The sequence below is a fragment of the Mobula hypostoma genome, chromosome 10 (genome assembly GCF_963921235.1).
Source record: "Mobula hypostoma chromosome 10, sMobHyp1.1, whole genome shotgun sequence".
Classification (NCBI taxonomy): Eukaryota; Metazoa; Chordata; class Chondrichthyes; order Myliobatiformes; family Myliobatidae; genus Mobula; species Mobula hypostoma.
In genome coordinates, this window is record NC_086106.1 from 10,089,404 (window position 1) to 10,147,128 (window position 57,725).

At 46.7% G+C, this 57,725-nt stretch overlaps 2 protein-coding genes across 3 annotated transcripts; both read right to left on the reverse strand.

Annotated features, from left to right (window-relative positions):
* Positions 1-930: 930 nt before the first annotated feature.
* LOC134352644 (zinc finger protein 229-like) lies at positions 931-6,803 on the reverse strand. Its single transcript, XM_063059976.1, has 2 exons — positions 6,668-6,803; positions 931-5,343 (listed from the first exon to the last, which is right to left on the reverse strand). The coding sequence occupies exon 2, from the start codon at positions 4,618-4,620 to the stop codon at positions 3,226-3,228; it is 1,395 nt and encodes a 464-aa protein (XP_062916046.1). The 5' UTR covers positions 4,621-5,343; positions 6,668-6,803; the 3' UTR covers positions 931-3,225.
* An 11,170-nt stretch (positions 6,804-17,973) lies between these two features.
* On the reverse strand, positions 17,974-42,617 carry LOC134352645 (zinc finger protein 239-like). Of its 2 annotated transcripts, XM_063059977.1 has the most exons (3): positions 42,485-42,617; positions 28,871-28,990; positions 17,974-19,410 (listed from the first exon to the last, which is right to left on the reverse strand). In XM_063059977.1, exon 3 carries the CDS (start codon positions 18,543-18,545, stop codon positions 18,039-18,041), a length of 507 nt encoding a protein of 168 aa, XP_062916047.1. In that variant the 5' UTR covers positions 18,546-19,410; positions 28,871-28,990; positions 42,485-42,617; the 3' UTR covers positions 17,974-18,038. The 2 variants fall into 2 exon arrangements, with proteins under 2 accessions (XP_062916047.1, XP_062916048.1); XM_063059978.1 differs by lacking the exon at positions 28,871-28,990 and having other exon boundaries at positions 42,485-42,538.
* Between the last annotated feature and the right edge of the window lie 15,108 nt (positions 42,618-57,725).

Below are 57,725 nucleotides of genomic sequence, written 5' to 3' on the forward strand. Positions count from 1 at the left end.
ACTCAGACTGGGGAAAGAGGTAAGGACCGGGAAGGGTTTGACCTGATGTGGAGAGGAAGTTGGGGGATGGGTTGACCCAGAGAGGGAGGGTGAACCGGCCCATTACAGAGATGGGAGGGGGTGAAGGGTGCTACCAGTAGATGAGGTATAAGGGGGTTCCCAATGAAATGGGAGAGGGGTCTTAGGTCGCCACACTGTGACACTCCGGAGTGAAATGGCAGCAGGCCAGATGTAGGGTTCAGGGGTTGACCCAGAGAGAGCTGGATATGTTGCAGTGCATCACCCAGAGATACAGGGGTGAGGGGAATGGGGCAACAAAGGTGAAGGAAGGATGTGGGAGAGGGAAGCACAACCCACTGACCTAAAGACACTGTGGGGAAGGGAAGGATGTGACTCAGACTGGGAGCTGACAGGGATAGGTGGTTTCACAAATCATGGAAGAGGAAAAGAACCAGAGACAGATAGGGATGGGGAAGGGTTAAGTGGGAAACACAGAGATGGGGGAAGGGAGATTGTGGCGGTGACCAACCCATGGTGGTGGTAAGAGCGATGGCGAAGGAGTGTTCGTGAGGGGTAGAGGGATGGGAATGACAGAGAGAAGGAGTGGAAAGGAATGACCCAAAAATGGGGAGAATTTGGGCAGCCCAGAGATGGGAGACTCAGGTGGGATCGGGGAAAGGAAGAAGGGATCCAGAGGAAAGGTGAGAAGGCGTTGAAACCCCTGTTTACTGTGCATCTCTGGAAACATGGCTGGTTAGTCCCCCACCTTTCTTGAATTCCTTACATCTAGGGTTGATGGCTTGGGTCCCATCAGACCAGGAGAGCCAGCATGTTTTGACAACCTGCTCCCAATCTGTGTGAATACTGTGTAAATGCTGCCTACTTGCAATTACCAGTCGGCAGGAAATAACTGCATACAGTTATAAAGTATATTTATTAATATCGGCTTTATCAAACACTTTATAGAAAATGAAGAGGGCACATTACAGTTAACCGAGTCCAAATGTGCACACAAGTTGGAGCTCATTTTGAAGTTGTTCTTTAATTCACGTGCTGGACCCACAGTCTGCGTGAGAGCACACGCCAACTTCTGAATGTTGCTCGAAATCCATCTCGAACAAACAGGCTCTCCCACGGCAGTGTTGGTCCTTCATCTACACAAAGCATCTTGTGCAACGGGGACAGCATCCTCAGCCATCTTCCCTCCTGTCTTTTCCCAGTTCCCGCCAAAGAAAAAGACCTTAACCCACACCAGTGTCCGTCACAAAAACTTCTCTGCCCAGCATTCTTAAGAACCTTCTCCCAGTTCCACCATCCCGATTGGGCGACAAAACATTCCTAAGCTGAACATCACAGCCCCTTATCTTTAGCTCAAACCCAAACATGCTGAAAGCAGAACACGCTGCTCTTACAGAACTACTGAAATGAAATACCTACAGCATAGCAGTAAAAATTTTAACCAGGGAGTTACAAAGTGAAAGGTCAGAGTGGGGAACAGAGGAACTGGGGGTGGGGGGGGGTGGAATTTGTTCACCAGGAGAAGAAATTGATATTCATGCCATCAGGTTGGAGGTACTCAAACGGAACGTAAGGTGTTGCTCCTCCACCCTGAGGATGGCCCCATCTTGAAGCAGGAGGCCACGGATCGACACATTGGAATGGGAATCGGAATTAAAACCTTTGGCCATCGGGAAGACCCACTTGTGGGAGATGATGCATAGCATGAATACCGGTTTCTCCTTCTGGGGAATAAACAGTAGGTTTGGTCTGCCAAGTCCTGATGAAGGATCTCGGCCCGAAAACACCAACTGTTTGTTCTCCTCCATGGATGCTACCTGACTTGCTGAGTTCCTCAAGTGTTTTGTGTGTGGGTAAATAGCCTGTTGTTTGTTGGTTATTGCTACCTGTAAGAATGCATCATGACTGGTATTGTATGTACGGAAATAAGGGATTGGAAGCTGCACAAGGTTTCAGTTGGTCAATAAGCATATAAAATTAACAATTCTGAGCAGAAGTTTCAGAGCAGCTTGGTGACGGTTGCCCTTGTGCAAAAGTGAAGTTTGAAAGAAGGCCAAGGGCGAGCTGTCACAGACCAGCTGATCGGTGATGTCACTTCATCATCCAGAAGTACTATTGATTTGTAATCCAGGGAGCGGGAAGCGCAGAATCAAATATCGCTATGATGATTGTACGTTCTAGTATCAGTTGTTTGGCGACAATAAAGTATAAAGAATGGCGACAATTCAGAATCCGTCACCACAGGGACAGCCTGAGGTGAGCTGCAGGGTGGGTTTAAGGGGACCAGAGATCGAGGAAAGAACATTGCTACAGGGTGATGGGAAGAGATGGAACAGAAACGCTAGCAGAGACCCATTGGGCAGAGTGGCCTCTATACAGTACACTGAATGTGCAGCAGATTCAGCAAGGACCTGAGATACAAGATTTAAACCAGAACTGATTTAATTATCACAGATCAAAAATATCAAACTCCGGTCTAATATGATCAGCGCAAATGCCCAGGATTCAGTCCTGGGCGTGGTGCACGAAAGAATCTGACACCATCAGTCTTGAACTTGCAAATGGATTCACTAAATGTGATGGTTTAAAAATTCAACATAGTTAATTAAACTTCTTCCCCTGTATGAAACAGCTGGGGTTTCGGCAGGAGGCATGACTGAGTAAATCTCTGTTCACATAGGACAGGTGTGTGGCCTCTCTGTGTGAACTCATCATTTTAGGAAGTGAATCCCTTCCTACATTCAGAGCAGGAGAAAGGCCTCTCCCCGATGTGAACTTGCTGGTGTGCCTGCAGTTTGGATGAACGACAGAATCCCTTCCCATACTCAGAACAGCAGAATGATCTCTCCCTGCTATGAACTATCTGGCATCTCATCAGGTCAAATTTCATACCGAATCCCTCCCACACTTAAAAGCAGTTCAGAATCTCACGTCTAGTGAAGATAAACTGCAATATTCTCATGGCTCTGGCTCCAATGAGAAGTTAAAACAGAAAACTTTCACTTCGGACAAAGCAGATGCACATTTACAGACAGGATGAGGAGCATACTTTTCCAGCTCCAGTCCATTAAAGATGAACGTCAGCAGAAGAAACTCCTCCCTTGCCCAGTAACCAGGGTACAGGACTGGGTGTGATAAGCAGCAGCAATAACACCAACAGTCGCTTTTGAATATTGAGCAACTGATCATTCAATTTCCATAAAGAAGCTACTTTAAACTTTTTCCCCCAGTGTGAACTTGCTTGTGGTGTCTCATCAGCTGGGATGACTGAGTAAAGGCCTTCCCACATTCAGAGCAGGAGAATGGCCTCTCCCCAGTGTGAATTCGCTGGTGTGTCACAAGGTGAGATGATCGAGTAAATCCTTTCCCACATTCAGAACACGTGAATGGTCTCTCTGTACTGTGAACTCGCTGGTGTTCCAGCAAGTGAAATGATTCAGTAAACCTCTTCCCACAGTCTGAGCAGCTGAATGGCCTCTCCCCAGAGTGATCTCGCTGGTGCCTCATCAGGTAGGATAAGTGAGTGTACCCCTTTCCACACTCAGAGCAGGTGAATGGCCTCTCCCCAGTGTGAACTCGCTGGTGTTTTAGCAGAGCAGATGACTCAATGAATCCTTTTCCACAGACAGAGCAGATAAATGGTCTCTCCCCACTGTGAACTCGCTGATGTTTCTTCAGGGAAGACGACAGAGTGAATCTCTTCCCACAATCTGAGCAGGTAAATGGCCTCTCCCCAGTGTGAACTCGCTGGTGCAACACTAAGCGGGATGAATTGGTGAATCCCTTCCCACACAGAGAACAAGTGAATGGTTTCTCTCCAGTGTGAACCCGCTGGTGTGCCTGCAGATGGGCCGACCGTGTAAATGCCTTTCCACATTCAGAACAGGAGAACGGCCTCTCTCCAGTGTGAACTCGCTGGTGCCTCAGCAACTCAGATGATTGAATGAATCCCCTCCCACAGACAGAGCAGATAAACGGCCTCTCCCCACTATGAACTCGCTGGTGTGTCTGCAGTTGGGATGACGTAGTAAATGCCTTCCCACAGTCCGAGCAGGCAAATGGCTTCTCGCCAGAATGAAGTCGCTGGTGTCTCATCAGGTGGGATGAGTAACTGAATCCCTTCCTACATATAGAACAGGTGAACGGTTTCTCTCCCGTGTGAACTCGCTGGTGTATTAGCAGATCAGATGACCAAGTGAATCGCTTCCCACAGATGGAGCAGATAAAGGGTCTCTCCCCAGTGTGAACTCGCTGGTGTGTCTGTAGGTGAGATGACTTAGTAAATGCCTTCCCACAATCTGAGCAAGTGAATGGTCTCTCACCAGAATGAAGTTGCTGGTGTCTCATCAGGTGAGATGACTGAGTAAATCCCTTCCCACATTCAGAGCAGATGAATGGCTTCTCCCTGGTATGGACTCGCTGGTGTATCGTCAGATGGGATGATTGAGCGAACCCTTTCCCACACACAGTGCAGATAAATGGTCTCTCCCCATTGTGAACACACTGGTGTGTCTGCAGTTGGGACAATGTGGTAAACGTCTTCCCACAGTCCGAGCAGGTGAACGGTTTCTCCCCAGTGTGAACTCCCTGGTGACTCATCATGTGGGATCAGTGAGTGAATCTTTTCCCACACACGTGCAGATAAACAGTCGCTCCCCACTTCGAACTTGCTTGAGTGCCTGCAGGTGGTACACCAGAGTAAATTCCTTCCCACACTTGGAACAAGCGAATGGCCTCTTGAAGTGAATTTTCTGGTGTATCTAATTGCCTCCCACTGTTAAAACAGGTCAACAGTCTCAGTAAGGTCTGAACGTGCTGATGTATCTTCACCCTGGATGACTGAGAATGAATGATCTCTCCCTGCTATCAATTCTCTGAAGACACGTCAAGTCAGACGTCAGACGTAGTGACTCTCTTGTACTATCAATGCAGTTGAAGAACTAATCTCTGGTGAACGAGTGCTGGTGGGTTCTCAGCATCCCGCTGCCAGTGGATTTCATTGACATAAAACAGAAAATTTCATTTTGGACTCAAAGCAGACGCACATTTCCAGCTGGGATGGATAAATCTTCTCCAAGGATCGACAATGAATATATTGCTACTACAAAGAAAATATCTGTTCTCTCCTTCAGTGACTAGAAGGCAATTTAAAAGGTTTATCTCCAGACAAGTTCATCCAAATCTCACCCCTACACCCAACATGTGTTCAGGTTCTCCTTGCTGTGACTGGAGTGCTGTCTTCACAAGAATCTCCTCCTCCACATTCAAAGATCGATGGTATTCAAGCGCCAGTGAACCGACAGACACAGCTTTGTCTTTTGTAACCTGCAAAAATATATACAGAAGACATCAACGGGTGAAGGACAGCATTTCAGAGAGATCATTTTAGTCTCTATGGTGAACTCTGATGTCCCACTGTTACAGTGAGATTCAATCCAATTTGGAGAAATGACTCGCTGTCTTCTGACGCCGCATGGTTCAGACATTGCAACTGACAATCAGGTTCCCTGTCTGTATCAGAAAGGAAAGGGCCATTCAATCAACTGCCTGTCATCAGTCTCTGAGTTGGTTCTGTTTGCCTCTCTCCATCAAGTTCTGGGCATCTCCCACAGTACAACGAAGAGCACATGGTATTACATGGCTTTCCTGGAGACTTCCTAATTATTTTATTTAGAGATACAGAACTTCTGGCCCTTTGAGCCGCAGCACCCAACAACCCCTAACCTAATCACAGGACAATTTCTAATGCCCAACTAACCTACCCGGTATGTCCTTGGACTGTAGAAGGAAATTGGAGCACCTGGAACACATTGGAGCATTCCACAGGGTGCATGTCCAGGCATTCTGATTCCCCTCACCTCCAGATGATTTGACAGTGGTTAACTCATCGGAGGCAAGGCCAATGAAGATGAAAGGGAGGTGATTTGGTTTTCTCATTGGAGATTCCTAATATGAGGCACTTCTATGACGTGAATGCTACAGGTCACTGATTATTGACATATGTACCCAGAAAGAATGGGACAAAACATGATCTCATGATTAGAAAGGCCAGAACCAGAGGAGAATGAACAAACGTGATTTTCTAAAGAACAGAAGCCGGTGCAAGGATTTTGTTATCTTTTTTAACAATGCAGCACTAATTATCATTTTTATTAACTGGAAATTAGATCCAGTATTTTCCTCCTTGAGCTCAACCAAGGAATTGGAAGATCCTCTAGATTTGGACATACGCTGAATCCGGACATCAGACCTGATCGCAACGTTCACCTTGGGTTACAAATGGCGTAAGATCATAAATCCATTTGTCTGAAAGGCGCCTTAGAAGTTCTTAATAGAAATTAATGTGAACTATACTTTTACTCCGAGATCAAGATATTCAGATTTAGATAGCTGGAACTCGGTAGCACCCGCTCTCATTCCTTCCCCAACAGTGCTTCCAAACATGCCCCAACTGGCGGGGAAAGCGCTAGAAGTGTTACCTATGGCTGCCGCAATACCCAGAAACCCCCACGAGCCAGAAACCAGCCGATCCGTGACGGTTCCAGCGATACCCAGGGGCCTCAGAAATGGCGCCAGCACCTTCGCTCATTAGCAGAAATTTTCCCGGGGCCCAGGTGCGGATCGTGGGACAAAGGAACAGGGGAAGTACCTGGTCTGCACCAGGGTGCAGGGCCACGGCATGCCCGGAGTTCTCAGCAATCGTTCCTCAGTCGAGGTGCGGACCCAGGTGCTGATGAAACCCCAGCCAGGAGCTCCGTCCCTACCAGCCGCCGACCCTCCGGAATCTTTTGTCCGCATGCGCGACCTTCGGGCACAATCTGCGACTCACGGCGTCTGCGCACTTGATGGCGCATTCTCTAACGCAATGCTTTCTGGGTAGGAGCGGTGCCATTGGGGGCATTTGGCCGTACCAGTTCTCCCTTGGTACATGCCTCACATCCAGTCAATAGTTTCATGTGGAAAACTCAGCAGTTAATTTAATATAATCAATATCAACCGGCAATCTTTGTGTCAAAATTCAAAGTCCACCAGCCTTATGGATGCAGATATGAAAATTATCAGTCAGTCAGCTTACAAATGGTGCTGATCTTTAATTCCTTACCATATCCTCATGGTCTGATTACCCACTACTCCTCTATGGCTAGAGATTTTCTGGAGCCCGAAATCTGGCCCCTCTTTGGTTGTTGGCCCTGCTTCATTCACCATCAACCTGCTTCACCATTAAACATTCTACACTCAGCCGTCCGAAGACCGTGGTGTATTGCGACAAATGAACAGCCTGAGACACCGCCCTCGGTTAAAGTTACCTATGTATAACGGCAAGACCCGACCTAGATTGAGGGACTGCTTCGTGGGGCATCTTTGCACAGCCGCCACCACACGTGGAATTTCTCAGTAGCCACTCATTTCGGTTCTGCTTCCCATTCCCATTCCAACTCCAACATATCGGCCAATTATCTCCTTGGACCGACCTCTCTCCTTCAATCCCTTCTTGCCCTGAAAGTTGTTCTCCTCTCGGGAAGCTCTCTTTCTCCACCCTGAAGGTGCTTTGGCCTGGCTATTACGGGAAACGAAATCGGTCAGATGAAGCAGAGACGTCACGGAATGGGAGCCGAGAGCTCAGCGTGGCACAACGATCCCTTCCTTCCCGATAGATTATCTCTCAGACCCTTCCACAGGCTAACGGACTGTCTTTCGGAATTCCCGACTAACTCTGTCTCTACCTCTGTCCTCAGACCGTCACTATCCTCAGTGTTGGGGTGGAGGCAGCCACCTTCCCTCCCCACCTCAACACATTATAAATACATTTACTCCTGTGGAGAGGGGGTTAAAGTGGATAACTGGAGCAGGAGAGGATTGTACAAGACATCTTACTCCAACAACACAGGATCCCGCTGAGACCGCCCCTGGAATGTTGTTCACTGCGCGAGTCTCCCGGCCTCAGAGGAGTCGTCTGACAGTGGGAGCGCAGCGAATATCCACCGCAACGGTCCCTGGGACGAGGGAGGGGGATGGTCCCATGAGGTGACATTAAGCAGAGCAATCTGTCATCAGAAACAGGTTTAATATCACCGGCATGTTTCATGAAACTTGTTAACTTTGCAGCAGCAGTACAATGTAATGCATGAAAATATAGAAAGAAGAATAAATAAATCAATTACAGCAAGCATATATAGGTAATAAATAGGTAATTATAATAGTGCAAAACCAGAAGTAATATACAGTAAACACGAGGAATTCTGCAGATGTTGGAAATTCAAGCAACGCACATCAAAGTTGCTGGTGAACGCAGCAGGCCAGGCAGCATCTCTAGGAAGAAGTACAGTCGACGTTTCGGGCCGAGACCCTTCGTCAGGACTAACTGAAAGAAGAGCTAGTAAGAGATTTGGAAGGGGGGGGGAAGATCCTAAATGATAGGAGAAGACAGGAGGGGGAGGGATGGAACCAAGAGCTGGACAGGTGATTGGCAAAAGAGATATGATAGGATCATGGGACAGGAGGCCCAGGGAGAAGGAAAAGTGGGGGGGGGGACCCAGATGATGGGCAAGGGGTATAGTCAGAGGGACAGAGGGAGAAAAAGGAGAGAGAGAGAAAGAATGTGTGTATATAAATAAATAACGGATGGGGTACGACCGGGAGGTGGGGCATTAGCGGAAGTTTGAGAAGTCAATGTTCATGCCATCAGGTTGGAGGCTACCCAGACGGAATATAAGGTGTTGTTCCTCCAACCTGAGTGTGGCTTCATCTTGACAGTAGAGGAGGCCGTGGATAGACATATCAGAATGGGAATGGGATGTGGAATTAAAATGTGTGGCCAGTGGGAGGTCCTGCTTTGTCTGGCGGACAGAGCGTAGGTGTTCAGCAAAACGATCTCCCAGTCTGCGTCGGGTCTCGCCAATATATAGAAGGCCACATCAGGAGCACCGGACGCAGTATATCACCCCAGCCGACTCACAGGTGAAGTGTCGGCTCACCTGGAAGGACTGTCTGGGGCCCTGAATGGTGGTAAGGGAGGAAGTGTAAGGGCACGTGTAGCAATTGTTCCGCTTACAAGGATAAGTGCCAGGAGGGAGATCAGAGGGGAGGGATGGGGAGGAGGGAACGAATGGACAAGGGAGTCGCATAGGGAGCGATCCCTGCGGAAAGCAGAGGGGGGAGGGAAAGATGTGCTTAGAGGTGGGATCCCATTGGAGGTGGCGGAAGTTACGGAGAATAATATGTTGGACCCGGAGGCTGGTGGGGTGGTAGGTGAGGACCAGGGGAACCCTATTCCTAGTGGGGTGGCGGGAGGATGGAGTGAAAGCAGATGTGCGTGAAATGGGGGAGATTTATTTGAGAGCAGAGTTGATGGTGGAGGAAGGGAAGCCCTCCACCAATCTATGTTCCAAACCTATTCTGGTATCTGTCCCCCACTTTTCCTTCGCTACATCGATGACTGCATTGGCGCTGCTTCCTGCACGCATGCTGAGCTCGTTGACTTCATTAACTTTGCTTCCAACTTTCACCCTGCCCTCAAGTTTACCTGGTCCATTTCCGACACCTCCCTACCCTTTCTAGATCTTTCTGTCTCTGTCTCTGGAGACAGCTTATCCACTGATGTCTACTATAAGCCTACAGACTCTCACAGCTATCTGGACTATTCCTCTTCTCACTCTGTCTCTTGCAAAAATGCCATCCCCTTCTCGCAATTCCTCCGTCTGCGCCGCATCTGCTCTCAGGATGAGGCTTTTCATTCCAGGACGAGGGACATGTCCTCCTTTTTTAAAGAAAGGGGCTTCCCTTCCTCCACCATGAACTCTGCTCTCAAAAGCATCTCCCCCATTTCACGCACATCTGCTCTCACTCCATCCTCCCACCACCCCACTAGGAATAGGGTTCCCCTGGTCCTCACCTACCACCCCACCAGCCTCCGGGTCCAACATATTATTCTCCGTAACTTCCGCCACCTCCAACGGGATCCCACCACTAAGCACATCTTTCCGCAGTGATTGCTCCCTGCACGACTCCCTTGTCCATTCGTCCCCCCCATCCCTCCCCACTGATCTCCCTCCTGGCACTTATCCTTGTAAGCGGAACAAGTGCTACACATGCCCTTACACTTCCTCCCTTACCACCATTCAGGGCCCCAGACAGTCCTTCCAGGTGAGGCAACACTTCACTTGTGAGTCGGCTGGGGTGATATACTGCGTCCGGTGCTCTCGATGTGGCCTTCTATATATTGGCGAGACCCGACGCAGACTGGGAGATCGTTTCGCTGAACTCCTACGCTCCGTCTGCCAGAGAAAACAGGATCTTCCAGTGGCCACACATTTTAATTCCACGTCCCATTCCCATTCTGATATGTCTGTCCATGGCCTCCTCTACTGTCAAGATGAAGCCACACTCAGGTTGGAGGAACAACACCTTATATTCCGTCTGGGTAGCCTCCAACCTGATGGCATGAACACTGACTTCTCTAACTTCCGCTAATGCCCCACCTCTCCCTCGTACCCCATCCGTTATTTATTTTTATACACACATTCTTTCTCTCCCTCTCTCTCTCTCTCTCTCCTTTTTCTCCCTCTGTCCCTCTGACTATACCCCTTGCCCATCCTCTGGTTTCCCCCCCCCCCTTTTCCTTCTCCCTGGGCCCCCTGTCCCATGATCCTTTCATATCCCCTTTGCCAATCACCTGTCCAGCTCCTGGCTCCATCCCTCCCCCTCCTGTCTTCTCCTATCATTTTGGATCTCCCCCTCCCACTTCCAAATCTCTTACTAGCTCTTCCTTCAGTTAGTCCTGACGAAGGGTCTCGGCCCGAAACGTCGACTGTACTTCTTCCTAGAGTAATATACAGTATATTTTTTAAAAAGTGAGGTAATATTCATTGTTTCGATGCCCATTTAGAAATCGGCTGGCAGAGGGGAAGAAGCTGTTCCTGAATTGTTGAGTGTGTGCCTTTAAGCTCCTGTACCTCCTTCCTGATGGTAGCAATGAGAGGAGGACATGACCTGGGTGATGGGGTTCCTTAATAATGGACGTCGCTTTTCTGAGGCACCGCTCCTTGAAGATGTCTTGGATATGACGGAGGCTAGTAGCCAAGATGGAGCAGAATAATTTTACAACTTGCTGTCGCTTCCTTTGGTCCTGAGCAGCAGCTCTCCCCCACCACCACCCCCCCCCCCTCCACAGACTGTGACATACCAGGTCAGAATACTCTCCATGGTACAGGTATAAAAGTTAGTGAGTGTTTTAGGTACAAACCAAATCTCTTCAAACTCCTAATGAAACATAGCCGCTGTCTTGTCGAGTTTATAGCGGCATTGATATATTGGGACCAGCTTGGATCCGCAGAGATCGTGACGCCCAGGAACTTGAAATTGCTCACTCTCTCCACTTCTGATCCCTCTGTGAGGATTGGTGCGTGTTCTCTCGTCTTACCCTTCCTGAGGTCTCTGTTCAGGAGACTGAGGGAAGATTTAATTTGAGAACCTTACCGCGTTTCGACAGAATGGGTGAGGTTGGTGTCTCTCTCTGATTGAGTTGTCCCGGCTGACGGAGTGGGTGTGTTTGCGATGTCAAATCAAACCAAATTCGAGCCTAATTATCATTCATACAGACGTGACTGCCGCCGAATGAAACAGCCTTCCTTTGGGGCTAAAGTGCAAAACATACACAGCACATTTAAAATACCGAGCATATATATATATATAGGAGGCAGCACTCAACTGGGCAGGGAGGTCGGCCGTTTGGGGCGGAGATGTGCCACAATTCATTCCCCTCCGGTGGGCAGTGACTCTCAGGAATCCTCTGCCCCTGAGGGCAGGAAGGATGGGAGGGGCAGGGGGTCCTAAGCAAATGGGTTTTGTATATTAAAGGAACTGAAGGATGGAGATGCGACAGGAAAAGGCTGATCGAGGTGAAACTGTACCTGTAGCGTGATTAGATTTTCATAGGGCATGTGGCAGTTGTCCCAAATTGGAGGCTGGAACACAAATTCTGATTTCCATTCCTGTTCCGACATGCCGATCCATGGCCTCCTCTTATGCCAAGAGGTGGCTACCCTCAGAGTGGAGGAAAGAAACACCTTTTATCCATCTGGGCACCCTCCAACCTGACAGCATGAAAACCGATTTCTCTCTCTGGTAAACAAATTCCCCACACCCTCCCCTTCCTCTATCCCCCACTCTGACCTTTCACTTCTTCTCACCTGTTTATTACTTCCCCATGGGTTCCCCCTCCTTCTCGTTCTCCTACGTCCACTCTATCAGATTCCTTCCTCTCCAGCCCTTGACCTTTCCCACCCACCTGGCTTCACCTATCACCTTCTAGCTAGCCTCCTTCTCTCCCTCCCCACCTTTTTATCCTGGCACCTTCCCCCTTGCTTTCCAGTCCTGAAGAAGAGTCTTGTCCTGAAATGCAGACTGTTTATTCTCTTGCTGACCTTCTGAGTTCCTCCAGACCAGGCAGCGCATTCAAGGCATCCACCACTCTCTGAGTAAAAAACTTACCCCTCACATCCCCATGAACCCACCCCCTCTCACGTTCAATGCATGCCCTCTGGTATTAGACATTTCAACCCTGGGAAACAGATACTCTCTGTCCACTCTATCTATGCCTCTCATAACCTTATAAACCCCTATCAGATCTCCCCTCAGCATTTGGCGCTCCAGAGAAAACAACCCATGTTCATCCAGCCTCTCATGACAGCACATGGCCTCTAAACCAGGCAGCATCCCGGTAAACCTCTTTGTACCCTCTCCAAAGCCTCAACATCCATCTTACCTTCAGCCATAAGGCTCTATAATGAGTCAACCTATAGCTGGGGAAGCGTGGCTCCCTCCTGTCAGACTGAGCTAACATATTTTAATAAATTCTTCTTACTTCTCTTTAATATCTGTAACGCTACTGTGACACTGTAATTTCCTTTAAGATCAATAACGTATCCATCTATCTTCCTAGAGTATCAATATCCTTCATGCAAAGTAAACTTGCAAATACACATTTCGTCCAAATCCCAAATTTTAGATTGAGATAGCGAGAACTCATCTGCGCTTGGGAGATCCAGCAGCACCCATTCCCTCCGGGGATAGTGTAGTTCATTGCATCCATGGCTGTCTCTGTACCTAGAATGCACCGCGAGCTCGGAGCCAGCCTATCCATCAACGTTTCAGCGATATGCATGCGCCCCAGAAGTGGTGCCAGCTCATCAGCAGATATCGCCATGGGGCACTGGTGTAGACCACGTGGCAGAGGAACCGGGAGAGGACCACGTCTGTCCCGGCTGCAAGGCCACCGTGTCTCCGCACCTTGTAGCGACTGTCCCTCACTCGCAGTCCTGCTGAAACCGTCGCCCGATGCCCACCGATGGCACATGCTCTCCGTTCCGTGCAGTGGCACGCTCCCCATGCCCGAGCAGTTGATTTGCGGAGATTTCTGGATAAGAACCATGGCAGTGAACGTGTTACCGGCTTCCCTCTGCCAAACGGAACTGACCCAGTTCCTCTTCTTCATGAGAACTCAATAGGTTTCAATAGGTACATTTAATATAGCACAATACAGGCCCTTTGGCCCACAAAGCTGTGCCGAACATGTCCTTACCTTAGAAATTACCCAGGGTTACCCATAGCTCTCTATTTTTCTGAGCTCCATGTACCTGTCCAGGAGTCTCTTAAAAGACCCTATCGTATCCGCCTCCACCACTGCCGCCGGCAGCCCATTCCACGCACTCACCACTCTCTGCGTAAAAAACTTACCCCTGACATCTCCTTTGTACCTACTTCCAAACACCTTAAAACTATGCCCTCTCGTGTTAGCCATTTCAGCCCTGGGGAAAAGACTCTGACTATCCACATGATCAATGCCTCTCATTACCTTGTACACCTCTATCAGGGCATCTCTCATACTCTGTGCTCCAAGGAGAAAAGGCCGAGTTCTCATAAGGCATGCTCCCCAATCCAGGCAACATCCTTGAGGATCTCCTCTGCACCCTTTCTATGGTTTCCACATCCTTCCTATAGTGAGGCAACCAGAACTGAGCACAGTACTCCAAGTGGAGTTTGACCAGGATCTTATATAGCTGAAACATTACCCCTCAGCTCCTAAACTCAATCCCATGATTGATGAAGGCCAATACGCCATACGCTTCTTAACCACTGAGTCAACCTGCACAGCAGCTTTGAGTGTCCTATGGACTCGGACCCCAAGATCCCTCTGATCCTCCACACCGCCAAGAGTCTTACCATTGATACTATATTTGACCTACCAAAATGAACCACCTCACACTTACCTGGGTTGAACTCCATCTGCCACTTCTCAGCCCAGTTTTGCATCCTATCAATGTCCCACTGTAACCTCTGACAGCCCTCCACACTGTCCACAACACTCCCAACCTTTGTGTCATCAGCACATTTATTAACCTATTGTTCCTCAAACTGATTCCCAATAAGAGTAACCGTGACAGGTGGATGCTGCAACTATTTTGTTTTGCCTGAACAAATGGACCCAGACTCGGTAATTCCTCTGAGACTCATTTTATTGTTAATACAGTGAATTGCGAGAAATGCTTTATATTGTACACTACCTACACCACTAATAGGTAGGGCTAACTTAAAGCAACCCCAAGTAGTCTACACCACCGAGCATACTTAGCAATGTCTGCGCGGTCCCTGAATCAGGCGATCGACCGTGGACTGGCTAGGGTGGAGGTCCTTGGCACCGGTTCAGCTGCTTGGCCCGAAGGTGGCACCCAGGCGAGTGTTCTGCCCAAGAAAGAACTTGCCCACCTTTATAGCACTATTGCCATCTCCCAGTCCAGGTGGAAACGGCTAGGCATCCAATCCAACGCTTACGTGACCATAACTTGGGCCAATCCAAGTCCTGGCCATGTATTAAGCCAACATACATCCTCCATACCTGCAAGTACCACGGTCGGGTGACCTGTAACAACTGGACTTTGCCCCTTCAGGGACAAAGCATCCTATTAATCTTACAACCAAATAATGTAAAAAAAAAACATTCTTTAGAGATAAGATGATTAATTACTTTTACACAAATCAGCACTTTTAGCTTGCTCTCAGGCATGTTATCCGGTAGACCAGAGTCACATATTGTTCTCCCCTTATCTAGCATCAAGGGTCAATCTGCCCAACAACATAACAGGCCCACAAATTCCTAATTGTTAACCACTTCCCTGCCGTGCCAATTTTCAGACTCACACATCTCACCCATACACTATACCTTACCTGTACACCTATCTCCCCACTTCTTCATCCAGGTCATTGATTAAAATCATGAAGAGAAGGGGTCCCAGAACAGATCCCTGAGGCACACCACTGGTCACCGAACTCCATGCAGAATATGACCCGTCTACAACCACTCTTTGCCTTCTGTGGGCAAGCCAGCTCTGGATCCAAAAAACAACGTCCCCTTGGATCCCATGCCTCCTTACTTTCTCAATAAGCCTTGCATGGGGTACCTTGTCAAATGCCTTGCTGAAATCCATATACATTACATCTACTGCTCTTCCTTCATCAACGTGTTTAGCTACATCCTCAAAAAATTCAATCAAGCTCGTAAGGTACGACCTGCCTTTTACAAAGCCATGCTGACTATTCCTAATCATATTATGCCTCTCCAAATGTTCATAAGTCCTGCCTCTCAGGATCTTCTCCATCAACTCACCAACCACTGAAGTAAGACTCACTGGTCTATAATTTCCTAGGCTATCTCTACTCCCTTTCTTGAACAATGGAACAACATCTGCAACCCTCCAATCCTCTGGAACCTCTCCCGTCCCCATTAATGACACAAAGGTCATCGCCAGAGGCTCAGCAATCTCCTCCCTCGCCTCCACAATAGCCTGGGATACATCGCATCTGGTCTCGGTGACTTATCCAGCTTGATGCTTTCCAAAAGCTCCTGAACATCCTGTTTCTTAATATCTACATGCTCAAGCTTTCTGAAACACCTAAAGCCTGGCACTCGAAGTAACCGTTCCTGCCCCTGAGCCACCCAAGTCTCTGTAATAGCCACAACATCACAGCTCCAAGTACTAATGTCAGAGAAATGTGTACAATATATGTCCTGGAACTCTTATCCTTAGCCAATTTAACACAGCAAGCTCCCACAAGCAGTATGCTCAATGTCAACAGGGCACTGTAGGTGTTAACAAAGTCAAGACACCTATGGGTGTAGAGATAAATTATTTTTTATGCCTATCATCCTCAAAATGTTGTTATACTTTAATTTACAGCTACATCCCCAGGCTCTGCTCTGCACCACATGTTCTTACCCCTACCAGCGTCCAGGTCCCCAGCACTGCCGCGTGCTGACCCTTGCTCCACTGAACATCCAAGTAATAATCCCTGTGAACATAGAACAGTACAGCACAGGAACAGGCCGCTCGGCCCGCAATGCTGTTCCGAACCAGCTGAAAAGCAAATCTAAAACACCCAGACACCGATCCCTCCTACCTACACCACGTCCATATCCCTCCATCCACGTGCCTATCCAAACGTCCCTTAAAAGGGGCGAAGGATGTGTCCGATATAGGTGCCACGGTAGCTTAGCAGTTCGCACTGTGCGATTACGTCTCAGATGTTCTGGAGTTTGGAGATCAATTCCGGTGCCACTTGTAAGGAATTTGTCTAATACCAGAGGTATTAGAAATGTCTAGTACCAGAGGGCATGCATTGATGATGAGAGGGGGTCGGTTCAAGGGGGATATGAGGGGGTAAGTTTTTTTACTCAGAGAGTGGTGGATGCCAGGAACGCACTGCCTGGTATGGTGGTGGAGGCAAACACATTAGAGGCTTTGAAGAGACGTCGGATGTAAGGAAGATGGCGGGATATGGACGTGGTGTAGGTAGCAGGAATAAGTGTTTGGGCATTTTTAATTTGCTTTTTAGCTGGTTCAGCACAACACTGTGAGCTGAATGGCCAGTTCCTGTGCTGTACTGCTCCAGGGTGTTAAACAGATGGGTTGCTGTGCAGGGCGGCTTATTGGGCCAAAAGGGCTGCTCCATGCTGTATGCCTAAATAAATAAATAAAATTATTGCAGTGAGCTCTTCATCTTCATCTTCAGCCTGCTTTGACTCTCTACTGTACACTGACTCATCTTCGTCTTCAGCCTGCAGAAAGTCATGCAGGGAATTCCAGGGAAACCTCTTCACACACAGTGCAGTGACCATTTGGAACCCATCACCACAGGGAGAGTGAGAGGTGAACAGCAGGGATGGAGTTAAAGGACAGTCCTGCAACAGGACCAGCTGGGCTGAATTGACTGCCCACTGTACACTGTGTATTCCGTAGATTCATTGAGCACCTGAGACAGGGTTTAAAATACAATTTAATTATTAGTCACAGATGCTGAGTATGAAACGCCAGTCCCATTACAGGTGAACATCAGCAGAGGAAACTCCTCCCAAGCCCAGTGACCAGGGTGGGGCATTGGGTGTGATGAGCAGCACCAATAATTGCAGAGTTCGACACCCAACTGTCCCATTTCAACTTGCCTCTGGATTCAGCGACTGTGACGGTGAAATATCCAGCTTATTGGAACCTGTTCCCGAGTGAACTGTTTGTGATATCTGAAAAGGCTTGATGACTGAGTAAAACACTGCCCGCATTCCGAGGAGGTGACTGACCCCTCTCTCTCTCCCCGCTGTGAACTCAACGGTGTTTGAGGAGATCAGATGATCAAACGGATCCTTTCCCACAGATGAAGCAGGTAAGTTGTCTCACCCCTCTGCGAACTTGCTGGTGTGCCCGCACTTAAGACAACTGAGTTAATCTCTTCCGAGAGCCTGTGCAGGTGAACGGCTTCTCCCCAGAGTGAATTCACTGCTGTGTCTTCGGATTGGATGAACCGGTGAAACCCTTCCCACACGTGGAACAGGGGAGCGATTTCTCTCGGACGTAAGGGAGGTGGAGGGATACCGACATTGTGTAGCAAGCAGGGATTAGTGATTGGGTGTTTTTGATTTTTTTGTTTAACTGGTTCGGCACAACATGGTGGGCCGAATGGCCTGCTGTGCTGTTCTACGTTCTGTGAACTCGCTGATGCGACAGAACGTGAGACGATCGAATGAATCGCTTCCCGCACACCGAACAGGAGAATGGCCTCTCCCCGGTGTGAATGAACTCGTGCGACTGTAGGTGGGACAGCCGGGTGAACCCCTTCCCGCACTCAGAGCAGGTGTACGGCCTGTCCCCAGTGTGAACCCGCTGGTGCGTCAGCAGCTGAGACGACCGAATGAACCCCTTCCCGCAGTCGGAGCAGATAAACGGTCTCTCCCCCTTGTGAACCCGCTGGTGTGCCTGCAGCTCAGATAACTGAGTAAATCTCAGTTCGCACTCGGAGCAGGCGAACGGCTTCTCCCCGGTGTGAAATCGCTTTTGGTGCCTCTTCAGGATGGACGACTGATTGAAGCTCTTCCCACACTGCGAGCACGAGAACGGCCTCTCTCCGGTGTGAACTCGCTTGTGTCTGTGGAGGTGAGACGACTGATTGAAACTCCTCCCACACACTGTACAGATAAATGTCATCTCTGCACTGTGAACTCGCTGGTGTGTCTGCACGTAAAATGACCGAATTAAAGCCTTCCTACTCTCTGAGCAGGTTAACTGCCTCTCCCCAGTGTGAACTCTGGTGTCTGACTGGATGAGGGAGTGAATCCTTTCCCACACAGGCTCTCGCTCTTGTGAACAATGAAATGTCTGTTGGCGGGCCGCGTGAGTGAATCTCCTCCCAAACACAGGTGAAGGGCCTCTTAACCAGTGTGAATTTACTGATGCATCTTCCGTGTGGATGGCAGAGTGAATCGCTTCCCGCAGTCACAACGGGGGAACCATCTCTCTGTGGTGTATCTTCGGCCCGGATGACTGAGAATATCCCTTCCCACACGTGGCCTCTCCCCACAGCGAACTCAGCTGTGCGTCTGCGGGTCGGCTGAGCGAGTGAATCCCTTTCCACACTGAGAGCGGAGGAACGATATCTCCCTGCTATCAGTTCTCTGATGATTCATCAAGTCAGGCGTCAGACAGTGAACTCCTCGCACAATCAATGCGGTTGAAGAACTGACCTCCAGTGAACAGAGGCTGGTGTGGCCTCAGTAAACCAGTTCCAGTAGATTTTAAGACAAAGAGCAGATGCACTTTTCCAGCTGTGATGAGATACAAAGAAAATATGTGGCCGCTCCTTCAACAACTGGAAGGTGGGTCTGTCTCCGGGTGGGTCTATCCAAATCTCACCCCTTCACTGAGCCCGTTTTTGGGCTCTCCCTGGGGTTGGTCTGCCGCCTTCTCGAGCGTCTCCTCCTCCACATTCAAAGGTCGCCTGCTGGTGAACCCACCCACACCAGCGTTGTGGTGCTTTGAGGTTCCTGTCCACAAATCCCTTGCGGTCTGTATCCTGTAGAAAGATTTACAAAGTACATCAGTGGGTGAGGGAGAGCGTTTGAAACCGGGTGATTCTAGTCTTTACAGTGAGCCCTGACTTCACGGTTACACTGAGGTTCAGCCCAAGCTAGAGGGACAACTTCTCACCTTCTAACTGTGCCCGGTTCAGGCATCCGGACCGACCATCAAACCCTCTGATTGTTTTTCTGCCTGCATCAGATTCGGCCATTTCTAGCCGTCAACAACTCGTGACTTGGCTCGGTTCGTCTCTCTCTATTAATATTATTTCAAGCTCTGGTCAAGGCCCACAGAGGATATGGCTGCTCCTGGAGACTTCCTAGTTACTCTGACCCCTCTACCCCCTCCACCCCCAGGTGACTGACAGTGAGGAGCTCACCGATGGCAGTGACACTGAATGCAAAGGGAAAGAGACTGGAATTTCTCCACATAGATCGCTAATGTGAGACACTGTTATGATGTGAATGCTACTGGTCACTTGTTACACCAGACAAAGGTACCTGATATCATTGGGCAACACACACACACAAAATGCTGGAGGAACTCAGCAGGCCGGGCAGCATCTATGGAAAAAAGTCAACAGTCGATGTTTCAGGCCAAGTCCCGTCGGCAGGACTGGAGAGGAAAAGCTGAGGGGTGGATTTGAAAGGTGGGGGTGGGAGGACTGCCCCTGTCTGCTAATGGAGTGGCAGTATTTTTCTGCTGCTCTTAGTTTTCTTTCTTTCCCCCTAGTTTAAGCTTTGAATTTAAAATTTTTACTTGTTGATTCTTGAGGGGGATCAATATGTCTATGTCTACAAGAAGTGGGAAGAATTTACCTGATAAAGGTAATGGGAAAGGAAAAGTGCAAAAGGAAAGATCTGATGAAATGCCATCGTGGGCTGAAGATATCGTTCGGACACTGAATTCAATTAAGGATCAGAATGGATCAATTAAACACCAACTGGAAAAGAATAGTAATGAAATGAAGTCATTTCTGGGAAAACTTAAAGACCTGGAAACTCAAGTTATTTCACACGAACAGGAATTGAAGATAACTAAGCAAAAGCTGTCTGAAGCTACAACTCGTTTGGAAAGATATCAAAATAAGATTATAGACCTGGAGACTAGGTCTAGATGAAGGAATATAAGAATTGTTGGGCTGCAGGAAGGAGCTGAAGATGGAGATCTAATGGCTTAAAATTTGCCCTGGTAATGAAACAAGCATATGATAAGAATCTTTTCCCGTCTCTGAGGTATCCGACAAAACTTAAAATTTTTCCTCCTAATTCTCCTCCTCGTACTTTTTTTGATCCAAAAGCTGCACTGGATTTTGTTCAGGCATTACCTGCCACTGTCACCGACACCGCTGTTGAATGATCCATCTGAAAGGCTGTTTGGCTATTTCTATATTATTCACATTTTGGAAAGAAGATTTATGAAGGTCACTTGTATATTTCATCGACAGACTAATTAAAGAACACGGGGAGTGGTTTTTTATTGCATATTATTGGTTTTCCTTTGGAAAGATTTACGGTTTAAGTATCTCTGCTCAAATGATCTCTGGACATTTTATGACTGAGGGAAGAAGATAGGGCGATTTGTTCCTTTAATTTTTCGTAGCTAATTGGTAGTTTTTCCTACTAATAGGGCTTTTTATATCTTTTTCTGTTCTATTATAACATTTTATAACTGAATTTTAAGCTTTTTTAGGGAATTAATATTAAACTTAAACTGGTTTTTTTAAGAGATAATATTATTTTGTTTTTTTCTTGTTTATCAGTCAATGGAATGTAAATACCTTTTTTTCCTGAGACTTTATTGTCTTTCTCACAGGGTCACTCTACTTTTTTACTAACTGGGGGGAGGGAAAGAAGACACAGACAGAGCAGTCAGCAGCTTTGAATTCTATCGTAGATCGCTTGCCTTTTCGGGTTTCCGGGTGTGGGTGGGTGGGTTTAGAGTTAGTTTTTTCCCATTGGGTGGTTCCGGAGCATGCGTGTTTTTTATTTGGTTGTATTTTTCATCGCCACCATCTTTGATCATCCTGCATTGATATGTACTTTGTGCATGTATAAAGTAGAATGAATTTATAGTATGCTGTTCAAACGGATTAATATAATAAGTTGGAATATACGTGGTTGGAATCATCCTATTAAACGAAAGAAGACTTTTAAAAGTATTAACCGATTCCAACCTGATATAATTTTTGCTCAAGAGACACATATCAGGGCGGGAGATCAAAATAGATTTTTTAGATGGTGGAATGGTTTGCAATTCCACTCCACTTCTCAGAGTAAAACAAAAGGCGTGTCTATTTTCATTAAACCTAATATATTTATTCAAGAGGATATTGAATCAGATTCTAATGGTAGATTTTTAATTGTTAAAGTAACAATCTGTAATAGAAAAGTTGTTTTGGTTAATTTGTATGGTCCTAACTTAGATGATACTTCTTTTTTAAAAAGGTATTCGCTTTACTGCCTGACTTAAATGAATATATGCTCATAATGGGTGGGGATTTTAATTGTTGTTTAAATCCTATGATTGATAAGAGGTCAACCAATCAGCGACTTCCAAATCAATCCACGTCATTTATTAATTCCTTTCTGATTGATTTTGGGTTGATTGATTTGTGGAGGTATCTTCATCCCAACAATAGAGAATATTCTTTCTTCTCACACGTTTATAAAAAATACTCGAGGATCAATCAATCCCCGCTTCTTGCCTAGTGTTAAAACCTGCGAATATGACGCTATTTCTATATCTGATCATGCGCCTCTGAGTTTCTCTTTTGAATTTGATGATGTCACTCTTGCCCGCCCACCTTGGCACATGTCTCAGACATTATTGCAAAACTCTGACTTTGTCACTTTCATTGAAACCCAGATAAAGGAATTTTTTTCTTTTTAATGATATAGGGAGTATGTTTAAATTAGTTATATGGAATACATTTAAAGTATTTTTATGTGGTCAGATTATTTCTTATTCAGCTAAACTTAAAAAACAAACTAAAGCAGAATTAGATAGAATTTCAAAACAAATTAAACATTTAGATAATTTTATGCAATTTCCCCCAATACTGATATATTTAAACAAAGGGTGGAACTTCAATCTCAATATAACTTGTTATTAACTCATCCCATTGAAGGTTATTTGCTTAAGTTAAAAAGTCAATTTTACATGTCTGGAGATAAAAATAATAAACTGCTTGCATCTCAATTAAAAATGGCTGCAGCCAAAAGGCAAGTCATGAAAATTCGTAGGAAAGATGGTACCTTAGCTCAGGAATATGAGGAAATTAATAAGATATTTCAAGACTTTTATGCTGAGCTATATAAATCTCAATGTCCATTAGATTCCTCTAAAATGAATGCTTTTTTACGAAAGATTGTTTTTCCTAAAATCTCGGCTGAGGATCAAAAGATTTTCGATGCTCAAATGACTAAAGCCGAAATTCATAAAGCTATTTTTTCAATGCAATCTGGTAAGTCCCCAGGACTTGATGGCTATCCTGTAGAATTTTATAAAAAATTTGGAAAGTTGCTTTCTCCGTATATGTTGGAAATGTTTAAGGATTCTTTTGTGAAAGGTGACTTACCTTCTACTTTTTATGAGGCCTCTATTTCTTTAATTCTTAAAAAAGATAAAGATCCTACTGACTGTGCTTCATATAGATCTATTTCATTACTGAATGTTGACGCTAAGATTTTGTCAAAGATAATGGCCAATCGGTTGGAGAATATTCTGGGTAAAATTATTTGTAAAGATCAAACAGGCTTTATAAAGGGTCGTTATTCCTTTTCAAATGTTCAGAGACTACTTAATATTATATATTCATCCTCTTCTAAAATTCCACAATGTGTTGTATCTTTGGATGTTCAACCGAGTTGAATGGAAATATTTATTCAATGTTTTAGAGAAATTTGGCTTTGGTGTTAATTTTAATAATTGGATTAAAATGATATATAAAGCCCCTATTGCTACTATTGTTACTAACAATTGTAGGCCTCCTTTTTTTCAGCTTTCACGGGGGACAAAGCAAGGCTGTCCATTACGTCCTTTATTGTTTAATTTAATATTAGATCCCCTTGCTATTGCTCTTCGTGAGGCTAAAAATATCCATGGGATATTTGTGAATGAGACCATGCATAAGGTCTCTCTTTATGTTGATGATTTATTGGTTTATATATCTAACCCTGACGAATCCATTCCTGCCCTGTTAAAATTATTTAATGAATTCGGAGGTTTTTCAGGATATAAAATTAATTTTAGTAAAAGTGAATTATTTCCCTTAAATGATTCTGTTTCTATATCTGATAATACTCCTTTTAAAGTTTCAGACTCTTTTAGATATTTAGGTATTGTAATTACTAAAAAATATAAGGATCTTTATAAAGCTAATTTTGTTCCCTTAGTAGACTCTATGAAGTATTTATTTAGTAGGTGGAGTCCCCTTACATTTTCACCTGTCGGTCATATTCATATAGTTAAAATGATGATTCTACCGAAATTTTTATATTTATTTCAGAATATTCCTGCTTTTTTGACAAGCAAGTTTTTTGATCGGATTGATTCTATTATTTTATCTTTTATTTGGAATAATAAAAGACCAAGAATTAGTAAATGTCATTTACAAAAATTGAAAAAGGATGGAGGTCTTGCTTTGCCTAATTTTAGAATGTATTATTGGGCTGTTAATCTGCGATATATGTCTTTTTGGTTATACTGGGTTGATAAGACTGATCGGCCAATTTGGGGAGATCTGGAACTAAAAGTTGTAAAACAGTTTTATTTAACTTTGTTATTGGGGGCTCCTTTACCTATGCAATTAGGTAAAGTTGTTAATTTTATTGCAGCAGAGTTAGTACTTTACTCAGAATAAAAGAGACAGAGACTCTTTCGGGATTACTTCATAGCAAAGTCCTTTTATTGTCGTGATGATCACGGAGAGCCAACCCTCACAACGGAGTGGCGGGCTCTAACTAGACGCATAAGCAAGTTGACCGTTTATACAGATAGATGAGACAGCTCGACGTGCAGAGATATGATTATTTCTTAGAATATGTCTGGTCTGCGGTTGATGATAAAGCAGATAGCGCTACAATTCTTGCAAGAACACTGCTTCGACCGAAATAATTTGTTAACACCTATGCAAAGTCGAATGCATCAAAGGGAGCTCTTAGCAGCGAGCGAAGAAGAGCTGCTAATGAAGAATTTTCCATTATCACAAATTTAAACTTATATCCTGTGATTAAGTATTCTTTATAAATTTGGCTCCAGTTCCGCAATTCTTTTAATCTTAAAAAATTTAAACTTTGTAGTTTAATTTACCAAAATTAATTTTTTAAGCCTTCTTTGAGTGATCCGATTTTTCTACTTTGGAAAAATAAAGGTATTAATTCTTTTATGGATTTATTTAAAGAAGATAGATTGATGTCCTTTGAACAATTAACTGATAAATATTCTCTTTCATACTCACACTTTCTGCAATACCTTCAAGTTAGACATTTTTTACAAAAATACTTGAGTAATTTCCCTTACATATTGGAGGCTGACCTGTTAGATAATATTATGAGTATGAATCTTTTGATTAAGGGTTCTATTGGAAGAATTTATAATTTATTATTACAATGGGATAAGCGTCCTTTGTCTAAGATTAAACAGGATTGGGAAAAGGAACTTAATTTGACTTTTATGACGGAGGATTGGATGTGGATATTGAAGTTGGTTAACTCTTCTTCAATTTGTGCTAGCCATTTATTGATTCAATTTAAAATTGTACATCGTTATCATTTGACAAAGGAGAGACTTTCTAAAATCTTTCCTAATGTTGATAGTCATTGTGATAGATATGAAGCTGAGATAGCTACACTGACACATATGTTTTGGTCTTGTTCTATATTGGAACAGTTCTGGAAGTTGATTTTCTCAACAATTTCTAAAGTACTTAAAATTAATTTACAACCTAATAAAGTAACGGTGCTTTTTGGAATAATTCTTCAAAATATTCATGGTATTTCTGTGTCTGACCAACATGTTATTGCATTTGTTACATTGATAGCTAGGAGGGCCATTTTGTTGAAGTGGAAGGATACATCAGCTCCCACTTTGTCACAATGGTTCTCTCAAGTGATGCTGTGTCTTAGTTTGGAGAAAATTAGAAGTCGAACCTTTGAACCTTTATTTGATTTTGAGAAAAGATGGGGCTCATTTGCTCGTTATTATCATTTGAGTTAATTGATATAATTTTTCCACGATCTAATTGTAAATTTTTTTTAGTATATTTTCTCTTCTTGCTGGCGGTCTGATGTTTATTTTTAGAAGCTTTTTGTATGACGCATGGCTCCGGGGTTGTACACCCAATGGGTTCTCTTTTTTTCTCACTTTTCTGCTCAGTAGGTTTTTTTTTTGTTATCACAAAATTTTGTTTTCAATCTTTAAGATGATAGGTTTTTTGAGGCATTGTAAAGTATTGTTACTTCAATGTACTCATTTATTTTTCCTATATATATATATATATATATATATATATATATACAATAAAAAGATTTGAAAAGAAAAGAATGAAAGGTGGGGGGAGGAGAGAGACGCACAAGGTGAGAGGTGGAACCGGGAGGGGGAGGGATGAAGTAAAGAGCTGGGAAGTTGATTGGTGAAAGAGACAGAAGGCCACGGAAGAAAGAAAAAGGGGGGGGCGATGGGCGGACAAGGAGATAAAGTGGGGGTGGGGGTGGTGGGAGGCATTACCGGAAGTTTGAGAAACCGATGTTATCAGGTTGGAGGCTACCCAGATGGAATATAAGGTGTTGTTCCTCCAGCTTAAGTGTGGCCCCATCACGGCAGTGGAGGAGGCCATGGATAGATGTATCAGACTGGGAATGGGGAGTGGAATTAAAATTAGAATGGGTGGCCACTGGCAGATCCTGCTTGTTCTAGCGGAGCTTGGCGAAGTGGTCTCCCGATCGAGGTCGGGTCTCATCGATGTACAGGAGGCCACACAGGGAGCAATGGGCACAGCAAATGACCCCAACAGACTCGCAGGTGAAGTGTCGTCTCACCTGGAAGGACTGTTTGGGGCCCTGGATGGTAGTGAGGGAGGAGGTGTAGGGGCAGGTATAACACTTGTTCCACAAGGATACGTGCCAGGAGGGAGATCAGTGGGGAGGGACGAGTGGACAAAGGAGTCGCATGGGGAGTGATCCCTGTGGAAAGCAGAAAATGGGGGGGGGGAGGGAAAGATGTGCTTGGTGAGGGGGAACATCCGGAGAATAATGTGTTGGACACAGTGGCTGGTGAGGTGGTAGGTGAAGACAAGAGGAACCCTATCCCTGGTAGGGTGGCAGACTTACGTGAAATGGAAGAGATGTGGTTGAGAACAGCGTTGATGGTGGAGGAAGGGAAGCCCATTTCTTTGAAAAAGGAGGACATCTCCCTCGTTCTAGAATGAAAAGCCTCATCCTGAGAGCAGATACGATGGAGACGGAGGAATTGAGAGAAGGGGACGGCGTTTTTATAAGTAGCAGGGTGGGACCAGGTGCTGTCAAGGCAGCTGTGAGAGTCCGTGAGTTTGTAATAGACATCGGTGGATAAGCTGCCTCCAAAGACATAGACAGTGAGATCGAGAAAGGGGAGGGAGGTGTTGGAAATAGACCAGGTAAATTTGAGAACAGGGTGAAAGTTTGAGGCAAAGTGGATGAAGTGGACGAGTTCAGCCTGGGTGCAGGAAGCAGCACCAATGCAGTCGTCGATGTAGCGCAGGGAAAGTGCGGGATGGTCACCAGTGTAGGCTTGGAACATAGACTGTTCAACGCAGCCGACAAACAGGCAGGCATAGCCGGGGCCCATGTGAGCGCCCATGGCTACACCTTTTGTTTGAAGGAAGTGGGAGGATCCAAAGGGGAAATTACTTAGAGTGAGGACAAGTTCTGCTGGGCGGAAGAGAGTGGTGGTGGAGGGGAACTGGCTGGGTCTGGTGTCCAGAAAGAAACAGACAGCTTTGAGGCCTTCCTGGTGGGGAATGGATGTTTATAGGGACTGGACATCCATAGTAAAAATAAGATGATGGGGGGCCCGGGAACTTGAAATCCTTGAAAAATATCAAGAGCGTATGAGCTGTCACAGATGTTGATATGAAGGGACCGAACGGGGGTGGGGGGGGGGGAATAAAACAGAGAAACAGAGTCGAAGTGTGCCGATATGCGTTCAGTGGGGCAGGAACAAGCTGAAACAATGGGTCTACCTGGACAAGCGGGTTTATGGATGTTGGGTAGGAGGTAGAAACAAGAGGTGCGGGGAGCGGGAACTATGAGGTTGGTGGCGTTGGATGGGAGATCCCCAGAGTCAATAGGGTTGGTGATGGTGTGGGAGACAATGGCCAGGTGTTCCTTAGTGGGGTCCTGTTCGAGGGGGAAGTGAGAGGAGGTGTCTGAGAGTTGGCGCTGGCCCTCAGCAAATGGAGGCCAGTCCGCCAGACTACTCAAGCGCCTCCCTTATCTGCGGGTTTGATGGTGCGGTTAGGACTTGTGCGGAGAGAGTGGAGAGGTGAGCGTTCAGAAGGAGTGAGGTTGGAATTGGAGGAAGGAGTGTTGAAGTCGAGACAGTTAAAGTATCGCATGGCATCAGTCCTTTTCACCACCCTATCAACCTGGGTAGCCACTTTCAGGGAGATACGAACTTGAACCTCCAGATCCCTCTGGTCACCAACACTGTTTAAGGCAAGACCCTTTCCACTTGACCTGCTGAGGTGCACCACCTCACACTTATCTGGATTAAACTCCATCTGCCATTTCTCTGCCCATATCTGCTACTGATCTATATCGTGCTGTATTCTTTGCCAGTTTTCTACGCTGTCCACAAATCTTTGCATCATCCTCAAACTTATTAACCCGCCCATCCACATTTTCATCAGATCAATGATATACATCACAAATAGCGGAGGTCCCAGTATGGATCCCTGCAGAACACCATTAATAACAGACCTCCATCCAGAACAAGTCCTGCTACCCTCTTACCCACTGTTTTCTACGAGCAAACCTATTCTGAATACAACGGCCAATTCACCATGGATCGGAGATCAACGTTTTTGTCCCAAGTCTCCCAAACCCTGGATCTAAATCGGCAGTGTCTGGGATTTCCATCCGCTCTCATTCCCGCTGCCCGCGCTTCCAAACACACCGGGCGCACTTAGTGGCAGCATCACCCATGGCGGCCCCTACAGCAGGAAAGCCCGCTAATGATCTACCCGTCGTGGTCGATGCAATACACAAGCACCTCGGAAATGGCACCAGCGCCATCGCTCATCAGAAACGCTCCAGATTCAAAATTGCTTAATGTCATTTCCTGTACACAGGTTGAAATGAGAAATATATCATCGTAATTCTGTGTCCGACGCAGCACAAAATAACACCATAAGATAAATAACAACACCATAAATATAAATACTGTACATAACAGAGCTTACACACTGTACATACTTCGATTGATCTTTGCCAAGATGGTGAAGCAACGTGTCGCGTCGCGGGCAGCCGGCGAAGAAGAATGACCAGACTTCAAGCTTGATTGCTTTTTTTTTGCAACACGATATCGTAGAGAGCCTGCAGAAAGGTGCAAGGCTCTAAGTTACAGAGCAATTCTGGCATATGCTGACACCCATGGACCGACAAGCGTGTGTGACTAGTCGCATGCATGTGCATCTGTTACACAGGATATTCTTAATCGCCGAACAGCAAGGTGGTTAAGTCGCGAGAGCGCCTGTTTCCGTTTTCAGAGTCTGCATCCTGGTTTGTGAAAGTCTAACTGTCGTCTGCAGGGCTCAGCTTACAACAAAGTTCAAGTGAAAAAATACAAGTGAGTTACTTAGTTCATTAACCCTTTTGCTGAGTCTTTATCCACAGCAGCTTACAAAACTTTTACATTTACTTCCTGTGAACGTTTATTCCTTTCTCCAGCTGATCTGGCAGCTGTGTGTTTCTGCCCTGCTGGTGTGATGACCTGCTGGTGTTTCTGCCCTGCTGGTGTGATGACCGAGGCTCGGGGTTTACTTCGGCTGTGTTTTTCTGCCCTGCTGGTGTGACGACGTGCTGGTGTTTCTGCCCTGCTGGTGTGATGACCTGCTGGTGTTTCTGTCCTGCTGGTGTGATGACCTGCTGGTGTGATGACCGAGGCTCGGGGTTTACTTCGGCTGTGTTTTTCTGCCCTGCTGGTGTGATGACGTGCTGGTGAGATGACCTGCTGGTGAGATAACCTGCTGGTGTGATGACCTACTGGTGTTTCTGCCCTGCTGGTGTGATGACCTGCTGGTGTTTCTGCCCTGCTGGTGTGATGACCGAGGCTCGAGGTTTACTTCAGCTGTGTGTTTCTGCCCTACTGGTGTGATGATGTGCTGGTGTTTCTGTCCTGCTGGTGTGATGACCTGCTGGTGTTTCTGCCCTGCTGGTGTGATGACCTGCTGGTGTTTCTGCCCTGCTGGTGTGATGACCGAGGCTCGAGGTTTACTTCAGCTGTGTGTTTCTGCCCTACTGGTGTGATGATGTGCTGGTGTTTCTGTCCTGCTGGTGTGATGACCTGCTGGTGTTTCTGCCCTGCTGGTGTGATGACCTGCTGGTGTTTCTGCCCTGCTGGTGAGATGACCTGCTGGTGAGATGACCTACTGGTGTTTCTGCCCTGCTGGTGTGATGACCGAGGCTCGAGGTTTACTTCAGCTGTGTGTTTCTGCCCTGCTGGTGTGATGACGTGCTGGTGTTTCTGTCCTGCTGGTGTGATGACCTGCTGATGTTTCTGCCCTGCTGGTGAGATGACCTGCTGGTGTGATGACCTACTGGTGTTTCTGCCCTGCTGGTGTGATGACCGAGGCTCGAGGTTTACTTCAGCTGTGTGTTTCTGCCCTGCTGGTGTGATGATGTGCTGGTGTTTCTGTCCTGCTGGTGTGATGACCTGCTGGTTTTTCTGCCCTGCTGGTGTGATGACCTGCTGGTGAGATGACCTGCTGGTGTGATGACCGAGGCTCTGGGGTTTACTCCGGCTGCTCTGGGAGCGGATCCAGGACTTGGTCTGAACATAGAACGTAGAAATCTACAGCACATTACAGGCCCTTCGGCCCACAATGTTGTACCGACTATGTAACCCAGTGGTCCCCAACCACTGGGCCGCAAAGCACGTGCTACCGGGCCACGAGGAAACAATATGATTTGGCGATATGAAACGATATGAGTCAGCTGCATTCCCTGTCACGCACTGTTGAACTTTAACGCACGCGAGGTCATTACGCACACGAGGTCATCAGTGACCGAAGACGCAAATGACGCAAGACGTGCAAGGGAATGGGTCCGTGACCCATTTGTGAATGTTTCCGGTGAATCTCCCATGTCAGCGCGGGAAAAAGATCAACTCCTCAGGCTTGCAAATGACGGTGGGCTGAAAAGTATGTTTGACATAACATCTCTGCCGGCATTCTGGATCAAAATCAGAGGCAATTGCCAATTGTGTCGCCTCTGATCTGGGCCGACATTTACGTGCCGGGCGGCACCTAATCAATTAGCTTGTTTATTTTGGCTTTTTTCTTAAAGATGTGCTGGGTGCATTCTGGCCACCGCTGTACCGCTGCATGCTACGCGGCCATGTATCAGTCTGCAGCCCCGAGGTTTGGGACCACTGTTATAATTGACTTATCACTACATTCATGCGAGGAAAATATGCGCTGTGCGTTTAATACCAGAACTAAACACAGTACTCCAAGTGGGGTCTGACCAAGGTCTTATATAGCTGTAATATTACCTCACGGCTTTTGAACTCAATCCCACGGTTGATTAAGGCCAACACACCATACACCTTCACACTGTCAACCTGTGCAGCAGCTTTGAGCGTCCAATGGACACGGACCCCAAGATCTCTCTGATTTTCCACACTGTCTTACCATTAATATTATATTCTGTCTTCAAATTTGACCTACCAAAATGAACCACTTCACACTTGTCTGGGTTGAACTCTATCTGCCACTTCTCAGCCCAGTTCTGCATCCTAATGACGTCCCACTGTAACCTCTGACAACCCTGCAGACTATCCACAACACCCCCAACTTTTGAGTCATCAGCAAACTTACTAACCCACCCTTCCACTTCCTCATCCAGGTCATTTATAAAAATCACAGAGCAGGGGTCCCAGAACAGAACCCTGCAGAACATCAATGGTCACTGACCTCCGTGCAGAATACTAACCATCTACAACCACTCTTTGCCTTCTGTGGCAAACCAATTCTGGATCCACAAAGCAAGGTCTCCTTGGATCCCATGCCTCCTTACTTTCTGAATGAGCCTGGGATGGGGAACCTTATCAAATGCCTTAATGAAATCCATATACACTACATCCAATGCTCTACCTTCATCAATGTGTTTTGTTACATCCTCAAAGAACTCAATTAGGTTTGTAAGGCACAACCTGCCCTTGACAAAGCCTTGCTGACTATCACTAATCAGTATGTCTCTCCAAATGCTCATTTCACCGAGATGCAGCACAGAGCGTCATAGGAAGTCATTCCTGCCTGTGGCCATCAAACTTTACAACTCCTCCCTTGGAGGGTCAGACACCCTGAGCCAATAGGCTGGTCCTGGACTTATTTCCATCTGGCATAATTTACATATTATTATTTAATTATTTATGGTTTTATATTGCTATATTTATACTCTATTCTTGGTCGGTGCAACTGTAACGAGACCCAATTTCCCTCAGGATCAATAAAGTATGACTACGACTATGAAATCCTGCCTCTCAGTATTTTCTCCAACAACTTGCCAACTACTGAAGTAAGACTCACTGGTCTATAATTTCCTGGGTTATCTCTACTCCCTTTCTTGAACAAGGGAACAACATTTGCAACCTCCAATCCGCTGGTGCTTCTCCTGTCCCTATTGATGATGCAAAGATCATCGCCAGAGGCTCAGCAATCTCCTCTCTCGCTTCCCATAGGAGTCTGGGGTATATCTCACCTGGACCCTGTGTCTTTTCTGACTTAATGCTTTTGAGAAGCTCTAGCACTTTCTTAATGTCCATATGCTCAAGTGTTTCAGTCCACTGTAAGTCATCTCCACAATTGCCAAGGTCCTTTACGTTGGTGAATACTGAAGCAAAGTATTCATTAAGTACCTCCATTACTTCCTCTGACTGCACATAAACGTTTCCACTATCATACCTGATTGGTCCTATTCTCACATGGATTATCCTCTTCACGTACTTGTAGAATGCCATGGGGGTTTCCTTAATCCTGCTCGCCAAGGCCTTCTCATGGCCCCTTCTAGCTCTCCTAATTTCATTCTTGAGCTCCTTCCTGGCACAATTATAATTTTTTAGAGCTCTAACAGTACCTAGTTTCTTGAACCTTTCATAAGCTTCTCTTTTCTCTTAACTAGATTTTCTACAGCCTTTGTACACCATGGTTCTTTTACCCTACCATCCTTTCCCTGCCTCAGTGGAACATACATAGAAACATAGAAAATAGGTGCAGGAGTAGGCCATTTGGCCCTTCGAGCCTGCACCGCCATTCAGATGGCTGATCATCCAACTCAGAACCCTGCACCAGCCTTCCCTCCATACCCCCTGATCCCTTTACCCACAAGGGCCATATCTAACTCCCTCTTAAATATAGCCAATGAACTGGCCTCAACTGTTTCCTGTGGCAGAGAATTCCACAGATTCACCACTCTCTGTGTGAAGAAGTTTTTCCTAATCTCGGTCCTAAAAGGCTTCCCCTTTATCCTCAAACTGTGACCCCTCGTTCTGGACTTCCCCAACAATGGGAACAATCTTCCTGAATCTAGCCTGTCCAATCCCTTTAGGATTTTATACGTTTCAATCAGATCTCCCCTCAATCTTCCAAATTCCAATGAGTATAAGCCTAGTTGATCCAGTCTTTCATCATATGAAAGTCCTGCCATCCCAGGAATCAATCTGGTGAACCTTCTTTGTACTCCCTCTATGGCAAGGATGTCTTTCCTCAGATTAGGGGACCAAAACTGCACACAATACTCCAGGTGTGGTCTCACCAAAGTCTTGTACAACTGCAGTAGTACCTCCCTGCTCCTGCACTCGAATCCTCTTGCTATAAATGCCAGAACTCCATGCTAATGTTCCCTGAACATTTGCCACAATTCTGCCGTGCATTTCCCTGAGAACACCTGCTCCCAAGTTTCCGCCTAAAAGCATTATATTTCCCCCTACCCCAATTAAATGTTTTCCCAAATTGTCTGCACCTATCCCTCTCCAGCCCTATGGTGAAGGTTTATAGAATTATGATCACTATCTCCAAATTGCTCTCCCACTGAGAGATCTGGCACCTTTCCCAATACTAGATCAAGTAAAGCCTCTCCTCCAGTTGGCTTGTCGACATATTGCATCAGGAAACCTTCCTGAACACACCTAACAAACTCCACCCCATCCGAACCCCTTGCTCTAAGGCGATGCCAATCAATATTAGGAAAGTTAAAATCTGGTTTGGGGTGCTGTTGGTTTGATTCTTTTGTTTGCATGATGTATGTGTATTTTTTCTCTCTCTCTCTTCTACTTTTTTAGTTTTTTAAAATTGGGTTATTTGGGTTTCTTGCTCTGTGGCTGCCTGTAAGTGGACAAATCTCAAGGTTGTATAACTTATACATTCTTTGACTTGACTTGAATTGAATTTGAATTCTGAGCTACTCTCCCTGCCAATCTGCAGCGCGTAATTTCCCCTTAAGTAACATACTTCTGAAACTAGATCTTCTGAAGGATTCAGAGGACTAACTCTCAAGTATGAGGGGTGGCACCTTTAAGGGGACAAAGGCTCATCGCCATGGTCATAACAGAGGAAGAAAGGGAGGACTCCAAGACAGGATAAAACGCCAAGATACATAACTTCCTCTTCCTAGCATCTTGTAAGCAAATAATCTGTTGATGGAGAAAAAGATTTTGGACCTAAGGGCAAGATTGCTTTATCAGAGGGAAATGAGAAATTGCTGCATTCTTTATTTCACAGAGACATGGCTCACTCCAGACACGCTCCATACATTGGCGAAACCTGAGGATTTCTCGATACACAGGATGGACCAGACTGCTGATTCAGAGAAGGCAAAATGTAGGTGGCATGGGGAAGAGGACTCTGTTTCATAATAAGCTCTTTATGGTGCTCGGGCGCAGCGTTATTGTTACACTCCTGTTTCCCTGACCTGGAACATCTATAGCCACTGCTATACTACGATTGGGACTGCCTGCTGTTCCATGCCTAGACCACACTTTGGGAAATTCGATCGCTTGGCCGTCCTCCTCCTACATGAGTACAGGCAGAGGCCAAAGGGCAAGGCTCCGGAAATAAGGACAACAAAGAGCTGGTCGTGAGAGGCAGAGCCTGCGTCAGAGGACTGGGCCATGTTCAACGACTCCTGAGGGGATCTGAACAAATACACCACGCTTGTTATGGACTTCATAAAAAGAGTCATAGACGAGCAAAATCATTCAGAATCTTCCCCAACAAGAAGCCCGAGATGAATCATGACATTCTCAATCTCTTGAGGGCCAGATGAGTGGCCTCCAGATCTGGCAACCAAGTAAAGTACAATCTCTGGAAAGCCATCTCACGTTCCAGACCAAATCTGAATCACTGAAGGACGCCTGACGGCTCGAATGCCATTCCCTCCTAGAAAGTGAAAAACCAGGCAACAAGGCTTTGCTCCCTGATGATCTCAATGCCTTCCATGCTCACTCAACATGGAGGCACCTTCACAAACTCCCTCAGCCCCCGAAGACCCTGTGACTTCTGTCTCTGAGACTGACTTAAGAGCATCCTTCAGAAGGGTGAACGCACAGTGCCCCGACAGGGTACCTGACCGAATACTAAAGATCCATGCTGATCAATCGGCTGGAGTGTTCACCAATCAATACCTTTAACCTCTTGCTTCGACAGTCTGAGTTACCCACCTGCTTCAAGCATAGCTCAATTCTCCCGGTGCCTAAACAGAACGTGGTAGCCTGCCTCACTGGCTATCGCCCAGTAGCACTTACATCCACTGTGATGAAGTGCTCGAAAGGCTGGTGGTGAAACACATTGATCCTGCCCGAGAAACGACTTCGATCTGCTCCATTTTGCCTAGCGTCACAACAGATCCACAGCAGAAGCTGTATCACTGGCTCTTCATTCAACCCTGTAAGTAAGGATATATCCACCAGGATGCTCTCTATCGACGGCAGCTTGGCATTCAATACCATCAACCCCTCAATACAAATAAGTTTCAAGACCTTGGCCCCAATACCTCCTTGTGCAACTGACCCCACTTACAGACCCCAGTCAGTTTGGATTGAGTAAATTCCCTGGTGTTAATATTTTAGACGATAGGTACTGGGTCCAGCGTGCAGGTGCCATTACACAGGAAGAACAGCACTGCCTCTACTTTCTTAGACGTGTACGAAGATTTGCATGTCATCTAAAACTCCGAAAACTTCTGTTGATGTCTGGTGGGGAGCTGCTTCACAGCCTGGCATGGAAACACCAATGGGGTTGAACGGAAAATCTTACAAAAGGTAGTGAATACGGCCCAGTCTGTCGCGGGTAAAGCCCTCCCCGCCATTGTGCACATCTACGTGGAGCACTGTGGTAGGAAAGCAGCATCCATCCTCAGGGATACCCACCGCTCGAGTCACACTCTCTTCTCAGGAAGAAGGCACAGGAGCCTCAGAACCTACTACACCAGGTTCAGGAACAGTTACTACCCCTCAATCATCAGGCTCTTGAACCAAAGGGGGTAACTTCACTCGACCCATCACTGAACTGTTCCCACAACCTATGGACTCACTTTCATCCCATGTTCTCGATACTTATTGCTTGTTTAATTGTTGCTTTTCTTTCTTTATGTATTTGAACAGTCTGTTGTCTTTTGTCTTGTTGGATGCACTCTTTCATTGGTTCTATTGTGACTCTTGCATTTACTGTGAATGCCCGCGAGAAAGCAAATCTAAGGGTTGTATATGGCGACATGAATGTACTTTGATGATAAATTTACTTTGAACTTGATTGTACGTCCATAAAGTGACGCTGGGCACAGGAGTGTCTGCACGTATGGTGACTGCCAGGAAATGTTCAAGTCGTGGCAGTGGGGGATGTAGAGGGTGGGTTAGTGGGTGCAGGTGATCAATCAGCCTTACTCCTCTGGGAAAGTAACTTTTTGAGTCTGGTGATCCTGGTGTGAATTCTAAGTAGAATTCTGAGAAATGACTTCAATCTACTCCCGGTTGGGAGTGAAACAAAAAGTCCCTGAGCAGAGTGGACGGGATTCATCACGATGTTACCGGCTCTTTTCAAACACTATATATCATTTATTTATTTATTGAGATACAGTGCAGAATAGGCCCTTCCGGCCCTTCGAGCAATCCAGCAATCCCCCGATTTAATCTGAGTCTAATCACAGGGCGATTTACAATGAGCAATTAACCTCCTAACCGGTCGGCCTTTGAACTGTGGGAGGAAACCAGAGCACTCGGAAGAAACCCACACGGTCACAGGGAGAACGTACAAACTCCTTAAAGACATACAAGAGCATAAGATCTGGGAGCAGAATTAGGCCATTTGGCCCATCGAGTCTGCTCTGGCTGATCCATTTTCCCTCTCAGCTCCAACCCCCTGTCTTCTCTCCGTATCACTTCATGCCCTGACTAATCAAGAATCTATCAACCTCTGCCTTAAATCTACATAGAGGGTTGGCCTCCGCAGCTGCCTGTGGCAAAGGATTCTACAGCTTCACCACTCTCTGGCTAAGGAAATCCCTCCGTATCTCCATTCTAAAGGATGCCCCTCTATTCTGAGGCTGTCCCCTCTGGTCTTCAGACTCCCCCACCACAGGAAACATCCTCACCACATCCACTCTATCGAGGCCTTTCACCATTCGATAGGTTTCAATTAGGTCACCCCTTATTCTTCTGAATTCTAGTGAATACAGGTCCAAAACCATCGAACAAACTTCATATGACAAGCCATTCAATCCTGGAATCATTTTTGTGAACTTCCTTTGAACCCTCTCCAGTTTCAGCACATCCTTTCTAAGATAAGGGGCCCCAAACTGCTCACAATACTCCATGAGGCCTCACCAGTGCTTTGTAAAGTCTCAATATTACATCCTTGCTTTTCTATTCTAGTCCTTTTGAAATGAAGACAAACATTGCACTTGCCTTCCTCACCACTGACCCAACCTGCAAATTAACCTTTAGGGAATACCGCACGAGGTCTCCCAAGTCCCTCTGTGCCTCAGATTTTTGATTTTTCTCTCCAATTAGAAAATAGTCTACCCTTTCATTTCTTCTACGGAAGTTCAGGAGGGATAGACATGAAGGAAGGGGAGGTGGGGTGGCGTTGCTGGTTAAAGAAGAGATTAACGCAATAGAAAGGAAGGACATAAGCTGGGAAGATGTGGAATCGATATGGGTAGAGCTGCATAACACTAAGGGGCAGAAGACGCTGGTGGGAGTTGTGTACAGGCCACCTAACAGTAGTAGTGAGGTCGGAGATGGTATTAAACAGGAAATTAGAAATGTATGCAATAAAGGAACAGCAGTTATAATGGGTGACTTCAATCTACATGTAGATTGGGTGAACCAAATTGGTAAAGGTGCTGAGGAAGAGGATTTCTTGGAATGTATGCGGGATGGTTTTTTGAACCAACATGTCGAGGAACCAACTAGAGAGCAGGCTATTCTGGACTGGGTTTTGAGCAATGAGGAAGGGTTAATTAGCGATCTTGTCGTGAGAGGCCCCTTGGGTAAGAGTGACCATGATATGGTGGAATTCTTCATTAAGATGGAGAGTGACATAGTTAATTCAGAAACAAAGGTTCTGAACTTAAAGAGGGATAACTTTGAAGGTATGAGACGTGAATTAGCTAAGATAGACTGGCAAATGACACTTAAAGGATTGACGGTGGATATGCAATGGCAAGCATTTAAAGGTTGCATGGATGAACTACAACAATTGTTCATCCCAGTTTGGCAAAAGAATAAATCAAGGAAGGTAGTGCACCCGTGGCTGAGAAGAGAAATTAGGGATAGTATCAATTCCAAAGAAGAAGCATACAAATTAGCCAGAGAAAGTGGCTCACCTGAGGACTGGGAGAAATTCAGAGTTCAGCAGAGGAGGACAAAGGGCTTAATTAGGAAGGGGAAAAAAGATTATGAGAGAAAACTGGCAGGGAACATAAAAACGGACTGTAAAAGCTTTTATAGATATGTAAAAAGGAAAAGACTGGTAAAGACAAATGTAGGTCCCCTGCAGACAGAAACAGGTGAATTGATTATGGGGAGCAAGGACATGGCAGACCAATTGAATAATTACTTTGGTTCTGTCTTCACTAAGGAGGACATAAATAATCTTCCAGAAATAGTAGGGGACAGAGGGTCCAGTGAGATGGAGGAACTGAGCGAAATACATGTTAGTAGGGAAGTGGTGTTAGGTAAATTGAAGGGATTGGAGGCAGATAAATCCCCAGGGCCAGATGGTCTGCATCCTAGAGTGCTTAAGGAAGTAGCCCAAGAAATAGTGGATGCATAAGTGATAATTTTTCAAAACTCGTTAGATTCTGGACTAGTTCCTGAGGATTGGAGGGTGGCTAATGTAACCCCACTTTTTAAAAAAGGAGGGAGAGAGAAACCGGGGAATTATAGACCGGTTAGCCTAACGTCGGTGGTGGGGAAACTGCTGGAGTCAGTTATCAAGGATGTGATAACAGCACATTTGGAAAGCGGTGAAATCATCGGACAAAGTCAGCATGGATTTGTGAAAGGAAAATCATGTCTGACGAATCTCATAGAATTTTTTGAGGATGTAACTAGTAGAGTGGATAGGGGAGAACCAGTGGATGTGGTATATTTGGATTTTCAAAAGGCTTTTGACAAGGTCCCACACAGGAGATTAGTGTGCAAACTTAAAGCACACGGTATTGGGGGTAAGGTATTGGTGTGGGTGGAGAATTGGTTAGCAGACAGGAAGCAAAGAGTGGGAATAAACGGGACCTTTTCAGAATGGCAGGCGGTGACCAGTGGGGTACCGCAAGGCTCAGTGCTGGGACCCCAGTTGTTTACAATATATATTAATGACTTGGATGAGGGAATTGAATGCAGCATCTCCAAGTTTGTGGATGACACGAAGCTGGGTGGCAGTGTTAGCTGTGAGGAGGATGCTAAGAGGACGCAGGGTGACTTGGATAGGTTGGGTGAGTGGGCAAATTCATGGCAGATGCAATTTAATGTGGATAAATGTGAAGTTATCCACTTTGGTGGCAAAAATAGGAAAACAGATTATTATCTGAATGGTGGCCGATTAGGAAAAGGGGAGGTGCAACGAGACCTGGGTGTCATTATACACCAGTCATTGAAAGTGGGCATGCAGGTACAGCAGGCGGTGAAAAAGGCGAATGGTATGCTGGCATTTATAGCGAGAGGATTCGAGTACAGGAGCAGGGAGGTACTACTGCAGTTGTACAAGGCCTTGGTGAGACCACACCTGGAGTATTGTGTGCAGTTTTGGTCCCCTAATCTGAGGAAAGACATCCTTGCCATAGAGGGAGTACAAAGAAGGTTCACCAGATTGATTCCTGGGATGGCAGGACTTTCATATGAAGAAAGACTGGATGAACTGGGCTTGTACTCGTTGGAATTTAGAAGATTGAGGGGGGATCTGATTGAAACGTATAAAATCCTAAAGGGATTGGACAGGCTAGATGCAGGAAGATTGTTCCCGATGTTGGGGAAGTCCAGAACGAGGGGCCACAGTTTGAGGATAGAGGGGAAGCCTTTTAGGACTGAGATTAGGAAAAACTTCTTCACACAGAGAGTGGTGAATCTGTGGAATTCTCTGCCACAGGAAACAGTTGAGGCCAGTTCGTTGGCTATATTTAAGAGGGAGTTAGATATGGCCCTTGTGGCTACGGGGATCAGGGGGTATGGAGGGAAGGCTGGGGTGGGGTTCTCAGTTGGATGATCAGCCATGATCATAATAAATGGCGGTGCAGGCTCGAAGGGCCGAATGGCCTAGTCCTGCACCTATTTTCTATGTTTCTATGTTTCTATGACCATACACTTCCCGATTTCTTTGCCCAGTCTCCTAATCCTAGTCTAAGTCCTTTTTAGCCGAATTCATCAAAACTACCTGCCCCTCCATGTATCTTCGTATGGCCTGAAAACTTTGCAACAAAGCCATCGATTCTGTCATCAAAGTCACTGACATATAACGTGAAAAGAACTGGTCCCAACACAGACCCCTGTGGAACACCACGAGTCACCGGCAGCCAATCAGTAAAGGCTCCCTTTATTCCCACTCTTTACCTCTTGCCAATCAGCCACTGCTTTATCCATGCTAGAATCTTTCCTGTAATACCACGGGCTCGTAGCCTGTTAAGCAGCCTCATGTGTGGCACCTTGTCAAAGGCCTTCTGAAAATCCAAGTACACAACATCAGCAGATTCTCCTCTGTCTATCTTGCTTGTTGGTTCTTCAAAGAATTCCAACAGATTGGTCAGGCAGGATGTTCCCTTGAGGAAACCATGCTGACTACAGCCTATTTTATCATGTGCCTCCAAGTACCCTGAGACCTCATCCTTAATAATCGACTCCAACATCTTCCCAACCACTGAGGTCACAGTGTGGAGGAGAGGCTACATGACCAGGGGCAAGGGAAGGCTACAGTGCAAAGGGCATTGTGTGCAAACAGAGAACATTGGGTGCTAACTCTTGCAAAGTAAGGTGTGAGTATAATCTGCTGTAACCATGGAAACAAGAACTAATGTGCTGAGCTCTGCAAGATAGTTTAACATGGAGCTGCTGTTTTCCCCTTAAGTTTTTTTTTCTTGCGTAAATGGTAAAATATAGAACATAGAATAGTACAGCACATACGAGGAATTCTGCAGATGCTGGAAATTCAAGCAACACACATCAAAGTTGCTGGTGAACGCAGCAGGCCAGGCAGCATCTCTCGGAAGAGGCCCGAAACGTCGACTGTACCTCTTCCTAGAGATGCTGCCTGGCCTGCTGCGTTCACCAGCAACTTTGATGGGTGTTGATAGTACAGCACAGTACAGGCCCTTCGGCCCACAATGTTGTGCCGACCCTCAAACCCTGCCTCCCATATAAGCCCCCACCTTAAATTCCTCCATATACCTGTCTAGTAGTCTCTTAAACTTCACTAGTGTATCTGCCCCCACCACTGACTCAGGCAGTGCATTCCACGCACCACCCACTCTCTGAGTGAAAAAACCTTCCTCTAATATCCCCTTGAACTTCCCACCCCTTACCTTAAAGCCATGTCCTCTTGTACTGAGCAGTGGTGCCCTGGGGAAGAGGCGCTGGCTATCCACTCTATCTATTCCTCTTATTGCTAGAGTGTGGTAATATTTCTGTACAGTGATTGGATTGTATAGTATAAATATAGTATATTGGATTGTATAAAACAAGTCTGCTGAACTGTATAAAAAGACGCCAGTGTAACAGGAGAGCAGAGTTGGGTGCTGGTGGAGACCAGCTCTCTCTCCTTGATGCCAAGTACAATCAAGGTCCCAAAATGAGAGTCCAGAGTCAAGTATTCTTTTCCCTGACTGGGGTCAAATTTCCACGGCACAGAGTAACCAGTCTATAATTTCCTTTCTTCTGCCCATCTCCCTTTTCGAAGAGTGGAGTGACATTTCCAATTTCCAGTGCTCTGGAACCATTCCAGAATCGAGTGTTTCTTGGAAGATCACTACCAGTGCCTCGGCAGCCACCTCTTTCAGGACTCTGGGGTGTGGACCACCTGGTCTAGGTGGCTTGTGCACCCTCAGACCTTTCAGTTGCCCAAGAACCTTCTCCCTAGTAAAGGTAAAGGTAACTTCACAAACTTCATGCCCCCGACACCTGGCACTGCCAGTGTCTTCCACAGTGAAGACTGGTGCAAACTGTGTGCCCGATGGTGACGGTGATGCGTTGGGCAGATTTTGACTGCCCAGCCCCCGGGGTGCGGGGGCCAAGGTGTGCCCGGAGCTCACGGCAATTGCCCCTCAGTGGGAGGGGAACGCCGGCGCCGGCGCCGACTCAACCCCCGCCCGGGACCCCGCTCCTACCTGTTGCCGGCTCCGGAGGGGCTTTTGTCCACTCGGCGCATGCGCGGTTTCCGGGCACGGCCTGCGACACGTGGCGTCGTCGCGGGGCGTTCTGGGTAAGCAAGATGGCGGTCCTCGAAGCCAGTCCCTGTCTTGATAACATATAATAACATATGTGAAGAATTCAGCAAGCTCCCACACACAATGTGTTCAACATCAATAGGCATTAAAGGTCAAAGTCCAACAAGTGCAGATATAAAGTTCAAAGTGAATTTTATTATCAGGGTACGTACATGTCACCATATACAACCCTGGGATTCTTTCTCCTGCAGGTATACTCAGCAAATCTATAGGATGGTAACTATAACAGGATCAATGAAAGGTCAACCAGCAGACAATAGACTGTGCAAACGCAAATATAAATCAATGGCAATAAATAACAAGAACATGAAATAACACGATAAAGAGTCAAACACGAGGAAATCTGCAGATGCTGGAATTTCAAGCAACGCACATCAAAGTTGCTGGTGAACGCAGCAGGCCAGGCAGCATCTCTAGGAAGAGCTACAGTCAACGTTTTGGGCCGAGACCCTTTGTCAGGACTAACTGAAGGAAGAGCTGGTAAGAGATTTGAAAGTGGGAGGGGGAGGGGGAGATCTAAAATGATAGGAGAAGACAGGAGGGGGAGGGATGGAGCCAAGAGCTGGACAGGTGATTGGCAAAAGGGATATGAGAGGATCTTCGGACGGGAGGCCCAGGGAGAAAGAAAGGGGGAGGGGGGAAGCCCAGAGGATGGGCAAGGAGTATAGTGAGAGGGACAGAGGGAGAAAAAGGAGAGAGAAAAAAGCTAATAATAAATAACGAATGGGGTGCAAAGTGGAGGTGGGGCATTAACGGAAGTTAGAGAAGTCAATGTTCATGCCATCAAGATAAAGAGTCCTTACAGTGAGACTATGGTCTGTGGGAACATCTCAATGTACGTGAGTGTAGTTATGCTCTTTTGTTCAAGAGCCTGATGGTTGAGGTAGCAGTTCCTGCAGCTGGTGGTGCAAGTCCTGAGTCTCGTATGCCTTCTACCTGATGGCAGCAGCGAGAAAAGAGCATGGCCTGGGTGGTGAGGATCTCTGATGTTCTGGAGTTGCGTGAGGAGCCAAGGAGATGGCATCTGCTGTGGACCTGTTGCCGCAGCAGGGAGCCTGGAGCGGATCCAAGCTGCCTCTCAGGCAGGAGCTGATATGTTTCATCTCCAAGCTCTCAAAGCCCTTCATCTCTGTGGGAAAAAACTCAACTGGGTGATAGCCAATGAAGCAGGCCACCAGTATAACTGAAGCCCACTTGAAGCAGCTCGGTACCATATACCGCAAAGCAAGAGGTTGAAGATCTCAGTGAACACACCAGCCAGTTGGTCAGCGCAGGTCTTCAGTACACAGCCAGGTACCCCATCTGGGCTGGATGCTTTCTTGGATTCACCAACCTGGAGGTAGTCCACGTGTCAGCTTCAGACACTGAGATCAGAGGATCATCAGATGATGTGGGGGGTTCGTGAAGGTCCCTCCACGTTCTGATGGTCAACGTGAGCATAGAAGGCTTATCTGTCAGTGAAGCCCTGCTGTCCTCCCAGTCGCTTGATTTAGCTTTGTAGGAGGCTATAGCGTTCAAACTCTACCACAGCTCGTTGGTTCCAGTCTAGTCCAGAATCGCCACTTTGCCGGTGAGGTGGCTTTGCAGAGATCCCACCTGCACCTCTTGTAGCGTCCTTGGTCTCCCGACCGGAACGCCTCTGATCTGGCCCTCAGCAGATTTCAGAGCTCAAGGTTTATCCAGGGTTTCTGGCTGGGGAAGACTCTGAACGATTTAGTGGGGACACACTCGTCCGCAGCAGTTGTAGTAAAGTCTGCTTACAACCCTGGTGTATTCATGCAGGTCTCTAGGTGAGTCCTTGAACGCGACCCAGTCCAATGACTCAAAGCAGTCCCGTGAAACGAAAATGCGAGATTCTGCAGATGTTGGCAATCCAGAGCTACACACAAAAATTACTGGAGGAACTCAGCAGGTCGGGCGGCAGCTATGTAGAGGAATTAACAGTCCTGGCTTCGGGCCAAAACCCTTCACTAGTCACCTGTCCTGGAGAAGGGTCTCAGTTTGAAGCCTCGACCGTTCACTCCACTGCGCGGATGCTGCCTGACCTGCTTTGTTCCTCCAACATTTTTTCAGGAATGAAATAACTTTATTTTCAGTCAAACAGTTTCAAAATGTTGTTGATCTTTCATTCCTCGATCTGATTCCCTCCTCCTCCTCCCTGTAGACTCACCCTCTACTACTTTCTGTGCAGCCCGAAAGCCCTGCCCAGTGCGGCCACTGTTTGGTTTTAATTCTTCCTCCATTCAACCAAGCGGCTGCTCATTCTGCTCTCGGGCGCTAGGGGGCAGCGGTGCGTCGCAACAACACAGCTGTGTAAGAGGCAGCCCCGGCTGTGAAATCAGTGATTAACAGAAGGGAAGAAGGAGTTTTACAACCTATAACATTGTTCCCTCACCCAGGCCCTGAAGAAAGAGGAAAATCTGAGACAAAAACACCACCTTCTGCAGTCTGTACAAAGTCATAGAGGTAAATCTCTTCGCCCACTGAATCTCCTCTCTTCTCTTCGGCTGTCCATCGATTTCGATGTTGACTGAGGCCTGGGCAAGGTTTGTATGGAAGACCAGCAGTTGCCCATGCTGCAAGTCTCCCCTCTCCACGCCACCGATGTTGTCCAAGGGAAGGGCACTAGGGCCGATACAGCTTGGCACTGGTGTCATCACAGAGCAATGTGTGGTTAAGTGCCTTGCTCAAGGACACAACACGCTGCCTCAGCTGAGGATCGAACTAGCGACCTTCAGATCACTAGATCAATGCCTTAACCACTTGGCCACGCGCCCACAGAATAGTGACCAGTTGGAACATCATCAAAGGGGGAGCGATGGATTCAGAAGGACTGATACATGTGCCCTCTCTACTGTATATTGGACGTTTGGCAGAGATATTAAGCACCTGAGACACATGATTTGAAACAGAACTGATTTATTTGTCAGAGATCCACAATATTAAACATCAGTCTCATTTAAGGACACAGCCTCAGAACAGAGGGACGTCCATGTAGAACGGAGATGAGGAGGAATTTCTTCAGCCAGAGAGTGATGAATCCATGGAATTTGTGGCTGTGGAGGCCAAGTCACTGAGGATATTTAAGGCAGAGGTTGATAGATTCTTGATTATTCAGGGCATGAAGAGATACAGGGAATGGCAGGAGATTGGGGCTGAGAGGGAAAATGGATCAGCCATGATGAAATGAAATGAAATATATTTATTGTCATTGTATACTACAACTTGCCATGCACCAATACAGCGAAAATAAGTTTGCAACTCTCGTACTGGATGCTATAAAACAACAAATAAAATAAATAAACAATAAATAAAATCAAGTAACCAGCCAGTACAAGCAACGTCCAGCAGGACAAAAGCACAACTCAGATGCATGACAGCCATAAAACCGGTATTAAAGTAGCAATATAACAAATTCAGGGATGATGCTTGATCGATTGGTTCAGAGCAATTATAGCTCTGGGGAAAAAGCTATTTTTCAGTCTGAATGAAATGGCGGAGCAGACTCGAGGGGCCAAATGGCCTTATACTGCTCCGGTATCTTATATCCTGCTAATGCCAGTCTTAAGGCTGGCATCAGCAGAACAAACCCCTCCAATGCTCAGTGACTAGGGTTCAGTCCTGGGTGTGATCAGCCGTCGGCAATCCCTCTTGCAACCGTGATGGTCAAATATTAACGCAGAGCTTGTTTGAACTTCCTGCCTGATGTGAGGTGGCTGATGTTTCAGCAGGAGGGGTGATGCTCCCCTAAGGTTGAAGGGTCGCCTCTCCTTATTGTGAACCCACTGGAGCCTCGCGAGGTGGGTGAACTGAATGGTGGCTTCCCAGGCTCAGAGCAGGTGTGTGGCTACGCCCCCGTGGGAACTCGCCGAGAGCCGGCGAAGGACACCTGACTGCTGTCAGACCTCTGCCCATTTCTCAGGTCAGATCACGGACGCGGTGCATCCCTCCCGCGAGCAAACCAGCTGAGCCGCAGACAAGGGAACATCTGCGGCCGCGGGAAGCCCAGAGCAACACGCACAAAATGCCAGAGGAACTCCGCAGGCCGGGCAGCGTCTGTGGAAAAGAGTAAACTGTCGACGTTTCGGGTCGAGGCCAGTTGAGCACTGTTCATCAGTCACTGAGAGCAAGCAGGCCGTGAAGAAAGCTAATGGCATGCTGGCCTTCATAACAAGGGGAGTTGAGTATAAGAGCAAAGAGGTCCTTCTGCAGCTGTACAGGGCCCCGGTGAGACCACACCTGGAGTACTGTGTACAGTTTTGGTCTCCAAATTTGAGGAAGGACATTCTTGCTATTGAGGGAGTGCAGCGTAGGTTCACAAGGTTAATTCCCGGAATGGCGGAACTGATATATGTTGAAAGATTGGAGCGACTGGGCTTGTATACACTGGAATTTAGAAGGCTGAGAGGGGATCTGATTGAAACATATAAGATTATTAAGGGACTGGACACACTAGAGGCAGGAAACATGTTCCCACTGATGGGTGAGTCCAGAACCAGAGGCCACAGTTTAAGAATAAGGGGTAGGCCATTTAGAACAGAGTTGAGGCAAAACTTTTTCACCCAGAGAGCGGTGGATATGTGGAATGCTCTGCCCCAGAAGGCTGTGGAGGCCAAGTCTCTGGATGCTTTCAAGAAAGAGATGGATAGAGCTCTTAAAGATAGTGGAATCAAAGGTTATGGGGATAAGGCAGGAACTGGATACTGATGGTGGATGATCAGCCATGATCACAGTGAATGGCGGTGCTGGCTTGAAGGGCCGAATGGCCTACTCCTGCACCTATTGTCTATTGTCTATTGAGCGACTGGTCTCCAGTGAAGGTATGTCACTATGTTCTCAGGGCCCTGTTAAACTGGCCTTCAGACACAAAGCTGGGAAGAGATATGCCTTCTTTCCCTGAGGATCGACAATGAAGATGTCATCACTGTTGGGGGAATCTGCTCACACCTTCAATGAACCAAAGGCAATTTACATGCTTTTTGTCTCCAGGTCGGCTCATCCAAAGCTCTAACTCGGCTGCTTTTTTCCCGAAAAGGCTCCTCTCGTTTGATCAAAAGCATGTGATGTTTCACTTGCTAATTTCTCTAATAGTGAAGCCACAAGAAACAATTCTCTCGTTGTTCGTCCCACTCCACGCTTACCGAAATTGCCCGTTTCCTTTCATGGTGAGACTCGTGATCCAAACTGTAAGTATTATGCATAAATCGTACTTTATAACCCAAATAAACCGAGGCGGGAGGAGAAGATGGTGGCGTGACGCAGCGCACATAGCCTCTCCAGTGAAATGATATCATATTGCTAAATAGGGGCCGTGCCAATTCTGATTTGATGGAGACAGATGTGAGAAGGCACAAAGGAACATCTGGAGAAACTTCTGAAATGCCCGGTTCGCTGCCGCTGCTACTGTGCGATCGAGAATCTCCAGAGGGAAGGCCCCAAAATCCTTGGCTTTACCTGCTGCTGGCAGCCGGGGCTGGGGTCGAAGCGTTCGGCAGAGATGGTGCTCGGTGTCGGAGGGCTGGTCGGAGGCTCGGAGCTTTCGGACGACTCAGAGTCGGACTGTGGTCGGGCATGGCCGGGAGAGTTTTCTTCCTTCTCCCGTCTGCGTGAGATGTGGGACTTTCGAGAGACTTTGAACTTTTTTACTGTGCCATGGCCTGTTCTTCATCAAGTTATGGTATTGTTGCACTGTTGTAACTATATGTTATAATTATGTGTTTTTTGTCAGTTTTTCAGTGTTGGTCTGTCCTGTGTTTCTGTGATATCACACCAGAGGAATATTGTATCATTTCTTAATGCATGCATTACTAAATGACAATAAAAGAGGACTGCGTGTTCTCATAATCAAATTTAATCTAAAAATAGCAATCTCCAGTCCAATCTTTTGACTACTAGGGGAATGCCCATTTCTCGTAAATCCAGTACATACCATTGAAGGTGGTTTCATTCATTCCTTTATATCAACCAGACGTTAACATCTGATCACAGATGCTCTGACCCACAGGGGCCCCTTTTCCAACAGTTCTTATTCTTCCCCAACATTCAGGGGCTCTACCCAATGGCCCTCGAAATTCCACTTCGGGCCTAATTGAGTGAGACCTGTTGTCACTGGGGAAATACCACCCTGCAAAACATTCGCTTCTTGCCACTGTCCCATCTCGTACTGACCCCAGCTGCGACAGGTTTCCCCGGCAGGCAAATTCAGTTCTGCTAAAGGGTGCGGCCATCACCCTTCTCCACGATGAAGAATGCCTGAGCACATCCAGCAAGTGGACACGCTACCGCGATTGGCACACTCAGAAGCCATTTCAAACAGGGTATTTCTTTCTTTCCCTCCTCTCACTAAAGCGACGATTGGGATTAGTCCATCAGAACAGTCGCTAAATTCTTCATCCCGTAGCTTTTTCTCTGTTTGTTTTTCTGTTCAGCCTTCAGAGAGGGTGGTGTTCCCAGTCTGCACCGACATCCGTGAATTCAGTTAGATTTACCAGCCATCAAGGCAAGTTTAACTATATACATCTATAACCATATATTGTATGTAAAAACAAGACAACGTTTCTCCAGACCAGGGTGTAAAGCAGAGTGGTACACATTACACACAATAACCTAGGAAACTGAGGGTAAAATCTACAGATGAGTCACACATAAATAACAGACTAAAGTGCATTCATGTTAAATATGGTGAGGTACAGAACAGATTAACCGGTGACACTTCGAACGCGATGTGGCAGGGAGTTCAGAAGCCTAATGGCCCGAGGGAAGGAACTGTCTCCCATCCTGAACATTCAGGGCTGTGTCCTAAGCCCCATCCTTTACTCTCTGTGTACTCATGACTGTGTCGCCACCCACAGCTCCAAATTGCTAATTAAAATTTGCTGATGACACTACACTGATTGGCCTAATCTCAAATAATAACGAGGTGGCCTACAGGGAACATAGAACATAGAACATAGAATAGTACAGCACAGTACAGGCCCTTCGGCCCACAATGTTGTGCCGACCCTCAAACCCTGCCTCCCATATAAGCCCCCACCTTAAATTCCTCCATATACCTGTCTAGTAGTCTCTTAAACTTCACTAGTGTATCTGCCTCCACCACTGACTCAGGCAGTGCATTCCACGCACCAACCACTCTCTGAGTGAAAAACTTTCCTCTAATATCCCCCTTGAACTTCCCACCCCTTACCTTAAAGCCATGTCCTCTTGTATTGAGCAGTCGTGCCCTGGGGAAGAGGCGCTGGCTATCCACTCTATCTATTCCTCTTATTATCTTGTACACCTCTATCATGTCTCCTCTCGTCCTCCTTCTCTCCAAAGAGTAAAGCCCTAGCTCCCTTAATCTCTGGTCATAATGCATACTTTCTAAACCAGGCAGCATCCGGGTAAATCTCCTCTGTACCCTTTCCAATGCTTCCACATCCTTTCTATAGTGAGGAAGAAGTCATTTCTCTGACACAGTGGTGTCAAGAAAACAACCTCTCCTTCAATGTTGCAAAAACAAAGGAGCTGGTTGTGGACTACAGGAGGAATGGAGACAGGCTAAACCCTATTGACATCAATGGATCTGGGGTTGAGAGAGTGAACAGCTTTAAGTTCCTCAGCATACACATCACTGAGGATCTCACGTGGTCTGTAATACCGGCTGTGTGGTGAAAAAGGCACAACAGCGCCTCTTTCACCTCAGACGGTTGAAGAAGTTTGGTATGAGTCCCAAAATCCTAAGAACTTTCTACAGGGGCACAATTGAGAGCATCCTGACTGGCTGCATCACTGCCTGGTATGGGAACTGTACCTCCCTTAATCGCAGGACTCTGCAGAGAGTGGTGCAGACAGCCCAGCCCATCTGTAGATGTGAACTTCCCACTATTCAGGATATTTAAAGTGACAGGTGCATAAAAAGGGCCCAAAGGATCATTGGGGACCCGAGTCACCCCAACCACAAACTGTTCCAGCTGCTACCATTCGGGAAACAGTACCACAACATTAAAGCCAGGACCAACAGGCTCCGGGACAGCTTCTTCCACCAGGTCATCAGACTGATTAATTCATGCTGACACAACTGTATTTCTATGTTATATTGACTGTCCTGTTGTACATAATATTTATTATAAATTACTATAAATTGCACATTGCACATTTAGACAGAGACGTAAAGATTTTTACTCTGCATATATATGAGGATGGAAGTAATAAGGTCAATTCATATGAGGAGCATTTGATGGCTCTGGGCCTGTATTCACTAGAATTCAGAAGAATGAAGGGTGACCTCACTGAATTCTATTGAATGGTGAAAGGCCTCGATAGAGTGGATGCGGAGAGAATATTTCCTATGGTAGGAGAATCTAAGACTAGAGGACACAGCCTCAGAATATTGGGCAACATTTTAGAATGGAGAAGAGGAGGAATTTCTTTAGCCAGAGAGTGGCTCTGGAGGCCAAACTTTTATGTATATTTAAGGCAGAGGTTGATAGACTCTTGATTGTTCAGGGCGTAAAGGGATATGGGGAGAAGGCAGGAGACTGGGGCTGAGAGGGAAAATGGATCAGCATGATCAAATGGCGGAGTAGAATGGATGGGCCAAATGGCCTAATTCTGCTCCTATATCTTAGGGTCTTATGGAGAACAGCGTGTAACAGGTTATTAATCAATTGCGAGTGTTGAACAGGTTTTCCTGAAGAGGTAATAAAAATTGATGTTTCCAAAATCATGGGTAGCCCCAAAAGCACAATGAGAATCGGTATAGATAGTGACCGACTTCCCAGTGGCTAAAACGCAAGCCCATGTAAGCGCAGAAAGCTCTACTGCCCGTGCAGATGCCCCGGGAGGGAGCGCATAAACTTCCTTTATTGGGGGGGGTTAATGCCACCGAGCCACCTCCAGCCATTTATTAAAACATTATACTCGTAATCCCATGTTGGATCTCCACTCCACTCTGAGTTACTCCTTTTCTTAAAATCAGATGATCCTCCACGAAAGAGTCAATTTATTTTTATTTTTCAACATAGTCCCCTCCTACATTTAGATTAGATTATGAGGACACGCAACCCTCTTTTATTGTCATTTAGTAATGCATGCATTAAGAAATGATACAGTGGTCCTCCAGAATGATATCACAGAAACACAGGACAGACCAAGACTGAAAAACTGACAAAAAACACATAATTATAACATATGGTTACAACAGTGCAAAGCAATTCCGTAATTTGATAAAGAACAGACCATGGGCACGGTAAAAAAAAAGTATCAAAGTCTCTCGAAAGTCCCATCATCTCACGCAGACGTTTGAAGGAAGAAAACTCTCCCTGCCATGAGCTTCCAGCGCCGCCAACTTGCCGATGCAGCATCCTGGAAGCACCCGACCACAGTCCGACTCTGAGTTCGTCCGAAAACTTTGAGCCTCCAACCAGCCCTCCGACACCGAGCACCGAGCACCATCTCTGCCGAGCACTTCGACCCCGACCCTGGCAACAGGCAATAGGCAAAGCCGAGGATTTGGGGCCTTCGTCTCCGGAGATTCTCGATCGCACAGTAGCAGCGGCAGCGAAGCGGGTATTTCAGAAGTTTCACCAGATGTTCCTCTGTGCTTCTCACGTCCGTCTCCATCAAATCAGGATTGTGCACGGCATCCTACTTCACAGATACGATATCATTCGGAGCGGCCGTGTGCGCTGCGTCGTGCCGCCATCTTCTCCTCCCCTCCTTCTACCTTAGGCCATGAACTTATCAATCACCCCTGATGAGTTATTAACATCAAACTTTCTGCATAATCACTCAAAGAGTTGAACCGCATGTGCATGTAATGAGAGCTGTATAACTCATCGCCTTCTACCTTAGGCCACGAACTTATCAATCACCCCTGCTGTGGGCACTTTCTGGAGGTCCAAGATCCGTACGCTCCACGACCGCTGGACTAAGTGTGTAAATGTAGGAGGGGACTATGTTGAAAAATAAGTGTGCTAGGTTTTCTAAAATTGACTCCTTCTGCCTTAGGCCACAAACTTATCAATCAGCCCTCGTAAATCACCAGTGAAAGGAATCACATGCCCACTATCTCAGGGTTCCAATCAGGCAGAAAGGCTCACCCAGCACCTTTACATCCGCCCATGCTGCTCCTGTCTCTTTCTCGTCTCTCTCTTCACCTCAACAGGGAATTCCTTCCCTTCCTGCGTCTTAGCTCTGCAGCTACTGCTTCCAATTCTCCACCTACCTGTGTCCTCAACTTAGCTTTTTCATTAAAGCACACTATTGAACGGAGCCAGGACTGTCTCATCTCCCTTTCTCTTCACCATTTACACCTCCGACTTCAACTACTGCACAGAGTCTTGTCATCTTCAGAAGTTTTCGAATGACTCTGCCATAGTTGGATGCATCAGCAAGGGAGATGAGGCTGAGTACAGGGCTACGGGAGGAAACTTTGTCACATGGTGTGAGCAGAATTATCTGCAGCTTAATGTGAAAAAGACTAAGGAGCTGGTGGTAGACCTGAGGAGAGCTAACGTACCGGTGACCCCTGTTTCCATCCAGGGGGTCAGTATGGACATGGTGGAGGATTACAGATACCTGGGGATACGAATTGCCAATAAACTGGACTGGTCAAAGAACACTGAGGCTGTCTACAAGAAGGGTCAGAGCCGTCTCTATTTCCTGAGGAGACTGAGGTCCTTTAACATCTGCCGGACGATGCTGAGGATATTCTACGAGTCTGTGTGGCCAGTGCTATCATGTTTGCTGTTGTGTGCTGGGGCAGCAGGCTGAGGGTAGCAGACACCAACAGAATCAACAAACTCATTCGTAAGGCCAGTGATGTTGTGGGGATAGAACTGGACTTTCTGACGGTGGTGTCTGAAAAGAGGATGCTGTCCAAGTTGCATGCCATCTTGGACAATGTCTCCCATCCACTACATAATGTACTGGTTGGGCACAGGAGTACATTCAGCCAGAGACTCATTCCACCGAGATGTAACACAGAGCGTCATAGGAAGTCATTCCTGCCTGTGGCCATCAAACTTTACAACTCCTCCCTTGGAGGGTCAGACACCTTGAGCCACCCTGGACTTATTTCCTGGCATAATTTACATATTACTATTTAATTATTTATGGTTTTATTACTATTTAATTATTTATGGTGCAACTGTAATGAAAACCAATTTCCCCCGGGATCAATAAAGTATGACTATGACTATGACTATTCCATTCACCCCTTGACGTCTCAGTCTGTGTTTCTTTTTTTAAAACGTACTCAATTGGCAGCGCTTTGGATCTCTCCATCTCGTTAGGATCCTATTTGACTCTAGTTACAGTCTCTCCTACTTGGTCTTGCTTGTCCCATCTCTCCCACCCCCAAACAGCAAGAATCAGGGTGCCTCTCAGCCAAAATTTTCTGCTTTTTATTTTCTCTACTTGTGGTCTTTTCTGTCCCATCTCCCCTACTCCTAAGAAGCAGGATCAGGGTGGGGCAAAGTAGATCTTGCAGCAAAAATTTCCTAGCCCCCCCCCCAGCTAGCCAATTTAGTTCGATCCCACTTATTAGGGATCCTGCCGACTACGCCAATCTGTCAAAGGAAAGCTACTCTAGAGACCAGACTTCAATTGGTGATACCTTTATTCAGTATGATATCATTGAGAGCCTGCAGAAAGGTGCAGGGCTCTCAGTTAAAGAGCAATCTTAGCACATACTTATACTGGGGGGTTATATGGGAGGCAGGGTTCAAGGGTCCACCACAACATTGTGGGGCGAAGGGCCTGTACTGTGCTGTACTATTCTATGTAATCTATGTAACAGGCATACACTGGCATGCAAGTGAATTTGTTACACAAGCAGATATACATAACCAGGAACAAGTACATACATAGTACAAGATATTTTTAATCCTTGGACAGACAAGTGACTAAATTATACGAGTGCATGTTCCTCCTTTCGGCCATCAGCACTCAGTGCTGCGTTCTGATTATGAAAGACTGTGTACCATAAGTCTAAGCTTAGGATATTGGGTTAGAAAGTTCAAATAGGAAAATGCAAGTTAGCTAGTTAGTTCATTAACCCTTCTGCTGACCCTTCTTTCCCACCCTGTCACGACAGTTTGACCCCGCTGGCACGGAGATCAACTCTCGGCACATCATTCGAACCCCCCAGATCCTTACCCCGATCGTCTAGGACCTTGAGGACCAGAGCTGCCAGGTCCTACAGCACCAGCCCGCACTGGCTGACGATCGACAACCACACAGACGTACGAGCATCCATGTGCTCTGAAACACCCCTCTCCCCTCTCCAGCCACCCAGGCACAGGACGGACCCTGGATCTTCTGCGATACTGCTTACGGCGGCCCACCATGATTGCAGACCTCCGTCAGTTCCATGCTACTTGCACTCAAGATGCCCATTCCAATTCCCCCAACCAGCGGCCGTCTCTGGGCTCCTGCTGGTCCCTTTGTGCCTGTAGTCCCACATCTCCATAAAATTCATCACAGGGCTTTCCACTTCCCACTGGGGCCACGGCAATCGTGAAATTAGTGGGCCGTTTCTCCAAAGCAGCTCACTTTATGTTCTCTCCATACTTCTGTCAGCTGCTGAGACGGGGGGGGGGGGGCAGTGGGCTTTGTTCTCTGACAGGCAGTCCGCCTCCCCTGCTTCCCCCAGGACGCGGGGGCTCACAATTTGCCTCCCACTTCAGGCGAGCATTCTCCTCACTCCTCTGCACCTCTGGCTATCATCCGCAGACCGGTGGGCAGTCAGAAAGGGCTAATCGGCAAGCGGAGATGCTTCACCGCCTGTAACCCTTCCACATGGAGGGAGTATCGGACTGTCGCACAATCTACACACCTCCTCTGCCACTGAGATGTCACTCTTTGATCTGCTTCATGGCTACCAACCCCCATGGTTCCCCATGGAGAGGCAACAGACAATAGACAATAGGTGCAGGAGTAGGCCATTCATCCCTTCGAGCCAGCACCGCCATTCACTGTGATTATGGCTGATCATCCACAATCAGTACCCTTTTCCTGCCTTCTCCCCATATCCCTTCACTCCGCTACTTTAAGAGTTCTGTCTAACTCTTTTTTGAAAGAATCCAGAGAATTGGCCTCCACTGCCTTCTGAGGCAGAGCATTCCACAGATCCACAACCCTCTGTGTGAAAAAGTTTTCCCTCAACTCCATTCTAAATTGTCTACCCCTTATTCTTAAACTGTGGCCTCTGGTTCTGGACTCCCCCAACATCGGGAACATGTTTCCTGCCTCTAGCTTGTCCAATCCCTAATAATCTTATATGTTTCAATCAGATCCCCTCTCATCCTTCTAAATTCCAGAATATACAACCCCATTCGCTCCAATCTTTTAATGTATGACAGTCCCACCATCCCGGGAATTAACCTTGTAAACCTACGCTGCACTCCCTCAATATCTAGGCCAATGGTAGAGGTCCCATTTGCCAGGTCCCAAGTTTGCAAATGTCAGAATGCTTGGAAGTGGACTGTCCCAGCTGCCAACTGTGCCTTTTTGCCACCAGGCTAACCAACGATGGTGCCCAGCCAGACAACTCTGGCCTGGGTATCCTGTTCCCCTGTCCTTCCCAGATCTGCCCTTGCGCACCAACTCCCACAAGCTCTTGCCCCAGTGTCCCATTTAAGATTATCTATCACCTCAATCTAGCCGCTTATCATCTGCAGCTGCCACCGTCCCTCAGGTCCACACCTACCTTAAGCCTGTTGTCAACCCATCTGAGCTGGCACCTCCAGAACCAAGGGTGGGGGAAGGTGGCCCAATGTACGGTGTCCACCTGTTAATGGACTCACTTCATCATGGACGGGTTGTGAAGTACCTGGTCCTCTGGGAAGGGCTTCTCATGGAGGAGAGATCTTGGGTGCTGTCCGATAACATCTTGGATCCATTGCTTGTCGAGGAGTTGCACTGGACTCACCTGTATTATTCTGGACTGTGGGGGGGGGGGGTCCCGTCAGCCCTGCATGTGCAGGGTCCCTGCAGTCTCCATCCTGCTAACTGCAGTAAGTTGCCACTCGTTTCCAACTCATCTGCAGCCTATTTAAACCCACCTCTCATCCGTATTCCTTGTTCACTCATATGGACCAGCCAGTTCCTAGTCTTCAGTTACCTTGTTGAGTTGAATATCTGTACTCTCTCATTTGAGAGTGGGGGAGATTCAAACAAGAGGACATGAGTTGAGAGTTAAAGGGCAAAATTTTAGGGGTAACATGAGGGGGAACTTCTTTACTCAGAGAGTGGTAGCTGTGTGGAACGAGCTTCCAGCAGAAGTGGTTGAGGCAGGTTCGATGTTGTCATTTAAAGTTAAATTGGACAGCTATATGGATAGGAAAGGAATGGAGAGTTATGGCTGAGTGCAGGTTGGTGGGACTAGGTGAGAGTAAGAGTTCAGCACGGACTAGAAGGGCCAAGATGGCCTGTTCCCGTGCTGTAATTGTTGTATGGTTATATGGTTTATAATGCCCTTCACAGCCTGTTATTTTGCAGTTTATTATTGAAGTTATCATTCACTGCTAAATTGTCTGCACTGCTCTGTGTTTGGGTCAGGAGTCAGCTACATCTCCAGTGTCAACTGCTCCCTTTATCTACTGAGGTATGGACATCAGCTGGTTCTGGATGTCGGGCTTGATCTCAATATTCCACTTCAATTGATTTTAAATCACTTACCTACTTGTTTGTAAATATATAAGACCATCTGACATAGGAGCAGAATCAGGCCATTCAGCCCATCGAGTCTGCTCTGCCATTCCATCATGGCTAATCCCGGATCCTACTCAACCCCATACACGTGCCTTCTCACCATATCCTTTGATGCCCTAACCGTTCCTGAGCGCATGCACGTCTTTCGGCACAACTTTGGTCTGTCAGCACCTGCGCACTCACCGATATACAAGAGGCCACACCGGGAGCAACAGACACAGTATGTGACCCCAACAGACTCACACGTGAACTGTCACCTCGCCTGGAAGGACTGTTTGGGGCCTTGAATGGGAGTGAGGGAGGAGGTGTAGGGGCAGGTGTAGCACTTGTTCCGCTTGCAAGGATAAGTGCCAGAAGGGAGATCAGTGGGGAGGGACGAAATGACATGGGATTCTGGACTATACCTCCTTCTACCCTGCCACAT

Bases quoted from the DNA above. Each gene is read 5' to 3' on its own strand.
- LOC134352644 (XM_063059976.1), bottom strand. From the start codon at position 4,620: ATGATGAGTCACCAGGGAGTTCACACTGGGGAGAAACCGTTCACCTGC.
- LOC134352645 (XM_063059977.1), bottom strand. From the start codon at position 18,545: ATGACATTTATCTGTACAGTGTGTGGGAGGAGTTTCAATCAGTCGTCT.